This window comes from Amphiura filiformis, chromosome 11 (assembly GCF_039555335.1).
Source record: "Amphiura filiformis chromosome 11, Afil_fr2py, whole genome shotgun sequence".
NCBI classification, from domain to species: domain Eukaryota; kingdom Metazoa; phylum Echinodermata; class Ophiuroidea; order Amphilepidida; family Amphiuridae; genus Amphiura; species Amphiura filiformis.
The window spans coordinates 31,617,405-31,678,352 of NC_092638.1; the positions used below are offsets into that span (position 1 = coordinate 31,617,405).

General features: G+C 37.6%; 1 protein-coding gene across 1 annotated transcript; it reads right to left on the reverse strand.

Annotated features, from left to right (window-relative positions):
* Positions 1-22,003: 22,003 nt before the first annotated feature.
* On the reverse strand, positions 22,004-46,155 carry LOC140164730 (ribosomal protein S6 kinase beta-1-like). The gene is made up of 14 exons (XM_072188087.1): positions 45,946-46,155; positions 41,839-41,974; positions 41,439-41,473; positions 40,597-40,720; positions 38,394-38,462; positions 36,881-37,028; positions 35,971-36,028; positions 35,202-35,302; positions 33,795-33,885; positions 33,090-33,180; positions 32,253-32,501; positions 24,633-24,740; positions 23,648-23,760; positions 22,004-22,687 (listed from the first exon to the last, which is right to left on the reverse strand). Exons 2-14 carry the CDS (start codon positions 41,932-41,934, stop codon positions 22,534-22,536), a joined length of 1,437 nt encoding a protein of 478 aa, XP_072044188.1. The 5' UTR covers positions 41,935-41,974; positions 45,946-46,155; the 3' UTR covers positions 22,004-22,533.
* Between the last annotated feature and the right edge of the window lie 14,793 nt (positions 46,156-60,948).

Below are 60,948 nucleotides of genomic sequence, written 5' to 3' on the forward strand. Positions count from 1 at the left end.
GGCTATTCTAAAAGAAAGGTTTTTGTGAAACTCCTTATTGTAAAATCACAACACAACTTACAAATAGAGTCCAGAATGTATGGCCAAGCCTAGACAAGAATAAGGACCTTTTTGTGCCATTAGTGAGCGGTAACTGGGGAGCGTGTGTTTTGAAGGTGATCATGGTGATTGACCACCAAGGACACTATGACTTCAAATAAATTGGTACAGCCTCAGCTGCATTGTTTGCCGGGATTGTTTGAGTTTAATTTTAAATACATTAAATATGCTTTGGGGTGGGGGCGGAACGAACTTATTGCACACGGTATAAAAAAAAATCTGTTTGCAAAATCGCGTTCTGTGAAACCTTCAACGGCATGGGGATTAAGTTCACGTAAAAATGACCTTTGTTACTGGAGCGAGCAGTGTAGTCTACTTCTGGTAACAAATTAAAAAGGGAAAATCCAAGTTTTGGGGACTGAGATTTCTTTCGGGATTTCTTTAACCCCTTCACTGCATATAATACTTACTTTTTGCTGTCAATGCTTGACTGATATAGGCCTACATTAGGCGAACCACTATGTACATGTAGCATGTCAACAAATTCATTGTTAATTATTTGAATATTCCCGTCCGGTTATCGGTTATTGTGTGTCCCGAGTTTTGACAGTACGACGGCAACTTCGTGACCTCTTTTGTTTGATAGAAATTTTTTACGGGTTGGTGAACACGGGTTACGTAACTAAATGTTGAAAATTTGGCCGGCAAACATGTTTTAGCGAAATAGCTCCAGAAATGGGAGACACGGGTCGTTTTTGCTTAAATTGTGTACCATGATCACGGATAAGATACCAAACATTTGTGCAAAGAACAAAAAACGAGTAAAAGTTGAATAATATTGAAAATAATGAAGCTTGAACATGTCCAAAGTGGCCAAAAAAAAAAAAAAAATTGCATGTCACGATCACCAAAATGGTTAAATCTACAACTATGAGCAAACGCCGGTCTTAAGCTTTTCTGTAATGATAGATATTAACTAACTTGAGCTTGTATTAAATTTTCAGCGAAAATGATTGGTGGAACAATCGAGTCGTAGGTTGGAAAGTTACTCTCAAAACGGCCCGTGTCTCAATCGTGCGTGTCCCGTTAGTGACAAGTGTCACTAGCAAAATAGCAGCCGGCCTTGTCATTATATCGAATAATAATCGTCAGAATCGTCCAGTTGACTCCAGTGATATTTCTTTATTCAAGTAAAATACTGCATTGACTTACAAAATATTGAAGTCAATATAAAAAGTAATATCACCTCATTTGACTGAACTTAAAAGCAGTTTTAAAAATATTATTGTTGATCGAGTCCCTGAATGAGAAATAAGATTGCAAAAGATACGAGTATGTTACAGCAGGTTGTGATGGTCTAGTGGTTGACGCCGTGGTTTGAAGTGCGAGAGGTTGAAGGTTCGAATCCTACAGCATTTCGATTTTTTTCTCTCTTGTTCTGTTAGGCCTATGGTGTAGGCCCGTCATCAGTATTATATGATCAATTAAAAATATTTCTATGCAACACGTTTGCAATGTTTTTCTTTATGCGTAGGCCTACATATTAAAAAAATAAGATAGCGTCAGCCATAATTTACAATTTCAAACCTGATATTTTGGCATAATATTATTTGTAATTTTTACACCGTTCTTACACCATACCCAGACATACACATAATTGGAATCAGCGTTTCGTTGTCTAGAGTAACTTTAATTATCTTCAATAGAACACCACAAGCGGTCAAGATAAAAAAATGCTTTCTTTCATTTTACCTCATTATTTCTGCTTCAAATGATCAGAAACCCTTCCTGAAAGTTGTTTACTAATATCATAAATGTTTTCAACAAAAAAAACCCCGCTATGGTAGGGTTCGAACTTCCAACCTCACGCACTTCAGGCACGGACTTAGCCACTAGACCATCACAACCTGCTTACTTATTCTCGTACCTTTTGCAATGTTATTTCTAATTCAGTGTCTCGTTCAACAATAATCTTTTATAAACTGTTTGTAAGTTCAGTCAAATGGCTTGAAATTACGTTTTATATTGACTTCGATATTTTTTGTATGACAGGGCAGTATTTTGTATGAATAAATAAATATCACTGTAGTCAACTGGACGATCCTGACAATTATTAATCGATTATATGGACAAGGCCGGCTGTTAATTTTCCTGCTGACACTGGTCACTTATGGTCACGCACGATTGCGAGGGGAAGCCGTTTTGAAAGCAACTTTCCAACCTACGACTCGATTGTTCCACCAATCATTTTCGCTGAAAATTTAATACAAGCTCAAGTTAGCTAATATCTATCATTGCAGAAAAGCATACGACCGGCGTTGGCGCATAGTTGCAGATATAACCATTTTGGTGATCGTGACATGCGTTTTTCTCATTTTTAGGCTACTTCGCGCACAATAAACATTCATTTTCTCCACAATAATTGGACTTTTACACGTTACTGTTTGCCTTATACTCATGTTTCATATCTTATCTATGGGCTCAATATGGAAATGAAGGGAGAAACCACTCGTGTATTCCATTTTTTGATGTTTTCTGAAAACTGTATTTGCCACCTGATTTACAACATTACGTTACGTAACAGCAAAGGTCACGCCGGTAAAAATTACCGGAAGTGAGCTAAGTTGCTGTCGTACTGTTGAGGTTTTTTGAATTCTTCAAAAATGTCCTCTTCGCAAACAATGCGCAAACGTGTGTTGAATACGGCAGCTTTACCTTAATTAAAAAGCGTAAAAAACAAATAATTGATCACTCCATCTGTTTTAAATTCGAAACAAGAGTCGTTTAAAACACTGGGAGTCTATCAGGTTATGTATTTATAATGTTAAAAAAAGAAAAGAAAAAAAAAAGAAAAATATGAAAATCAATAACCATTCACGTCGATTAGCGCCGAATCAAAAGAAAGGTAAGGAATAATGCTATTATTACCCATTAGTCTACGATGGAGGAGCTTTTAATAAAAGCAGACAGTCACATCAAATTGTTTTTGCAATGTAAAAATGTGATCAAAAAAATAGCTTTAAATAACTAACGTTCAGACAGTTTATTTTTATGCCTGGGTTCAAATGTTTTTCCGCTTAGGTCGAGTTAGTTTTTGCGTTTGGATCATTGAAAGAAGTGATATACACTAAGCCAAAAATGAAACTTATATACAAGGTCTTGTGCATCAAAATTAACCAAAATTACACACATGATTACTTCAATACTCTACTCTAAAGGCATGGCAGTAACCAAGCAGTTGTCCAACTGACACAACAGCAAAATGCACTGACATTGAACAGCTTTCGGGACAACATTCACAGCCCAATAATAGGCACCCAGCACAAGAAATCTGTGAGAATGTGGTCCAGGAAGCTGTTCCATGTCAGTGCGTTTTGCTCAACTGCTTGGTCAAAGGTCAAATGTTGGGCTCCACAGAGGTCAAAACTAAAAAATTGTCTGATTTAAACCAAAATGGTCTAAAATTGTTGGTCTTGCAAACATATTGAAAAATAGGTCATGGTCAATAGATTTCAATGGTCTCTTTTACCCTGCTACCTAGGTAAGGAAAGATCCAAGATATGGCAAACTGTTCTTAATTTAGAGTGTTTTTCAAGAACGAACAAATTGAGACTATTCTTAAGAAGATTGGATCACTGAAGTTGACCCACATGGAGCCCAAAATTGGACTGTTGACCAGAATAAACAAACTAATACTTTTTCTGTATCCTTATGACTAGAGGAATATTATGGTATAGCTTTTTAAAAGATTGAAGCAATTTTGAAATTTGACCACTGTATGACCTTTTCCCACCAAAAACTACCTTTCCACTAAGTATATTTTAGTATATTTTTGGTATGATTATCGGGTGTTCATGATGCTCTCTAAAATACATAAAAGTGTAAAAATTCTCTGTTGCAATTATGGTGGTACGGATGACACCACTAATTTTGTAGATTAGCTGGACTATTATGTTTTATCTTTGCGTAAATATAAACAGCAGGAAAAGAAATCTGGTCTATGTGGAATAGTAACATCCATGAATTCCAACATCATGTACTGGGGAGGGGCAGAATTATCTGGAATAGCTCAACAGCCCATTGCAGGAACATTTTCTATTGACTCTTGATATCAAGAATTTCGCCCAATTCACTGTTGTAATGCACGTTAGTAACCATTTGTTACTGCTCCAAGCCTGGGCTCATACACCGTTTCAAATGTCATAGGCTTTGTGTTGTGATCATTTCGATCAGTGGTTCGTAACAAAGAAAGTGTGATCCAGTTGACCTAGCAATAGTCATATTCTAACGTGCATTACGACAGCGAATAGAAGGCCCATCGGTAATGCCAGGTGTCACTATATTTAGATGTGTATAAGGCAAAAAAAAAAAAAAAAGGTTTGTCTCAAAGCTTGCGCGCGCGTTTGTAAAATCGCACGATTTGACAAAAAAGATATGCAGAATTTTTTTAGTTTTTTCCATAAAAAATCGGCGAAAATCAGACTTTTTTCTCAAAATACCATGTAAAAAGTCGGGAATAAAAAAAAATCGCATTTCGCATTTGTTTTTAAATTTCTTGTGAGCTTTGAGACAAAGATTTTTTTTGTGCCTAATATAAATGCACAAATTGGGCCTAAAAGATTGGCATAACCTGACCGACCATAAAAGTAGGTCAGACTTTTATTTAGCAAAAAAGGCCTTTATCAAACACAATTTACAGCTTAAAAAAATCCCTACCTACCTACCTACCCTAATGTAACGTCAATCAAACAATTTTTTAGGCCTTGTCAAATGTCTATAATGGCCTTCTTGCACATAACCCCTCGATATACATACAGCCTTTACCGTGACCCCACCTTGACATACAATATTCATGAGTTAGACTAGTGTAAAGACTCCATTGAGCAACGCACTGAATGGTCTATTGTTCTATTGTGTCCCATTTGAGCGCTGACATATTGGAAAATGTTGCCAATCAATATTCATGAGAGTGTACATTCAACGTCCAATTTTCGAAATTGGGTGACTTGTGCTTTGCAGGTGTAAAATACATCTGACTGGGCGTTTTAAATACGTAACGCATAAAGGCATTGCCATCATCGAATGGCTGCCTATAGTGCTGTTAGTGTTAGGCCTATGTGTGTGTGGGGGGCTGTGTTTAGTTTCTATAATAATTATTATAAAAGGCCTACATTTATTTGTCATTCATTTCTTTTCCTTTCTCTGTACTTGCTAAAGTATCACTCCCTCTTCTTATCTCCCTTTACTTCTCCATCCCCTCTTACGTTTTGTCCCCTCTCATTCCTATCATTTTCCTTACCTTTCTATTTATTTACGTCTATTTATTTATTTCTCTTTATTTCTTCCTCTTTCTCTCTTCCTCCAGTCCCCTCTCATTCTTCATATCCCCTCCTCCACCCTCATCCCTTCCCAAGACCTCTCACAGAAGAGCTGCCCCCTTCAGTACGCCACTGATTATGATATTCCCCTTCTTAAAATAAAATAAAATCTCAAAATTTGTAAAACAACTTTTATATAGGCCTATACCGGTATACTTATTATATGTTACATGTATGTGTAGCTCCGGGACGTAGCTATTTAATACCATTATTGTACTATTGACATGCAGACACATGGCAGCCTTGATGCGTAATCATTCAGCAAGCGCATTCAATTTATTTAAATGAAGCACCTAATGTCAGTGGGGTGACAACGAAATATGCATTAGCGGCTAATGTGTGCCTTTTGTGCTTACGGCTACTCAATCACACCCTTGGGTTTACGTATAACAATAGGTACTTTTCGTTCCATTAAGCGCTTTCACGCGACTTTCATTTGATCCCTTATTGACAGTAGCCTGCTAAGTAAAGCGTTAATACACTGTCGGGTCAGCTTACTGATTTAATGGCGGAAGCCCTTTGTCCCAAACAAAAGGTACCTTTCGATGAATAGCTTGTCAGATTTCAAATCGGCACAAGGTTTCAATGCGTTACGTAATCTATTTCCTCTCCATCTTATAATAGCTCCATGCCATTGAGGAATACAGTAAGCCAAAGAAATAAGGTACCAGTTGTGTTCACCTCTGTATATTCTAAATAAAGACAGTTATGTCCAAATTAAAACAAATAGCCAATACCTGTACTCTTTACCTCTGATTTAAGACCTTATTTGTTGTAATTGGTTGAGAATTAAAGAAACAGTGATCTAAAACCTAAAACAGAATGTTCTAATCAATGAAAACACGACGCTAGTTTTAACGTGCTGATCAATGGAAGCACGGCGCTTGTTCTCTTGTTCACAAATGCTTTATGTACAAATCAATAGCGCATGTAATGGAGCAAACTGCAACTTATAAATTGGCATCTACCTCAGGTTTTTGGATCGTCGTGTCTTTATTTCTTGAACAATTTCAACAAATGAGGTCTTAAATTCGAGCTAAAAGATGCAGCCAATTCCAATTATGACATATCTGTCTTTATTTAGGATATACAGGGGATGAACATAAGTGGAACCTTAATTTTTTGGCTTTACTGTAAAGCAACTTAAAGAATAAAGCTGTATAATCCTTCAGCTAGGCTAATTCTGTGTTCTTTTACACGAAAAAATAAACCACTATTTGATGTGATCTAGCATAATATATGAACTTCACAAACAAAACTCTAAAACTGCATTTTTTTTTTTTCATTCTTTCCATCATTTTAATTTTACAATTTCTTCTTCATTATGTTCTCAGCAGCATCAAAGTACATAATTACATAAATCAATAAAAAACATACCATCAAATACAATAATCCCTCCAATATCATATTTATATGTGACAGCAAGAAAAATTAAATAAAACCTGGCTTATTTTGTGGCTCTTGGAATACAATGACATGAGCCAAAGAGCCACAGACCCAGATTTCTCATATTATCCTCTCAATGTACACACGGTTCCCTCCCGCAAACAATGTCACTTAATTCAACCATTATATGAAAATATCTTTAAAATATCTTTCATCATTTCTTACATTAACAACCTGGCTCTGTAAACAGTCTCTTTTAGACAAAGTCCATAAGCTGTCAGTCTATCTGTTCTGTCATCAACAAGTAAAAATACAGCATACCCCATGAGAACTACCTGCCTATTGGTCAAAAAGAAGTTTTCATTACCAATTAGACCAATCAGCAACATTGTTAGAACAATTTCACCACGCAATAAAATTGGTGAATTATTTGCAAAGCTCCATTCTGATTGGTGTTAAGTGAAGATATCACGTAATTGACCAATCGGAGGCAATGTTAGATTGACAGGTGGTGCTCAGGGGGTTAAATGGATAACATAATAAATACTGCCTTTATACTTGGGGCACATGATTTTGAATCAGTCTGCACTTATAGTACATGTACAAAAATGTAGTGTCTGACAGAGAAGATATTGTCTCATAGTCTAAATTCCTAAGATTAAAAACTTACGTCAATTATTTGATTGTGATGTGACACAAATCCAAGCTTAGATCAAACTAATCTGAATGAGATTAACTTTTTAAATCTTAGTATTGAGTAATCTGGGATTAAAATATACTAATCCAATACTAGACACTAATCCAAGATTTAAAATTCAGTAATCGAATTCAGATTAACTCAATTTAATATATTAGATAACTCAATTTTAATCTATTAGATTAAGAATGTTGATCTGAGCTTGGATTTGTCCCTCATCATAATCTATTTAAAGGGGCATTTCGTGATCCACAGCCTCATCCCCCCACTTTTCTCAAAAAACGTTGAGATTTTTATATCACTGGAAACCTCTGACTACATAATGTTTATGTACAAAATATTTCTTGCAGATCAATTCGTTTTGCAAAGATATCGTGAAATTTGAATTTCGTTCTGGTGCACCAGAACGAAATTACAACGCATTGTCTATGGAGCAGTGTAATACACATAATCATGCATAACTCGCAAACGCAAAATCGGAATCAACTGAAATTTTGGGAATAGGCTTTTTTCGTGGATATGTACTGAAAAATGTCATAAAAAGAGGATGCTAGGATCACGTAAATACTCCTTTAATAGAGTTAACTTTTTAGTGTTAGGACTTTAGAGAATAGGATGATCATAATTTCATATGCCCTATTTCATCCATCAAAACTACCTATATATAGCAAAGTGAAGAATGTAAATAGCCTTGTAATTTTTCAAACCACAAACGAAATAAAAATGTTCAACACACAAAGTTCCATGTAATTTGTAAGGCTTTTCTTATAAAGTGTAATTCCATCAGATCCAATCAGACCAAAAAGTTAGCAATAATGAAATAGAGATATAGATTAGGCAAAAAAAGGCGCAAATAATAAGCAATAACAAGCATATGTGACACGATCTGGTCCATGGGGGCCAAAGGCGGCAAATTTGAAATTGAGATAAAAGAAAAAATATAGAGTAAAAAAACACTAACATACGTAAGAAAATACACATCACAAAACCTCATAACTTTAGAACCAAGTATGCTAGACCTTTGGTGTTTTCAGTATATAATAGCGTAATGTTACTACAAGGTAATAATTATAGTAACTCAATTTCCAAAAATGCCTCCTTTGGCCCCCATGGAGCAGATTGTGTCACATATTAAAAAATGGATACATAAAAAGTTCATAACATTGTGACCAAGTATGCTAGACTTTGGGATTTCAACGTCAGTAAGCTTAAGTACTGAGCAAGTTACTGATGACAATGGGCTCTTCCATTTAAATCCACACTACCCCTGTGGAAGATTTACAAAATATCTTCCACAGTGGGAGTATAAATCATGGAATGAACACATTAGGCAGCTCTATTTGAATTTCATACACCCCTCTGAGAAATATACAACCTGTATCTTTCACTGAGGGAGTGTGAATTTGAAATGGATCTGCTAATGTCTTCATTCCATTTGAAATTCATACTCCCCCTGTGGAAGATATTTTCAAAATCTTCCACAGGGGTAGTGTGGATTTGAAATGGAATAGCCCGATTTCTGACTTTGGTCTGAGTAGATCAGATCATGGTTGTTTCACTACTTACATGTACTAACTAAATAGAAACAATAACATTTCGAAAATAAAATTTGTGGGTAAAACGATATAGTTTTGAGAGGTGATTTCAAATTCATTCTACAACTCTGGTATTTAGGGAACAACCCAAAAAATTGGATGAAGTCCCACAAACGTTTCCTTTAATGTTCACCTTGTTTGAAATAACAAATAATGCATGTAAATATACTGCCAGTCAGTCCATGTATAGTAACTATCATGCATGTTTCATTCTTCATGGTTTAATTCAATCCGGCTCCTCATAATTCTCTTCCAAACCTTTACCCTACCTTACACCATCACTGCAACTTGCCACCAATTGATTTGTATTGGCAAGTTGCAATTTCTTTTGGAATTGCTGAACGCATTACACAATTGTACAGAGTCTATAGTAAAAGAAATTATATATTTTTGTGAACTTGTTTAAGAAAGCATAGTTAAAAAGTTTGAGGGTAAATTGCCTCAAATTTTTGACAAGTTCTTTTTAAGCGTTAGTCCTTGTGAATAAGCGCACAATATCAAGCGTGTGCATAGGACCTTATACAAAATAATAAATGGTAATAAAAAGGTATAAAGGGGGCGAAGCTACGTTTATAGGCCAAAAAGCCCATCTCTCCTTCGAAGTGATTGGGCCCTTCCATAAAATGTTGCTGTGGGTGGAATCGCAATACCTCCAGAGCGAGTTTGTTACCTTCCCGACATTAAATTACATGTAGGTTGGAAGAGGCATTGGGGGAAGAACATTGCGTAAGTACATGACTAGCAGTATGCTAAATTTGTAAAAACAATTTGGCAAAACATTTTAACACATCATACATTTACTAGTACTACAATAAGATAACATAAAATGCACACCTAAATATATTAATTTACAAACTAAAATATGGAAGACCAAATCAATTTATACGCTTTTTAGTAAATCAGGAATTCATAATGCAAAATGGGGTCATAGAAGGCAAGTACAAATTTGACCCTTAACCCCATAAATCCTACATGCTGATTGGCTACAAGGCTTTACATAATTATGAGCCAATCAGCAACATTAAATGGTAAGAATCAGTTGTACAGCTGAATATGTAGAAGCTATATTTTAACTGGTCACACAGACTATTACATCATGTAATTAGCCAATCAGGGACAATGTTAGAAAGGCTAATTGTCTGATTTCCTTATTACTGACAGATGCTGCCTTATGCTTTAGAAGCAGATTAAACCCAAAACATAATGGCTTAGTTTAAATCTTTGATTTGGTATTTGGAATAGGTTCATAAAATCTGTACTATTAACATCTATTACATCCCCCTGTTTTTGTTTGTTTGTTTTCACTGTGATCAGCACCTTCTCACTATTTGTAAATCAAACAAAAGGTTTGATACAAAACCAAAATGCCTAGCTGTTTTGATATTGTTAATTGTCAATAAGTCTGTCAATCAAACCTGGGGTCCATTTCATTAAACTTTACAAAGCTTTGTAAGTCTGGTGTAGTACATGGTGTTGTACATGCAAAAGCTACCCAAAATGGCATATTAGCTAATAACAAACAGGCTTTTTACTCTAAACTTTCAATATCTCCTGCAGAAGATGGCCATGGGAAGACAAAACAAATTTCACAATGACATATGCTTTTTTATTACATATAGGTGCTTTTTAGCTGGTCAAGGCCTCCAAAAGTTAAATGCCTTTTTCTCCAAAGCACCACTTTTGAAAAAGATAGCAATGTTGAACATTATGCCCTTTTCCACACTTTTTTGGGGCAGTGTGCATAGCAAATCACATACTGAGTGACCCCTTACAGTAAATCCAGACAGACCTCATATGGATTACATACACAGAAGTATTTGGGTTAATTAGTAATGAATTTGTGCATAAATATTTTTTGTATCGTAACTAAGCCCCAGCTTTGCCTTGTGCACAAACACAAAGTCATATCCTTGACTGTTCACTACTTTTCAGCTCTTTGTAAATGTGCGAACAATTGGTGAATTGGTCCAGCCAATTGGCATTGATCATATTAAATTAACACCTGAACGATTCCACAAGATGATGCTTGCTCAACTGCTCATAAAACTGTTATACTGCTGTAAAATTCAACTAAATGATATATAAAAAAAGAGTACAAATCAAAATATCTACATCTCATGAATATGTATAATTTGAAATAAAAGATAGACTAAAGTATTTCTAGTTATTGTTACCAGCTACAAAATACTTAGCAAACATGCCACTTTCCTGTACATGAAACGGATAAATAGAGGTTGTGAATATGACGGACTACCCAAATGCATTCAACAAAAACATGATTGCAATCTACCGTGACAGTTTGTCTCACACACATAACAAATGCACTACGATCAAATAAGTTGATGACAACATTTGATTGAATGGACTGCACTGCGTCAACATGATTATGGTGAAGGACACCGGTTCAAATCTTGTGTGAAAGGATTAATGGGCACTATTGTCTTTCTTACAATGCCCCTGATTGGTTAATTACATGACAAAATCATCTCAGTAACCAATCAAAATAGAGCTTTTACATATCTTACCAATCTAAGCTTAAACCAGTCAGCCCTATTGACTATTCTTTCTGATTGGCTCAAAATATGATATAGCCCTTTTTGTGACCAATCAAAATAGTTCTTAGAGGTCCATAAGTCAGCCGATAGTGTACATGGGATTAAAAGTTCTCACCAAGTCACAATCACATTGATGTAATTTTGTTAGTTACAGAATAAAGAATTTGATAAAGGTTCAAGAAAACAATCCTAGATGGCTTATACTTAGAACAGCTGCTACAAAAGCATGGAATGGGCTATTCCATGTAAAATCCACCCTCCCACTGTGGAAGATTAAGCTAAACAGAGTCTTCCACAGAGGGAGTATGAGTTTCAAATAGAATAGACAATTGGGTAACTTCCATTTGAAATACTCACTCCAGCTGTTGTGGAAGATATAGGTAAAGCCATATTACAGGGGAGTATGGGTTTCAAAATGATTAACTCTGACCAATTACATTTGAAAAATGTACTCCCTCTGTGTAAGATATTTCCAAAATCTTCCACAGGGGTAGTGTGGATTTCAACTGGAATAGCCCAATTCTTCACAATGTCTATACAGTACATGACAAATAAAGCCATCTACACTTAAAGATATCTCTTTATGCTAGTATATGTTATTGTGTATAATAAATTAACCAACTGCGATAGTAATAATGAAAGTTTGGCAAATAAACTTATATTGGCAGCTATGTATGAAAAAAAGTAAAATGAACATTAAAAACAAAAACCCAGAATGTCTATAAAGGTAAACATATCTTAAATATTTAATTAGAGCACATGCTATGTTCTACAATAATAGTTTCCATTTGTGTGTTGAAGAATTCGCAAAAACATCCCAAATGTGTTCATGTTTGCTCACAGTTGCCTTACACCTCTTTGAAATGTTTGGTAATTTGCATACAACTTTTCAGCAAATATGAAAACCTTCAAAAACTTTTATTCAACTATGTGTTATGGTATTAACCTGAAATCTAATACCATGACAAAATTTCATTATCCTGACACAAGAGGTATTCTTGACATGTATGTGAAATAAAATTCATAAAAGATCCCAACAAAGGAAGGTCTTTATATTATCTCAATGGTAAAACAAATCTGACGCGCAGATTCTCGTAAAACTTCAACGAGGTGAATCTATGTGGATTCACATAAACATTGTCAGTTTCCAGAAAGAAAAAAAGATGTACTTGTGAAGTACAGTTTGACTACCGGTTTCACTACTTAATTTTGTAAGCAACTGAATGCCAAAATTACAGATTATGGTATTATTAATACATTGTACAATAATACTGATTTGAGAGGGCATTTTAACAGCAAAAACAGCCATTCGGTTGGGTGGAAAGATGTTTATATTTGAATCGCCATGTTGGATTTGGTACTCACTGAATCAGACTGATAGAGGGCAGTATTTTTTCAATCATTGATCTGGGCAGTGGGAGGTAGATACGCAAATAGAGGCAATCCTAAATTTGTGTGAATCACGGTTTCTCGCATAATCCAAAATATTCCACATGGATTCGCCTGCACTGCCACAGATTTCTAGGCCTGGTATTATCTCACAGGTAAAACTATGTGAAATCAGCCATGTACAAGAATAATAACATTTCAAGAGCCCAGCTCACCAAAATTATAAAATGGCAAAAATCACACATAAACAGAAACATTGTATTTGAGAGTAGAAAAGAACACACTGAAAACAATGATATTTACCAAACTAGAAGGATCATACGACTAATTATAGAGGGCGCTCTTTTTGCAATTCTTCACCCATAATTGATCATGTAGTGAAGACAAGATTTCATGAAGTTAGAGTCCTTTAAAGCCCAAAGACCAGCCTTTAAAGACATATTTATACAGCAAGCAATGGCCGGTTAGTTTAGGTCATTGACAATGCTTGATCACGAGTCCTGCAGAGTATCTGGTGACACAGATTTTTCCAAACTTTTTGGCCTTATATATAGACGAATCTAAATTCACGCATTCCTACACCTGACTAGCAGCCTTTAGTTGGGTAGCCGTCGGCTACAAAGCACTCAAAATGTGAAATGATTCGGCCTTGGCGGAAATTTTAAACTGCATTCCATCACCCGTTTTACACCTTCCGCGAAAACACAGGCAGACAAAAGAATAACACAATACAGTTCCCTGCGACAAAACACACAGCATGGTCTATTCTATATTGAAGTGACATAATAATCGGATTAACTACACGCGGTATCTATGCATTGATGTACTTGTAACAAAAGCACTATGTAGGGCCTATGAATAGATGCTGACGGGATTACTTCCATTATATATATTATTAGCTATTATTCTGTTAACCTCCTCGTCCTTGCATCTTCTCTAGGTGTTAGGCGGCTTTTATTTGCACAATTGACGCTCAAAGCACCAGGTTGGTGCTAGCGGCTACCCAAAGATGTCCGACCAAATCCTGACCATGACTTGGCTACTTGGATTCGTCTATACATGATTGACCCCTCGTTTTTGAAGATTAATCCTCTTTACAGTGAAAACATTTCAAATAGCCAATATACAACAAAATTTTATGATACATGTATATAACTAATCAAAAGCACACTGATGAAGCGATTTCCTGATACAAGTTTGTCCCCTCAAGTTAACATGATAAAGTACAAATTTGCAATATATTGTAAAGCATGAATTTGAAATGTTTGTGTGCATGAAACTTTCATGAATTTCATGCACACATATATATTCCTTCCTACAATAAGCCTTTAAAGAGCCTTATTTTATGACCAGGCCAGCCAGCCAAAAACATATGGATATAATGGAATAATATCTGTCACCAATATCATTATAGAGCAACCCCAAAGCACTAATAACATTTGACCTTTTGACCTCTTTTCTATTTCTAAGATTCAAACATGTTTACAAGTTGTCAAATTCCTTATACCAGATTGTAAAAAATGTCATTATCCAGTTCAAAAAATTTATTATTTTTATATGAACACCTCCCTGTTGTATGTTGGGGTGGTCAATACATAGCCCTTGAAGGAAAGTCGCAAAAATTTCATGTCAATAAAAGATAACTAAATCAGACTGATAGAGGGCAGTATTTTTTCATTGTTTTGGGCAGCGGAGGTAGATACGTAAAATTCTTTCAGATCATTAGAGTCAATTTGAAAATGCCGGTTTTATGATACATCATTTTTTGTTATGTTATATGATTGCTTTTGCATAATTAAAACAGTTAATGAAAATAATTTATTGAAACTGACGAGTAATTTTTGCTAAAACTGAGTTCAGAACAACACAGAATGTTCTGTGTTTTTATCTTGCAAATTCGTGCCTTGCACTTTGGCCATGTTATTTTTCATAGTATCGTAGGTCAAGTCTACTTTTACATATCCTGCTAATTTGCATATTTGCTTAGCTTTAAAACAATGCTACCAACTTACGTGTATGCAAATATCCACATTCCGAGAAATATCCTTATGAAACCCGTATGTTATAATTCTCCACATAAATCTGCAAATCACTAGTAACATTATCCACTGTGCATATTGTCTTTGGGCAGGAAAAACCTCCTGTGTGTTTGTGGCCCCTGAACATGTTTAAAGCAAAACCTGCTATGTAACCGGTTGGCAGTTTTGTTTTAAACATGTTCAGGGGCCACAAACACATAGGAGGTTTTTCCTGTCCAACAAATATCAAACAGGAAAAAATATCTGCACACAAGTAATGGAAGGTTATCTGAGTAAAATTGTATGTTAACTAACACAGCAGTCATACACTGTCTTTATGACATTGATTTGAGCGGTTGAATATGTACTATTCCAAGACTGGATAAGAATTTTTATTGTATTGTTTGTAAAACAGATAATGTTATGTTTGGGCAATGGTATAAATGGGCTATTCCATTTAAAATCCCCACTACCCATGTGGAAGATTTTGGAAATATTTTGAAATTTAAATGGAGCAGCTTAATGTGTTCATTCCAGTTGAAATTCCTCCTCCAGGGATGAAAACAAGCACTGACATAATTTCCTGAAACTGCTTTAGCATTTCCTGAAAATATGTTTTACCCTATACTTTGTACAGGGAAGATCCAATTAAAATTTCCTGAAATCAGGATATTTCCTGAAGATTTACATCCCTGCTACTCCCCCGCTGTGGAAGATAATTCCAAAATCTTCCACAGGGGTAGTGTGGACTCATGATCTCAAAACCGTACTTTTTCCCTGAAGCAAAACTGAGTCGGCATGTCTATTGCGCGCGTCATCTTTGCGTTAAGCAGTGCATGCAGTGACACAGTTAAGTGGTTAAAGCAAAGGGGGCAGACACCCTCCCCCCTGATGCTGATCGCCTTGATATTAAAGTTTAGGCTTTTCTTGCACTTTTTGGCCCATTTTTGACCATTTTCGTCAAAGTTTCCCCATTTCGCCCACTCTTTTAAAAGGTGCTGATTACACCACTGATTCATTGCTCCATTTCACGCTTTGTTTTTGATGGCACATAATAATAATCTGATGCGTATTAGAAACAAAGCAACATTACCATTATCAATCACTCTAACACTAATGATAATTGACTGATGTAATACGATAGACAAGATCAATAATAATGTTCATATATAATATATACACACATACATTCAGCAATAGACAATGGGCTATCCCGGTTGAATTCCATACACCCCCCTATGGAAGACATGACCTTATTCTTCCAGAGTGGCAATGTAAATTTCAAATGGGGTTACCTGAATGGGCGATTCCATTTGAAATCTACACCCCCACATGTGGGAAATTACCATCATATCTTCCATAGGGGGTGTATGTATTTCAACTGGAATTGCCAATTGGATAGTAAGGCAATTGTGCATAAAAAACTTTTTTAAAGAAATTGAGGAATAGTCATTCTAAAATGAGAGGTCAAATGAACAAGTAAAATACTGTATAGCTGGAAATTTTGAGAGGTATTTATTTGTGCCCATAGGCTTTAATGTGTAATAGTTTTAAATTGCGAACTGCAGAACTGCTCTGATCAGTTTGAATCACAAATTAATACCTCGAAAATATCACACTTAAAAACATATTATAACATTTGCTGAGGAGGACGCTCTAAATATTTTTCAAAATTCTGTTTTTCTACACGATTATATAATGTACGTTATTAAACTAACATACCCAGCAAAAATCAGGACTAGATGCCATAGTTTAGTCAAAATTTGAGATTTTGAATAAAACACCGGAACTGTCGTTTAATTATTACGACGGAAATATTAGTCAAACGCGTACACGATGTGCATAACACAGTACGTACATGGCGTGCGGGCAGTCGTGGCACATCAAAAGAACCAACACGACTCAAGTTCGAATGAGTGGCTCACATTGGGGACATACTGTGGAGGTCTATGGGGGATTGACAAATAAAACTGTAGTTAAAGCACTTCAGGCTTAGTATTGTATTCACACGGTATTTTAGTACGCCATTGGGCATTATAATCATGCAGAGAGCATCGCTATGAACCAAATCACAGAATTTGATTATTCATGATCTGCACCTACATTCTTTGTATAAGAAAGCTTTTGCATGCCAGATGTCTGAGCAAATGTTAAGCTTTGAAATTGAATCCTGAATTGTTACATGAATGCTCTTCACTGTGTTACACATGTTAGTCAAAAACATCAGATATCAAGATTTTAAGTACAAGATTGTTCCAATATATGCCAATATATAGAGTCCTAACAAGGTATTGAGATATACCATAAATATACTGTCATGTCTTTCCTCACAACAACAGGACCTGTAGACCTCAATGACAGGTAATTATTATTCTAGAGTAGCCTGTGGTTAGTCAATGCTTGTTGATTAGTCTTGCGCTGATCTATATTTGCGCCCTACTACCACAAAATGAGAATAAAGTTGGTAGTTTCGAGACATCCTTGCTGCTGAGTTGATGTTCTTTGTATGCCGTGCATCTGTACAAACCAGCAGTATGTCCTTCGTGAATGGCCCATTCTGCGCCCATAGGACATACAGACATACTATTGTCTTGAACAGGCAAGTGTGAAACAATGAACACCAAAGCAACAGCCACAGCGTCGCGAAACTACCAACTTGCGACTTGACGCTCATTTCGTGGTAGCAGGTCACATATATTTAATAAGATTACATTTTATGCAGATATATCTAATGCAGAATTTGACACTATAAAACACTGTCTTCATCAAACACTGTGTTGTCTGTAACAAATGCCCCAGGACATGCAATTATTCTAAACGATGGCATTTATTATTTATAGAAGCAAATCTTTAAAATTGCTGTTTATTGATTTGCTCAAGGGCTGGGGTATGAACGTTTGGGCAGTATTTATTGTGGGACATTGGAGCACATCAGACATATCGAATTGCATTCTGAATACGAAGAATGTCCTTCTGACATCAAATAATTTTGATTTTTTGAAATTCGCAATGTAATATACATTTTATGGCAAATCATTAAAAATTGATATTTTTGATATTTAACAGTACTCGAAGCAAATTTTATAAATCTGATGATTTATATTTGAAGTATATGTAGGTGGGATAAAAAGCCGACGATCAGTTGAAAATTTTGACCTTTCGTATTGAAGATATGGATTTTTTTTCCCAAAACACCAAAATAAAAAAGGTCTTTTGGGGAAAAAATCCATATCTTCAATATGAAAGGTCAAAATTTTCAATTGATCGTCGGCTTTTCCTCCCAGCTACATACACTTTAAGAATATATCATTAAATTTATAAAATTTACTTCGAGGACTGTTATATCTCAAAAATGTGAAAAATATCAAATTTTATTAATTTGTCATAAAATTTGTATTATATCGTAAATTTCATAAAATGAAAATTATTTGATGTCAGAAAGACATTCTTCGTATTCAGAATGCAATTCGATATGTCTGATGTGCTCTCATGCCCCACAAAAAATACTGTCGAAACGCTCATTCCAGTTCCCTTAATCATTATGACAAAATGTATGACAGGCCCTCCTTGAATCAAAATGGAAGCCAGTAAAATATGGAACATTATCAAACAAGGGAAGAGGCTTACACATCATCGGGATGGATGGGATCAACTTAATGATGCTTGATTGTCATTCTTAAAATATCAATATACACAGGAAAGAAGAATCACGTATCGCATACTAACACAATTAAATATGAAATTACAATGAAAACATAACATGCATAGGTAGATAAACCAGAAAAAAAAATGCAGTCATACCTGCCTATGCATTTCAGTCACTTTTTCACAGAAAATTATGAAGCGGGGGACACTTATTAGCAGGAGGCTTTCGTTACAGACAATACAGCATGTGGCTCAAACTATTGTCCTCTATAATTATATATTCCAGTTTTAATGCAATTTATCTTATATGTCATATTTCTTTATTAACATGAAAATTCACAAAGCATTATTAACCATATGGGCATATACATGTACTATAATCGAAATAGATAAGAGAAGTGAACTTTTGCATATTGGATCCCATCAGAGTCTTAGCCAGAAATCAGAAACCACCCGTCCAAGCAGACACCAAAATTTGACCCTCAAATATAAAACAACTTGTCTATGCCCATGGAAGGGTCACTAGGGTCAAATATGTCCTGATTTGGCCTTTACATGTCACTCTGAATTAGTCTCAAGTTCATAATAACCTTAAAATCATCTGTTTTAGAGCTATCACATCTGTAAAATCCATTAAATCCACCCGTCTAAAATTAGATTAGGCCGTCTTAAAGACGGGTGGACGCATGGCTGGCTAAGACCTTGGATCCCATTGAAGAATTTATCCAGAAACGAAGCTGCATATTCTTACTGACAGGCTTTGCCGTTTGAAATTTGCAGGGGAGCTTTTCATTGCTCTCCTCGAGTGCTACAGGAGAGCACTAGGAGGGCATTTTTACTGTACTGTATATATGTGGTTATTATTGTTACACCAAAGGTAGGCGAGCAATAAAAAGCTCTCCTCAGCTTTATTTGAGGGGAGTGATGGGGAGCAATTGCTCTAGCTCTCCTCGAATGGCAAAGCCTTCTTATAATAATTACTGTACGCTCATATTAATTACAAATCCATTACATGATGCCAAACTCGTTGCATACACAATCCATTTTTGAGGTAACTCGGACACACTGTAACGGCATTGGGCTATTCCAATTAATATACATACACCCCTGTGAGAAAGGTTAAGGTAATGTTTTCCATAGGGGGTGTATGGATTTCAACTGGAATAGCCTCATTTGCAAACTAATTCAGAACTGCCATATCATGACGACAAATTGTCACTGTTAAAAAACTTAATCAACTTAATACTGCAACTAGTCAACTACATATACAAGGCTTGTACCACACACAGATTACTACAGACCCTGTATCAGCAGTCAAAGTCCCTGTGCATTTTATGCTGTGAATTCTCGCATATTCATGAGGGTCGATTGTTCAATTGTGCCATGTCTAACAATCACGTCAGCGGTGCGTGCCTTCGCGTATACACGCGAGAGCGTGCGTGCCTTCGCGATTACGCGACAGATTGTAAAAATATGCGGTAAGTGCATAGCAGTTTTGCCTGTCACATTTCATGGGATAACCGGCCCTCATTATCGGGTGGTGCTGAGACTTTGACTGCTTGTACGCAGTCTGTTATCGTTTTCGTCCATGGTACCACATTACTTGAGGCTCTACTGTTGAGTTGTTTTCATGATACAATGCATATATATTAAAGTAGTACAATTAGGGCGTAAAATTCATTTTACACTTCTTGGCCTGATTTTTCAAAAGGGTTGGAATTCAGAATGAATGAGTGAACCGATTAAAGCAAAGATTCTTGAAAAGAGATTTGCGTGAATCAACATTGATTCTGCTACAAGCTTACTAAGTAGATCATTTGGCAGAATGATGATGATATCTGCAAAATTCCTCTGCAAACTTGGAGAATCAGGTCTCACACTGCAACATATTGTGTCTACACTCTACATCCATATTATTTAAGGCTGGCATTTTCGGTCGGGTAAACGGGTACTGAAATTCAAAAAAAAAAAAAAAAAAAAAATTCAAGATATTTTGTTATTTTTAATATGAAAATTGATAATTTGTATTCATGTCATAGTCTATTAATGATTTCAAAATGCATTCAAATTCAATACATTTTGAAATCATTAATAGACTATGACATGAATACAAATTATCAATTTTCATATAAAAAATAACAAAATATCTTGAAATTTTTTTTTTTTTTTTTTTTAGGTCAACCATGAATGATCCTGGCATTTAGGTCTAGGTCCAGAGACACTACAAAACCGAAAAATAAAACTTAAAAAAAAAAAATTAAAAAATTTTTTTTTTTTTTTTTTGTATTTGGTACCGGTTACCCGCCCGAAAATTGCGGCGGGTACCCGGGTACAAAATTACCCGAAAATGCCAGGCCTAATATTATTCAACGCAATGTTGATGCCACAATGGCTATGGCCACTTCCAACGTGTGCCAAGTCTCTCTGTGACGTAGGTCATGTTTATTGCAAGCATGATTTGAGTATAATAATAAAATACTAAGGTGTTCTACCTTTTTGGGGGGATATGGACTCTCAAAAACCAAAGTCTGATATGTTTTGCTTAGTTCCTTTTACAAATTAGGATTATTTTGTACACTATGCTCTCGTCACGTTACTACGCACTATAACAATAATGCGTACGACATGTAGTTCATCGACTCGACAAAAGCAGATCGCGTCAGCAGCCAATCGCAGACAAGCGTGTTTAGCACAGTGGCTACATGAAGTAAGGAGTAAAGTACACTTTCGTAAAAGGAACACAGCCATTTACTGTCAATATGCAAGACGGTTCTGTTATATTTTCAAGTCCCCATTTATTTTAGCTCAAGATTTCTCACCCGGACATCAAATCATGCTTGCAAAAACATATTACATCCATTCATTCCCTTACTTAAATCATCCAAGATAGCAGCATAACTAAAGAGCCTTGTGACAGAAAACAGGATACTATTATATAAAACATTGCACTAGCCTTTTAGATATATCTCATTTTAGAATGAATCCCCACAATAGATGTTTTAATAGGATGATTTGCAGCCTTTCCACTAGATCTCTCTCTCTCTCTCTCTCTAGACATAATGATGTCTTTAGAACCTATTCGTGAGTCAATCTAAATGAGTACATGATAGGCAATGCTTAACAAAACCCCATACATCCACAGCTCACTTTTTAGCAACAAGTTGACCTTAATCAGTATCACTACAGTATGGAGTAATTTGTCACGCTCGACACGCATGCACAACATAACTCCATTCTGGCTGACCGTTTAGAATTTGTATAGCCATGTGCAGTCATGTTGTGCATGCACACAGTGCTGGAGGTGTACATTCATAATTGCATGGAACTCTGTACAATTATGATAATGCCATTAATTGCTTATTCCTCACAATAAGCACATGTACATAAGGTTGGATGAAGTTGACATATCGACTGCTCAGAAGTGGGTAAGTACAATAGCTTCTCTGTGAGCATTTGTGAATTTACACACAGTATATTGTACTCATCTACACATGGCAGCTATTGCACTTACCCACTTCTGGCACTGAGCAGTCGATACATGTGTGCATGCAGTGATTTCATTCTGAAATGCAAGTACTTACAACTCCACAGAAGTATACCAGCATTAACTCACAACCCAGGTCCACCATTGTTTACTAAAGTGACTCGACTTGGCTCCAAGCTTATCTTCCTGTTTTTGATCGATACCAACGACCTCTTGACATCACATGACCTTACTTTCAGCGAAGTCATAGTGAATCGGGACAAGACTGTAAATCATCCTGTTGCGATATTATAATATAATAATAAGAAAACAGGGCCTATCTAAAGAAGCCTACGCGCTCCATAAAGTTATCTGAATCCGCTGCCTGCTGCTACCGGCTCGCTGGTATCCATGTCCTCATCAATTGAAGCGATGTTGGTCACCATGGGACCAGTCTGAGATTTAGAGAGGAGGTCCTCATCAAATGCAAATTGAAGCTGTGATGATGGCGTCTTTGATGGACTGTTAAAAGAAGATGCAAAATATTAGCAAATTATTGGGTAATACTAAGATTTTACATTGAAAGGATTTTTAGTAAAAAAAAAAAAAAAAAAAGAAAAAGCGCAGTGATTTATAGTGCGCTACGCACAGGCACAACGCCTAGACGTTGATCCACAAGCCTCAGCACACTTTACAGGGTGTCGCTGACCACTACGGCCCCACATCATTCCATAAACCATTAAACAACAAATCAGGGACTTTGCTGCTTCAAGAGCGCACACCCTAGACATTCCACAAATAACCATCGCAACCAGGATCAGCTCCCGAGTTTAAATGCACGGGTTACAACGAGACAAATTAGCAGTAAGTTCCTTGTCCAGGGGAATTTCAAGCTAACTCAATTATTTATTATTTAAGTAATCCATTCTGACAGCTCTATGCAAACAAAAAAAGCATTCAGATTATGCAAAAATAAATATATAAATTTGTCAAAATCTGAGATTGAAAATGATGTTTAGCCAATACACACCATTTTCAATTTTTTTAATTTGAAAAAAAAATTTATATTTAAATTTTTTTTTTTTTTTATTTTATACAAATTTTTTACCAATTTTTTTAAAATGTTTGAATTTTTTAAAACCTCTTCAAATGTTCAAGCGTGCCAACAAATCGCCCTAGTATGCATGCCTATACGCTCTGTGCAATTAACTTTACACACACAATTCGATACTGGTATACCCCCTAGAGACCTTAACTATATTGGGGTAATCAATTTTACAGCAATTTCTAATGCACTGTGGAACATTTTGCCTTAGGAAACATCATTTTGTATCTTCTCAAGGAAATTACCCCATAAGCTTATTCCTAAACCCATAATTGGCTCCAAAAGGGCATTAGCTTTAAGACCACAAACACACCCCTGCATAAAGTTTATGATACACACACACACACACACATAACACTGCTATAACTGTGTCTTACCTAATTGGTGTAGTTGGTGTACATCCCATTGTTATCTTGCGTGGTGACCTGGCTTTAATTAGATGCGGCCTATGGATACTCTCTAGAACTGATGGGGCTACATAAGTAAAACCCTGCAAGCAAGCAAACAATTTATTTGTTAGTCAACTAACCGATACACTCAATAAAACTCAAAATATGACATAGTTGTTCTATATTTGCCAAGAACATTACACCAGTAATACATCAAATGCTACATAAACATGCCTGTATATCAAACTTTACTCAACACAGTTTAACTGGCTGCACACATTTACAGTGTTATTACTAATATATGTTTTTCAGGACATATACCATATTCCACCTAAAGAGCACTCAGGGTGCAGTTGTTAAATTAAAACTGGACATTTTCAATTGAATTGAATGCTCCAATTCAATATAAAGGAATATGACCTGTACAATAAACTTGATGCCAAGATTTTATTTCTGTGATATAATTTTGAGTTTCCATTTCTTCCCATAAAGTTAACAAAAAGTTTTTGGGACGCTACTTAAGGGGGTACTACACCCCTGCCTAAATTTGTGCCCATTTTTGGATTTTTCTTAAAAATTATAGCGCATTGGGGACAAGTAAGATATGTATATTATAGGGGCAAGGACTACAACTACTACACTGTAAATTTTATTTCAGCGCAGACAACAGTTGTGGGGTTACAGTCAAAAATGAGGGAAAACCAATATTTGATCAATAACTACTTGCTTTGAGGTGCTGAATTTTCAGCACAGTAGTTGTAGTCCTTGCCCCTAAAATATACATATCTTACTTGTCACCAATGTGCTATAAATTTTGAGAAAAATGCAAAAATAGGCATAAAATTGGCCAGGGGTGTAGTACCCCCCTTAAAGAAGGGGTGCTAATAAGGTTGAATATGGTAATTTGACACTGTTGAGGGCTGCAAGTGGCCTGAAACCATGTGTTGGTCACCCCTGGTGTAAAGTAACTTACCTTGAAGACTTGATTCATGCTCTCACTAAGCATTGAGTCATCTGGACTATCTACCGGAGTCTGTTTGGTAAACTTGGAATCAAATTGACTAGTATCATCCTCGCTTGCCTGTGAAGGTGCAAATATAGGATGGTCATTAATTGCAATGCCGTAAAATACTCCAAATATCGGAGCTTCATAAATCATGCATCATACTAGTGTGTTATTGAAAATACCCTCCAAGACAATTTTGGTGTGATTCCGATTCTTATTTTTCTAAAAGGACACAAAAATCATGCAAATATGCAAGAAATTACTTGATTTGGGTTTTTTTTTAGTTTGGAAGGCAAAACAACTTTATTTCCTTAATAAACAAGAGCACCAATGGCGCTGTGGCTCTGTGCTTTTTTGAATGTGAAAGTAATTGCAGTTGAATGTGCAACAGGTGAAACCATATACATTGTATGTGCCAGATCACATGCAATCATACATCTTGCTGGTTGGTAGCTATATCTTATTTGCAGAGCATAATACATCCATCAATAATCAATATTTTAAGTGGAGTGGTTAGTAAGCTGTTATTGCTTTTGTTCTTTATGGTCTAATCTTGTAAGTAAACACAATGACAATGAATTGGTCATGAAATTCTTATTATATTATGAAGTGTTTATTATTGTGACTGACAGCATGTACGGTAATATTCAATAGTTAAGACAAGGCGGTTATCGAACCATGAGTCTCGCCTGCTTTTGCGTCTGCCTGCTTTCGCAATTATTTTTGGTAGAAGTAAATGAACCTGCAACAACCCATGGTGAATTGCCTGACATTCAATTTGAACTTGATTGGACCAATATTGGAATTTGACCTTTGACCCATAAATGTTGGTGGTTCTCGGCTGGGCACAATTACCTGGCTGGTGGTGACTGTACCCACCAAGTCTCATCCCCATCCGACTAATTTGACCTCAGATGACCCCTAATGACTCCAAAATGACCTTCCAAAATTTTGGCTCCAAATGTTAATGTTGACTGTATCCACCAATTTTCATACTCATGTGACAGTTTTTAGTAATTTGACCTCAGATGACCCATGGGTGACCTCGGATGACCTTCTAAAAATTTGACCCTGAATGTTGACTATACCCACAAAGTTTCATATCCAGGTGAGGTTTTAGTAATTTGACCTCAGATGACCCCTGAGTGACCTTGGATGACCCCAAAATGACCTTCCAAAAATTTGGCTCGAAATGTTGACTGTACCCACCAAGTTTCATGCCCATGCGACAGTTTTTAGTAACTTAACCTCAGATGACCCTGGGTGACCCCAAAATGACCTTCCAAAAATTTGACTCTAAATATTGACTTTACCCACCAAGTTTCATGCCCATACAACAGTTTTTAGTAATTTGACCTCAGATGACCCCTGGGTGACCTTGGATGAACCTGAAATGACCTTCCAAAATTTGACTCTAAATGTTGACTGTACCCACAAAGGTTCATGCCCATACAACAGTTTTTAGTAATTTGACCTCAGATGACCCCTTGGTGACCTCAGATGACCCCAAAATAACCGTCTGAAAATTTGACTCTAAATGTTAAGTGTACCCACCAAGTTTCATGCCCATACAAGTTTTTAGTAATTTGACCTCAGATGACCCCTTGGTGACCTCGGATGACCCCTGAAATGACCGTCCGATAATTTGACTCTAAATGTTGACTGTAAGCACCAAGTTTCATGCCCATACGACAGTTTTTAGTAATTTGACCTCAGATGACCCCTTGGTGACCTTGGATGACCCCGAAATTACCTTCCGAAACTTTGACTCTAAATGTTGACTGTACCCACAAAGTTTCATGCCCATACGACAGTTGTTAGAAATTTGACCTCAGATGACCCCTTGGTGACCTCAGATGACCCCTTGGTGACCTCAGATGACCCCGAAATAACCGTCCGAAAATTTGACTCATAATGTTAAGTGTACCCATCAAGTTTCATGCTCATACGACAGTTTTTAGTAATTTGACCTCGGATGACCCCTAAGTGACCTTGGATGACCCCGAAATGACCGTCCGAAAATTTGACTCTAAATGTTAACTGTACCCACCAAGTTTCATGCCCATACGACAGTTTTTAGTAATTTGACCTCAGATGACCCCTGGATGACCTCGAGTGACCTTCACCCACTAACCAATACAAACTTGTTCTGTCTGGGGTCAAGATGCACCCGCCTACCAAGTTTGAAGAACGTGCGACCCCTAGTATCAGAGAAAAAAGTTTTTTGCATATTATGCATAAATTATGCAAATTAGGTAGGTAATTACCATATTTTGCGCTGAAAATCGAATCAGGTCGAGATTCTCTGGCCATGCTACCCCCACCACGTTTCATCATAGGGCTTAGCATTCTTACGGATCCCCAGAAACAGCTCCACAAGGCGGATTTCTTCAGATTTCCAACCATTTGGTAGAAGCACTCGCATAAATTAAAATTATGCAAATTAACAACTAAATGCGCATACTTTTCGCCAAAAACTAATCAGGTGATCAGCAGGTGTGTATCATTCCTGTCACAAGGTTTCGTTACCATGTGCCGCTATCAATTTGCGCTGATTTTCGCATAAATTATGCAAATTAGCTATGTTAATTTGCATATTTTCACCGAAAACATACGATTACGGAGCAAACTTGGATACCCTTCCTCCCACCAAGTAGCGTCCCCGTAGGTCTTACGGTTCCCCGAAATAACCGTCCGAAAATTTGACTCATAATGTTAAGTGTACCCATCAAGTTTCATGCTCATACGACAGTTTTTAGTAATTTGACCTCGGATGACCCCTAAGTGACCTTGGATGACCCCGAAATGACCGTCCGAAAATTTGACTCTAAATGTTAACTGTACCCACCAAGTTTCATGCCCATACGACAGTTTTAGTAATTTGACCTCAGATGACCCCTGGATGACCTCGAAAGTGACCTTCACCCACTAACCAATACAAACTTGTTCTGTCTGGGGTCAAGATGCACCCGCCTACCAAGTTTGAAGAACGTATGCGACCCTAGTCTCAGAGAAAAAGTTTTTTGCATATTATGCATAAATTATGCAAATTAGGTAGGTAATTACCATATTTTGCGCTGAAAATCGAATCAGGTCGAGATTCTCTGGTCATGCTACCCCCACCACGTTTCATCATAGGGCTTAGCATTCTTACGGATCCCCAGAAACAGCTCCACAAGGCGGATTTCTTCAGATTTCCGACCATTTGGTAGAAGCACTCGCATAAATTAAAATTATGCAAATTAACAACTAAATGCGCATACTTTTCGCCAAAAACTAATCAGGTGATCAGCAGGTGTGTATCATTCCTGTCACAAGGTTTCGCTCCCATGTGCCGCTATCAATTTGCGCTGATTTTCGATAAATTATGCAAATTAGCTATGTTAATTTGCATATTTTCACCGAAAACATACGATTACGGAGCAAACTTGGATACCCTTCCTCCCACCAAGTAGCGTCCCCGTAGGTCTTACGGTTCCCCAGATACAGCTCCGGACGGACACTCGGACATCCACACCCCCACACACAGACGGAAATAGTGATTACTAAGTCCCATCCTGAACAAAGTTCAGAAATGAAATTTTATCAATTTGCGCTGATTTTCGCATAAATTATGCAAATTAGCTATGTTAATTTGCATTATTTTTCACCGTAAACATACAATTACGGAGCAAACTTAGATACCCTTCCTCCCACCAAGTAGCGTCCCCGTAGGTCTTACAGTTCCCCAGATACAGCTCCGGACGGACACACGGACATCCACACCCCGGACAGACAGAAATAGTGAGGCGAGACAAAAAATGAAATTTTATAACAAATTTTTGTGTCTTGTGACTTGAGATCATTTGCATTTGTTTGCAAACACCAAAACTGTTCTGTCCTGACATGTCTGTTGTGTCATGTGTGTTGAACCCGGTCCAACCGAAAAATCCTAAGTTCTGTTCGGATCTGCCTGGATGCTGTACTCCGATTAAACAGGACTAGCCTACATCACATCACATCAGTGTTTATTTCTGATAGATTTCACTTCATGATTTTTTCTTCAATTTCATCACTTACGAAAGTACAAAAGTAGTAGTCAGTATAACCTCGGAGCAGTTCGTGTGAGACCTACGTACATGGAATAGTAGTACATGGCTTCCGAATTTGGAACTTCACATGTTCAACTTGTCATGCCGGTCGAGTCCCGCGTTTACAACTAAAATCAAACCACTTCTAGATTAAGTCCATCGCTGAATTTTACAAATAACTTAAATAAACATCTTTATATTTAATTAAAAAAATATTATGGTATGCTCGTAAATGCTTGAATGACATTTACCAGAAGCTCATGAGCTCAGAATGGTAAACAAACTAGCGTATTTTCACCTCGATTATGCACCGTAGCTCTCTGTGGTTGAGTTTGCAAGGTCAGTGGGTCAGTGAACTTAGGCTCCTACGCAGCCAGTTTGGTTACGCTCCCTCCACAAAAATGTTTGTGTGGAAGGGACGGAACCAAACTGGCTGCTGTAGAGACTACTGCAAGAATCGATCAATCACACAAAACTGTTTGCTGATTGGTTCAGAAATGGTGATGTCATCAATCAAGAAAAACTAATCGATTTATTGGTGCAAAATAGCCTCATAGAAAAGTACGAAGTTTGTTGAGCATCGCAGCTTATCGGTAAAAACGTGACCTTTAAAAAAAAAATCGGCACAGTGCTTTTCAGTACTGCACTTGCGCAAGCAAAATAGTCCCCTAGAAAATTCATTTGTTCGGATTTATTCGGGATTTATTCAAGATTCAGACATATTCTTGACTATTTTTGATATTCTTAACTATTTCTTTATTTAAATTATAAAGAAATAGTTAGAAAAGTTAAGAAGTAGTCAAATAATTTCTGATCTGAACTAAATGTACCTCCATTGGTTTCCGTCTGTATCACCCAACTTAAATTATACAGACCAAAATAATCTCTAGCACACACAGGGAACCAAGATATAACTCGATTATCGTGACTATTTTGGTCTTTTTTACCCAAAAATAATACTTTATCGCCTGCATTTCAATAAAATCTGGAGTGCATTCGATTCAAAAATAACTTGGCCAAACTTAGAAACGAAAGTTAAGTCCATATATCAAACAGGGAATTATCCTTAGCATAAAAACCAACAGCGTAATTGACCTGAAAATGAATGCCCCCTTAGTTGCATGATAATGGCTCCATAGCTACGCTCAGAGCCAAAAAACCAGACAAATACTTATTAAATACATAATTACTAAAGAGAAAGATTAAATGAAATGATTATGGAGGGAATGATCAACAGACCAATAAGGCCAGCATTGACCACCCCCTTTTATAAGACAGAAAAAAGAAAAGCAAAACGAGAGACTATCACACAAGACACACATAAACCTTGCTCTAAGAATGAATTGTAAGATGAGATATTTTTGCTGAACCATGAAATGGTATCAGCCTATATGAGTGAATGTTACTAGCTTACTTACTAGCTTACTTACTAGCTTACTAACTGACTAACCATTTGGTCTGAAATGGACATATCTCTAAATGTTACGAAGGTATGACCCCATGAGTGGTGTCATATGAAAGAGGAAAACATAAAGAATATAATAAAAATATTTCCAAACGTCAGAGGTCATCCTGGGGTCACAGGGGTCAAAAAGGTCATTTTAACCGAAAATGCTCGATTGAGCTCAAATTTAAATGCAATGATCCTTATGACATTCTAAGCATGTTTAAAACATTTAAACATTCATTTAAGGTCAGTAAGGGGTCATAAAGGGGTCAAAGGTCAAGTTTTCAAAATGCTTCAATTGAGCTGAAATTTAAATGCAATGATCCTTATGACATTCTTAACATGTTTTAAATATTTTAAAATTCATTTAAGGTCATTAAGGGGGTCATACAGAGGTCAAAATTCAAGTTTTCAAAATGCCAGCTTTCCACGACCAAGGTATATATTAAAACGGCGGCAATGAATCGGCCAGTCATACCTTCGTAGCATTTCGAGATTATGTCCATTACAGACTCCGGGTGACAGTGGTATAGGCCTACCACAATATACTGCCGAAGCCACATGGTTCAGCTATGGGGCGGTTATCGCTCTAGTTATTTAGGGAGTTCCATGTAGGTTTGATTACAATTGTTGTTGTTTCTTGTGTATGATCAGAGCATTTTATAAAGAAATTATTAAATGAGCAATGAGCATGGTAATTGATTAAGGGGGTACTACACCCCTGTGGTAAATTTGTGACTATTTTTGCATTTTTCTCTAAAAATGATAACACACTGGTAACAAAAGTTATGTATATTATTGGGGCAAAGAATTCAATTACTACACTGAAATTTCAGTGACTCAAGACAAGCGGTTCAGTATATATGATAGGAAATGAGGTACATCCTAGCGGTACCTTATTTCTTATCATAAATAACGAACCGCTTGTCTTGGGTCACTGAAATTCCAGTGTAGTAATTGATTCCTTGCCCCTATAATATACATAACTTTTGTTGCCAGTACATGTTATTAGTTTTTGAGAAAAATGCAAAAAGAGACACAAATTTATCGAGGGGTGTAGTACCCCTTTAATACAATATTTGTACATAAATACACTTTATTCTAAATTTTTGGGCATCAAGTACATGTAAAATATCATATTTATGATAAAGTGGTCCGAATGACTTCGATAGTGACAATTTGATATAGTTCTCACAGCCCATATTCAAAGCTTACATATTTGTTCAAGATATGTTTTCACATGTGATCCCCCAAATGAGAATCCTGTAATTAATACAAAAGGTATGCGGCAGAACAAGAGCACAGTATAGCGCATGCAAAACCTGTTCCGCCATGGAAATTGTAACCATTCTGAACTTTTTTCATTACTTTAAAGGCCATCTTAATTAAATCCTGTGTCTCAAAGCTGCCGCGCGCGTTAGTAAAATCGTGCGCGTAGTGCTCTTTGAAAATCAAGAAATTCATTTTTTTATGCTTGTCCGAAATCCTGTACTGACACATAAAAAAAAATTAAAATTAAAAAAAATATAGTAAAAAACACAGCATTCCGCATTAGGTTTTCAATTTCTCACAAGCTTTGAGACACAGGATTTAATCAAGATGGCCTAAACTGGATTTTGTGTTTTTCTTTTTGCTATCACCATCTTCTTCAGACAGGGTCAATATTAGAGCACAGCTGCACGAATAACTAAATCTTCATGATACTATTAGGAAAATGGCTAACATGGTGCATACAACTTTTTTGCACTAACAAAACAAGACAAAATTGGGCTATTCCATTTAAATTCCCCACTACCCCTGTGGAAGATTTTGGAAATATCTTCCACAGGGGGAGTATGAATTTCAAATGGAATGAACACATTAGCAGCTCGATTTGAAACTCACTCTCCCTCGGTGGAAGATTCGGGTTGAATCTTTCTCAGAGGGTGTATGAACTTCAAATGGAACTGCCTAATGTGTTCATTCGATTTGAAATTCATACTCCCCCTGCGGCAGATGTTTCCTAAATCTTCCGCAGGGGTAGTGTGGTTTTTAAATAGAATAGCCCATTGCGTGCAGATGTACACTTACTATTGGAGGAGTCATGGGCGGTTCAACTTTCATAGCCATTGTATCCTTCCAGTTAACATGTCTGAAGAACGCATGCTCCTTGATCTTCTTTGAGTCGTCGGGGCCGGCGCCTAGTCTTGCATTTACGTGTCTCTTTAGTAACCTCCTGACTAAGTCTCTGGCTTCGTTGGTCAGGTACGGAGGAAGATTCAATTTGCCTTTTAATATCTTATCTATTGTTCTTTTACGGTTCTCTGCTGTGAATGGAGGCTGGAAAATGACAAATGAAATTGTGCATTTTAAATGACGTGAAGGAATTACACACAATATGCATACATATCAGAACTAGATTTTCAAAATAATACTAAAATAAAAATACCTTATTCTTGTTATGTTGGAAAAATACAGTCAGGTTGAAGACACATTTTACATAATTTGTGACCTGTTATGTCAAAAAGAGGCACTTCGTTGAAATCGGATATTCCTAGGCTAAGTTATGGCATTCCAAGTGTCTTCCAAAAATGAGATGTCATCTTTTAAAGCTCAATATTTGTGGGGAAGTGATCAAAGTTGACATCAAAAAGTGCAAAAAAATGCAACTTGCAGATGAAATTTCAGTCTGAAACTTTCAGACAACATTTTTAACATTATTAGCATCACAAATTTGCAAAAACACTTTAAATTCCATGAAATCACCCTGGCGGTTTTTTAGGGCTGTTCCTCAAGTCACAGTCATGCCCAGAAGTGCCTCCCTTTGACACAGCACGTCACATTTTTTTCAAAAATGTAATAAGGTTCAAGTCTGTGTTGGTTTTTTTAATTAATCAATTAATCTACGGTTTGTTGTCATTTACTTACCCCTCCTGTGAGCATATCATACATAAGTGCTCCTAGACTCCACCAATCCACAGCTTTACCATGCCCACTCCTTGTTAGGATTTCTGGGGCCCTGCAAAAATACAAAAAGACAACTACTGTGACTTACACAATCCCAACTAGCCTATTACACTGGCTTTCAAAACAGAAAAGCCCTCTCTTGCTCTGATCGCTGTGAGTACTACTCTGCGCCAATACTTTGACACGTAATCAGCCAATCAAATTACTGGCCTATTGTTATGATTGTTAGGCGATTCAATTAATCAATCAGATCTCCACATCAATGTATGTTTACGCTGCGTACTGTCTCAAAATGTAAACAAGTACAGCCTATCCAAATGCATCACATGGAACTACTCGCCAAGTTATGAAGTATCCCACCTCCCTTATTAAGTGCAGGTTCCTCCAGTTTCACATAAATTGCTTCCTTGACTCCTATCTAGGTCTAATATCTTGACATCCTTGTTGGCGCAGGACTAATGATCAGTGGTTAAGAGGAAACCTCTGGAGGTTTAATTCAAACACGTCAACAAACAATTGCCACCAGAACATCAGATGGCCTGATGCATTCAGGATAGGATGTGAAATATTGCCACTCATAATTAAAAAGCAACCAGTATATCAGATTTTAATCTTAAATTCATATTAGATTATTTGGTCAATGACTTATATAAAAACATTACTTACATATATTCTATGGTGCCACAAAATGTGTGTGTCTGGGCACCCTCTTCTAATGACTCCTTACAGAGTCCAAAATCTGTTAGCACAACATGACCTAAACCAAACAAAACACAAGGAAATCATTACTTGAGTATTACACATATAGCAGATAGATTGGGTGAACAGCAATATGTAACACATTACTATGTCCTAGTCCTACATGACCAGCCCAGCCGGTCAGTTGCCTGATGAAGTCTGATGGTATCGGATGCAATATATCAAGTTGTAATGTAAAAATATGTTCCAGTACAAGATTTAATTCAAACCATTGATGTGAACCTTTTGGTATTTGAGCTGCTTTACTGAAACAAGAGAACTTATGGTGCTGTGGCCTTGCCTGAATTGTGAATTCACACCAGGAAATGTGTCATTTGAGCTGTAATATCTAACCCCTGAGACCACCTTTAGTTGTTGTTTTTTTTAACTCTGTGCAATATAAAAATGACTATATTGTGCAAGTTGTTGCAAGTAAACATATGTGACCTTCTCCCACGAAATGAGTATCAAGTCGCAAGTTCGGAGTTTTGATATGTTCCAACTGTTGAGTTGATGTTCTTTGTTTGAATACACCTGTATCGACAGTGGTATGGCCATTGTGAATGGGACAGAATTGAATACAGAGTGTATTATGTCCACATTCACAAAGGACAGTTGGATGGTCTCGAAACTCCAAACTTAACACTCATTTCGTGGGAGCAGGTCACATATATGTGACATGATCAAGGGGAATGAGTCACATGTCGACCCTGGTCGAAAATGAGTTTTAAATAGGTTTCTAAAGAGGACATTTAGAGCTTTCAGAAACTGAAAATCCCAAGTTGATACGACATTTTCTTTGCAAAGTTGCGTCAATTTATCAATCGCTGAAAACAATAGAACACAAAAGAATTTTGACACTTTCTTTGACAGTATATCCAAATCATTCCCCTTGATCGTGTCACATATACTCAATTTCAGTCAAATGACTATAATTATTTAAGATCATAATGCAGTCATTTAATATAAGTTTCAGTCAAATCAGAGCAATTTTCATTTCAACCTCTAGATGACCTTTGCCCTTGGAGGACCTCTGGTTGATTTTTAACATATAAGTATTTTCCCAATTTCAGGTGCCACTGTCTGAAATTTCATAAACACTTTGTATACCGACTCCTGGGTGACCTTTGACCTTGTTGTCCTTGAATGACACCCTACTGAGCCTTCCCATAACAACTTCGGCAATGATCTATTACTTCCAGGGGAAAATCAATATTTGTTATTTGCACATATTTACCTCATTTGACAAGCAAGTGTGAAAATTTCTTGCTATGAAATAGTGGGCTTTTGAAATGAGATGCTACACAACAAAAAACATGTCTATGTGTTACACACCTTGCTTGTTAAGCATGATATTTTCTGGTTTCAAGTCTCTGTAGATAATGCCTTGTTTGTGCAAGTGCTCCAGTGCTAGAACTATTTCTGATAAATAAAAACTGAAGAAAAAATAAAAAGTGAAAGTTGTAAGCTTACAAATTATTATTACAAACTAAATGAATATATTAATGACATTTGAAATGTCCCAATGAACCTACTACCAGAATGTTCGACTGCAGATCCGTTGGATAACACTTTTTCAATGGGAAATGAACTTTGCTGCTTGGATGAGGTCACGATGAGGTTAGCATTTATTCCGTATTGAAAAGTGTGTTCCGAAGGATCTGCACTCGACCGGCCTCCTACTGTTTGTCTCATGGAAAAGGGGACACATTTTATAAGATTCGCCTTGCTACAGAAATTTGAAAAACTCTTTTTTAAAAACTTAAAGATTGAATATATGTGAACATCCACCATGATTGGGCTGTAATGTTGACACTCACTTGGCAGAGCTTGTTTTGAGATATGGTCCACTGAGCCTCTAAAACAATAGAAAACAAAGGATTTCCCAACTCTCTCATTGATTTTTACTACCTTGCATATAAGCAACAGGGGCATGTAATATATCAATGTCAAGCTTATATTTAGGAAAAGTTGCACATCGTCCAATATCTCAAAAATTGAAAATGACGACATTACAGCCCATTTGTGGTGGATGGTCAGATTATAATATATTCTATGTCTTAAAACTTTCTTAAAAAATATTGAAGGAAAGAAAAGCACTCACCATGCCGTATCCTCCATAAATATTCCCTCTCTTTCTAGATGCATAAATAATTCACCACCTGAAATTGATGTAAAAACAATTGTGATATTTTCATGAAACAAATTTCTAAAATGGCGGTAATAATAACTTTGCAGCATCTGTTTTACGGTCATTGTGTGAAATCACCTGGATTTATGTTAGGCCTCGATCATTTTCTGAGGGAGCGTCCTCGGGCCAAAACAAACACTTCCGATTTCCTGCAATGACCTCAAAACTGATAGCGCACAGTTATTATTGTTTAATCGGTTACTCAGACCATTGGGGTCATTTTTCCCAATACATTTATTAATCACATTCAATACGGAAGACAATGCAGATCAATAAACTCTGGGAAGGAAGCCCAGTTTTCAATGCAGGAGGAAACCAGAGAATCCAAAGAAAACCTGCGAGAGCGTGTATGGACCACATATGATAGTCTGGGAACGACCGAGGCTCGAACCTGGGACCTCAGTGGTGTAAAGCCAAGAGAGAACCTTCCATTTAGCCCCTGGTTCATTGAAAAATAGCCCCTGGTTCCCTGTAAAACCTTGTGAACCAGGGGCTATTTTTTTTACAAAGTAACCCCCTGGTCCGGCTCTTCTCATTCCCAGGCTGATTGAGTCAAATATCAAAATATACACAACAAATTTTCCCATCCATTGAATAGCCCCTGGTTCATTGAAAATAGCCCCTGGTTCATTGAAAATAGCCCCTGGTTCCTGTAAAACCCTGTGAACCAGGGGCTATTTTTTTACAAAATAGCCCCTGGTCCAACGCTTCTTATTTCCCAGCCTGGAACCTTCACTAACCCGGTCCCCTCGCTTTGTTCTTTTTCTTGATGTTTACTGCAACTGCTAAAACACACACTTAAACTGAGCAATGCAAAACTTACCGCCTAGATATTCTAATATAAGATAGAGCTTTCCTCCAGTCTGGAAGGCATAATTTAATTTGACAATAAATGGGTGTGCTACTTCTTCTAAGATATTCCTCTCTGCTTTGGTATGAGCTGTGTCTTTTGCATTCCGTACTATTACCGCCTGTAAGTGGAACAAAATAAAAACTTATACATTAAAGGGATAATACCAGGGTGTTAGCTAGCCACCCGTCATTTGGGACAGGCAAAATTAATGGCTGTGACATATTTTAGATTCTAATAATAATGAATAAGTTCTGTGAACTCAAAACATGACCAGACTAATAAATGAAGGCTATAGCAATTATCTTTTTGAAATGATTGAACCCCCCCCCCCAGATGGGGCAGAGGTCTGGTTTTCAGGGTCAAAATATGGACAGGCAATTTTGGTGAAAATGACAGGCACTTGTCAAATCCTAGCTAAGACCACCCTTTACATAATGTAGATGTACTCAAGCTGGACTGAAAGCACCTGACCTGAGAACAGCGATGCAGGACAGGAGGACATGGAAAGCTGAAGTTGTTGGGGAAAACCACCCGAAATAAGTCAGCATTAGGGAACGTTCATAAATACTTTGGTAGGGGGGCTGGAAAATTTTGATTTTGGTATGTCAAAACTTTTTGACCCCCCCCTCTGTCTGTATGTTAAACTTTTAGAACCCCCCCTCTTTATGGACTAAAAACTTTTTTGACCCCCCCCCCTTTTGTAAACACCCAAACTTTTTACCCCCCCCCACACACATAATGAAGGTATACTAGTACTTAAAATACTCCACTCTTGTTTCCACTTTAGGTAATGCTTTATTTTACTAGTATAGTGGATTAAACTTACACAGTTTCAACCTTGTTACAAATTCAAGCAAACAGATCCGCAATAAATTTATCATTTATCAGTGTCACTCTTACAGGCCTTATATCTAATAGGCCTAAATTGTCAGGACATCATAAAATATAAATAAATTGCTTTCAAATAAGGTCTCAAAAGTTATTGCACGGATGTATCAGGGGTGTATCCAGCTTTCTTGGTGTGTGTGTGTGTGGGGGGGCAAATGAAATTTTGGGCACAGACGAAAAACAATTGCAGTTGCTTTACATACATATATACCGGAGCTTTAAAAAAATGCTTTACTGCGCGCGTATCGCGCACAAATTTTGTATTTTACTCTATTTACGCCTATGATCGGGATGAAAATGGCTTTATTGTGACAATGTGCTACAGCGTAGCACGCTAAATTTGTATTTAACTTTTAGACCCCCCTTTATGGGTGTCAAAACTTTCTTGACCCCCCCTTTTGCCATGTCAAAAACTTTTTTGACCCCCTTTTGGAAGGTCAAAACTTTTTGACCCCCCTACAAATTTTCCAGCCCCCCCCACCAAGGTATTTATGAGCGTTCCCCAAGTAATAAGTTTACAAGCAATCAAGCTCATTTCCAAGAAAGTCTATTCTGTGCAAGACTTGACTGAATCAGCCACATTTTAAAAGCTTACCTTTTTCAGGACCTTCATAGCAAATATTTTCCCTGAATCTGTTCCATTAATCTTCTTTACTTGAAACACCTGTTGACATGTTATAAAACACAATGTTAAATTGATGATGAAAAAACATAAGAAGACAACATCTCTCATCGGAATATATAAAACATAAGAAGACAACATCTCTCATCGGAATATATAAAACATAAGAAGACAACATCTCTCATCGGAATATATAAAACATAAGAAGACAACATCTCTCATCGGAATATATAAAACATAAGAAGACAACATCTCTCATCGGAATATATAAAACATAAGAAGACAACATCTCTCATCGGAATATATAAAACATAAGAAGACAACATCTCTCATCGAATATATAAAACATAAGAAGACAACATCTCTCATCGGAATATATAAAACATAAGAAGACAACATCTCTCATCGGAATATATAAAACATAAGAAGACAACATCTCTCATCGGAATATATAAAACATAAGAAGACAACATCTCTCATCGTAATATATAAAACATAAGAAGACAACATCTCTCATCGGAATATATAAAACATAAGAAGACAACATCTCTCATCGGAATATATAAAACATAAGAAGACAACATCTCTCATCGTAATATATAAAACATAAGAAGACAACATCTCTCATCGTAATATATAAAACATAAGAAGACAACATCTCTCATCGGAATATATAAAACATAAGAAGACAACATCTCTCATCGGAATATATAAAACATAAGAAGACAACATCTCTCATCGGAATATATAAAACATAAGAAGACAACATCTCTCATCGGAATATATAAAACATAAGAAGACAACATCTCTCATCGGAATATATAAAACATAAGAAGACAACATCTCTCATCGGAATATATAAAACATAAGAAGACAACATCTCTCATCGGAATATATAAAACATAAGAAGACAACATCTCTCATCGGAATATATAAAACATAAGAAGACAACATCTCTCATCGGAATATATAAAACATAAGAAGACAACATCTCTCATCGGAATATATAAAACATAAGAAGACAACATCTCTCATCGGAATATATAAAACATAAGAAGACAACATCTCTCATCGGAATATATAAAACATAAGAAGACAACATCTCTCATCGGAATATATAAAACATAAGAAGACAACATCTCTCATCGGAATATATAAAACATAAGAAGACAACATCTCTCATCGTAATATATAAAACATAAGAAGACAACATCTCTCATCGGAATATATAAAACATAAGAAGACAACATCTCTCATCGGAATATATAAAACATAAGAAGACAACATCTCTCATCGGAATATATAAAACATAAGAAGACAACATCTCTCATCGGAATATATAAAACATAAGAAGACAACATCTCTCATCGGAATATATAAAACATAAGAAGACAACATCTCTCATCGGAATATATAAAACATAAGAAGACAACATCTCTCATCGGAATATATAAAACATAAGAAGACAACATCTCTCATCGGAATATATAAAACATAAGAAGACAACATCTCTCATCGGAATATATAAAACATAAGAAGACAACATCTCTCATCGGAATATATAAAACATAAGAAGACAACATCTCTCATCGGAATATATAAAACATAAGAAGACAACATCTCTCATCGGAATATATAAAACATAAGAAGACAACATCTCTCATCGGAATATATAAAACATAAGAAGACAACATCTCTCATCGGAATATATAAAACATAAGAAGACAACATCTCTCATCGGAATATATAAAACATAAGAAGACAACATCTCTCATCGGAATATATAAAACATAAGAAGACAACATCTCTCATCGGAATATATAAAACATAAGAAGACAACATCTCTCATCGGAATATATATCTTATTTGGTACCTTATAGAATGTCCCATGAAAATTAGGTCCTAAATATGTGCCAATTGTTTTGAAATGTATTTGTCTACTTCTCAAGCAAAGCATGTTGCCCAGGAAATGTGTTACTTCAGTAGCAGTATCTGGAATAACTCTGTATCATACCCAAAAACTATCACTACGTAACCTTTATTCTAAACCTTATAATTATGTGACTGTCTGCCACAATGTGCTGTAATGTCAGCATTTTCACTCTTTTTGAGATATTGGACATTGAAGTCTTTCTCTGGCTACAAACCATCCAGACCACTTTCAGTGTGAACCTACCTTTCCATAGCCTCCTTTGCCAAGTACTTTAAGAAGCTGGAAGTGTTCTGGGCCGACACGCTCCTGGCCTGGATTCACTGTATCCTCTGATAAGGCAACTTGTTCTACGTGGTCACCAATTGCACTGAAAATTAATACAAATTGCACTGAAAATGAATGTTGGGTCATTTAAGTAAGAATGGGCAAATCATAACTTGACCAATACCAGGGATTGAGGTTTAAAGCTCGCGAGTGCGATCACACACCTGCGATTTATAGCACACCTCAACTGCTAAATTTCTTACCGGGTGCAATTTAATAGCGCACCAGACAGCCAGAAGTGTGATATGTAGCATGCCTGTTATTTTCAAAATTCACTCCTGATGTACTGAAGAATGCTTAGAATTTGGGGGGCACCAAGGCCAAGTCAAAATGGTGTTTTTTTTAAGTATTCATAGAATTCATACTGCACAAACTTCCAGAGAAGAATGTCACTCTCTTGCTCTGAATCACTGATCAACGAGTGCGCACTGTTAATGACAGTCATAGAGCCCGGGGCTTTGTGTTCACTCCATGGGCGCTGTTCTGCATCCAACGAAATGTGTAATCACAGGTATGTTGTTACAATTGGGTTTAGGCGGGGTTTAGGCCCCCATTCAGCCTGAATCAGAACCCCACATCCAAATGCTGTGTACTCGCACCACAAACAAAAGAGTGCCATTCTTCTCTCAAATACAATCTCAAGTTGCTTTGAAAAGGCAACTTTCTTGCATGTTTTCATCATAAATTGTTTGTTGAATAGTTAGCTACATCCATATATATTGTAAAAGCTTTGTCTTGTTATTGTCGTTTTCGATACTTACTAATCTAATGATGATCCCAGAGTCTGATAAACCTCCTGTGAAAACAAAAACAAAAAACATACAAAATGATTTGTGGACAATGTTTGAATATCGGAGCGTTGAAACATCCTACATTATACTATGAAGTAACTGGTGGTGGGCCTGGTGGCATACAATGTACCAAACAGTTGGTAGGCAGTTGTCATTTTTTCTTTGGATACAAGTATGTATGGCTTGTGTGCATTCCGTTTTGTTGAGTACCTAGGATTTTAAAGTTTGATAAATTTATAAATGGATATTTGGTTAAACTTCCCTTACCCACTGACCGATTTTCTCAACAGTATCACACTAGAAGATACACTTTTACCCAGGCTAGTCATCTGTTCCGCACTAATAATTTTGAACTAATTGTACCGCTTACCTCAGAGACCTCTTCATCTGATTCAAACAATGGGTCTGACGGTGGGTTCTCATCGTGTAATTCCAGAGGGAATAGGCCTCCCCCTGCTCCTGCCATTATCACTCAATCAAACCTTACTACTAGAGATACTGATTACCTACAAACACATAACAAAACAAAGCAAACAATGTCATGTTAGAATAATAAACAATTTTTTCATCATAAAAAGATCAAAAATCAACATTTTGTAGGAGGAGGATACCCCCAGCCTATTCCCCGATCCGGATTTTCCTTCACGTTCACTAGAAAGATTGTGGCCATGATTAGTTGGTCTCTACAAAGCCGTTTTGGCCCGCTCGCTCCACACTATACTAAAATGCAGTAAACCTTTGACGAGTAGCGTATTGTAAGGATACATCGGCGTATTTACTGCGTTACGCACTTGTCTCTGATTGGCTGCTAAGGCGATATATTGTTGCTGAGTGGAAATTTATGAATGAACTGTGCGCCGTACGCGTTGTTAGCGCAGAATTTGCAACATCACGGTAGTCGCGCTCGTCAAAGGTTTGCTGCATTTGACTATAGAAGTGGAGCAAGTGGAACCACAACCAGGCGTTTAACAAAATCATTTTGGGTGGCCGCTTATTTTTTACCTGGTTTACCTAATTTTTCGTGAGGGGTTTATTAGAGACAAATTTACGTACGTTATATAAGGGTTCTGAGATGTTAGTAGCTTTTCTGATGTAGAAAATATATCGCAAGTTTACACACTTCTACATACATGTTTAAGTCCTCCATTTATTTCACTGTCATGCCAGTTGTTGAGTATTTGACTTTCAAATTTTCACATGATCAGTGATCATCACATGCTCAATTTCTATCAATCCTACAGAATTCACTGTTTGAACGTCAGTGTCAGTCACTTAAACATTAATGTCATGATGTAGCCCGGCCGAAGTTTTGGCCTTTCTTTAACTAAATGAAAATATCCTGGGTGGGTGCTTATTGGGCATTTGGGGCATGGGCGCTTATTGGACATGTTGGAATGAATACGGTACTTATGTATATGTCACTGTGATAACGACAAAGCTTCCGAATTTGACAAAATGTTGTAAGCTTTGGTCACATGTACAAAAATGTAAACACAAAAGGGTGGGGGGGGTTAGTCACTGTTATTGGTTTTCCCTAAAGCCGTGTACTCACAGCGTACTCCCTAAAGTCCTAGTGAGTAAAAAAGAAATTTTTGGCGTTTCTGATCGTCACGATGAAACAATTTTCAGGACAAAATCCCTTGTGCCGTTCTCGGTCGCATTTGTTTAGTCGTCTGTAAGATGAGAGGAACTTCCGGTGTACTTAATTGATGGGAATGTTCTATTATGCGTAGGGGAGGCAGATTTATATTGTTGTGTTTCGCAAAGATGGCTTATTTTTTAATGTGCTATGTGCATATGTATATAAAGAAATACAGAACTGTATAAATTATTTTTGAAGGAATCTGACAACACTTTATAGGCTTATCTCTGAAATGTGTATATCTGTTTTGTATTTTTCCCCTATGGTTATGATACAATGTACATGTATATCGTTGATGCTGGCATATGCTAATTGCTATCCATGATGCTATTTTCGTGACACAAGTATGTCAACAATTACATGAATTAGCCAAGTGACTTGCAATCTAGTAGATATATAGAAATAGTAATGATAAAAGATTTTATTTAATTATAATAATATTATTGATATTTTTGGTGGTACACTGATTAATAATGATATTGGTGTGTTTTCGATATGTGAAAATTAGGTGGCCATCAATTTTAGCGTTTATATTTTCACGCGTGATCCTTGTTGCACAGAGTACTCTCTCCTCTGTGCCTTGTTTTTAATCTAATTACCAGTCGTTCAAATCCGTACTTATTGCTGGCATTTTGGGCTTATTTATTGTTGCATTTGGCAACCCTGGATATTCCTTATTGTTGTCTCACTCCCTATGCCGTTAACGCACTGTACGTGTAGTGTTCCTAGTTTATCTCGCCATTTTGGGCGCTGACCTCAATGCTTAGCAATTAGTGCGACTGGTAAATTTTATGTTTGCATATCATTTGTTACATTTCACTGATTTCAGTTCGTGATCATTTTTGTGGGGGATGGTGAGAGAGACGGCGTCGTAAATCATCTAATTTCGCCGAAATTCAAAATCATATTGCGTTACAAGAAGTAGGTAAGAATCCTGGTATGGGTTAGATCCTCATTATGAGTACAGTTTTATATGCATAGTCCAAATTTCAAAGAAATTTGTTAAATTGGAATAGCGGCGCAAAGTCTAAAGCGTAATTCTCCATAGAGATAGCGTCACATTAGCGTGTAAATCAAATTTACACACAAAATGGGAAATCTGAGGCTGATGGACATAGGAGCAGGCGTCCATGAGCCTCAGCGAATCTAGGGGCATGAGGGGGTTCAAGACCTGGTAAAAAGGGTGTCTGGCTAAAAAAGCGTGGCGGAAAAATAAAAAGGGTGGGGTTTGACACCCTGACAAACAGTGAATTCTGTGGGATTGATAGAAATGGAGCATGTGATGATCATGTGAGAAGTCAAATACTCAACAACTGGCATGACAGCTGGGTAGTACAAGGAACTTATACGATGTCCTCATTCACAAACTGATACTATCTGTCCATTAAGGCTGGCATTTTCGGTCGGGTAAACGGGTACCCGCCTGAGATTACATTACCAGGTAGGAAATACCCTCCCGGGTACCTGAAATTAAAAAAAAAAAAAAAAAAAAAATTTTTTTTTTTTTTTTAAGTTTTTTATTTTTTCGTTTTTGTAGTGTCCCTGGACCTAGACCTAAATGCTAGGATCATTCATGGTTGACCTAAAAAAAAAAAAAAAAAAAAAATTTAAGTTTTTTTTTTATTTTTAATATGAAAATTGATAATTTGTATTCATGTCATAGTCTATTAATGATTTCAAAATGCATTCAAATTCAATACATTTTGAAATCATTAATAGACTATGACATGAATACAAATTATCAATTTTCATATAAAAAATAACAAAATATCTTGAAATTATTTTTTTTTTATTTTTTTTTTTTTGTCAACCATGAATAATTGGCATTTAGGTCTAGGTTTAGGATTATTTATTTTTTATTTAAAAATAAAAAAAAAAAAAAAATTAAAAAATTTTTTTTTTTTTTTTTTTTATTCAGGTACCCGGTTACCCGCCCTGAAAATTGCGGCGGGTACCCGAGTACAAAATTACCCGAAAATGCCAGGCCTACTGTCCATCGTATAAGACTGTTACCGCACGGCAACTGGTTGAAGGAATATTACACAGTCAAGAATAGGCTCCATCATTTTCTTGTTCTGATCCCTCACAGTCTCCCAAAACATCAAAAGCGTTGTACATTTACTTACTTAAGACTGTCCTTTTTCATATAACCTTTTTCATATAATCCTATGTAAGTCCCATATCACATCGTTATCGGCGATCATGTTTTTTTTCTGAAGTTTGGCTGGTACCTACCAGCGCGGCGTCATGCACATGACGTGACACAGCTAAAATAATCGACCGGGAAGGCGAATCAGGGATCATTAAAACGTCAACAAATTTCAAAACATAGAAATCAGTAAACTTAATGGCGAGGGGTCCGAATTTTGAGCCATACAACTACAAGTTTACGTGGTGAACTAGACAGCTGGGGCACATGGGTAAAGTAATATTCCCTTTGACAGCATAACCATCGCGTATACGCGCGCGACGTCAAGCGCGTGCATTGGACCTTGTGCAAAATAATACACGCTGGACGGCTAGCAGTACGCTTAATTTGTAAAAGGAAATCTGAATATTACTTTAATGACAATTCATGACAAACACAATTTACAAACAAAATATGGCAATTGAAATTTTCGTGGAAAGATTAGGCTGCTGTTTCAAATTCACCACAACACACCAATCTAATCTTTCACTCTGTTTTAGAGGGAGGTTGAGGAATAGCCACGGAATAGGAAACTCTTAACAACACTCAAGACCAAGAGACTGACAGTATGAATGCTTTGTGCAATGAATTACATGATCTGATGATGCATGGCTTTTATGCACACAAAAAAAGCCGGCTTGACTTACCGTGTACGTTAGTTACCACTTAGTTATAACGCCTTTCTTTTATGATTTAAGACTCCATGTGGACCTTCAATTACGACTTATTATATGTTACTGACATTCAAGTCATTCTTACACCAAGAAAATGAGATAAAGACTGGCATGATGTCATTATTTCCGTAAAATATTTCAGTACAAAACCTCAAAGTGTACGACAGATCGAGCAAAAATAGCGCCACTGACGGCTTACTTCAATAAGCAAAAAAACACGTGGGGTTGATGAACAACCTCTTGAAAGAAAGTGTTTAATGTATTCATGATTCTAAATATGTATTAAGCAAAATAAAATTAGAATATGTTTAGTTATTAAAATAATAATATTAATGCGTATAACATCAGTATTTGTGCTTGATGTGAGCAAATATTTAATAATTATGATAATTTCAAGCGGTAATAATTGACAGCTCAAAGTTTATCTGAACGGTATATTTCTACTTGGAGTTGGAACTCCCGGTAGTTTCTTGCTATATTTTCTGTACGTAAATTCTTTTAGAAATCACCCAAAAAATGTCACCGAAGATTTCGCAATACCCAGTCAATCATCGTTTTGCACAATCATTTAGAGATAAGTTATCATAAATTTCATCATGATTAGGCCAAGTAAAATAAATAACAAGTATACAGTCCCCGCCCTCCGCGATTTTTGGAGATTTTCACACAGTTTTTGCTATTTTTCTTATTTGTTTCTATTAGATGAAAATCAAATCATTAGGCTGGGTCTATTTTGACAGCTTTTGACAATAGGTCTATTCCCATTTCATTTTGATGAGATACTGACAAAAAAAATAAAAAAATAAAGGCCTATTCAATTTCCCGGGTTCAATTTTTATGGTCAGTTTAGGACCTATTCATATTTGACAAGAACCTAATCATTTTTTTTAAAGTCAAATTTGATGAGTTTCTTGTTGGCCGTATGAAATTAATATTCAAAGTGGTTCTCGTCCCTCCTCAATTTCTGGGATAGGCCCTAGGCCTATGATGAGGGCAATTTTTTTTAATAATTTTTTTTAAAGATTTTTCACAAATGTTTAGACTTTGAAATACTTATTATTCTTATTTGCACTCTTACTTTGTTTCTCAGTAAATTCAGACGAAACCCCGACAGCCTAACTGTTATTTTTCATATAAATTTTGCTCCCTTACGTAGACGAGACCCCAGTCCAACTCATTATTATTTGACAAGATTCCCATTTCATTTTGATGAGATTCTGACAAGACAAAAATATAGGCCTATGAAACTTTTATGGTCAATTTAGGACCTATTTATATTTGACATGAACCTATTCCGGGTTTTTTTAATGACATTAGGCCGTAGGCCTATAAAATTAATGGTTTGGTTCCGCTCGTCCAGAGGATTTTCATGAATCCAATGTAAAATGAGCATTGTCAGTAGTTTTCGGTCTTTTCCAATTAACAGTGCTCGAGGAAACGACGAGGCCCCCTTTTTTTCAAATGTGAGATTCTGAGGAATAAACCCCAAGAGTACCACAAAAAGACTTGGAAGTGATCCTTGTTCTCTAATAAACTTATATACATGACATTAATTGTCATAAATCATTCCAAGGTCTAAAAAAATTTAAAAATCTAAAAATAAATAAATAAAAAAAATCCCAGAAATTGAGGAGGGAGGGACGAGAACCAAAACATTAATTTTATACGGCCTTAAAGCAATCTTATCCAATTCGATGAGTTTCTTGTTAGGCCACATAAAATTAATGTTCAAAGTGGTTCTCGCCCCCCCCCACCCTTCCTCCTCAATTTCTGAGATAGGCCTAGGCCTATGTCAAATTTTTTTATAAAGTTGTTTTTAGATTTCTCAAAAATGTTTAGACTTTGAAATACTTTAGGAAAACTTTATAATATAAATAAGTTTATCAGGGAGTGTTCATAGATACCTTGGTGGGGGCTGGTAAAAAGGGAGCTAGTTAAAAGAGGGGGGGGGGTGCAAAAAGTTTTGAAAGTCCTCAATAATTGGAGAGCTCATTTCGGACAATTCCGAGATTTTTAAGGCATTTCTAAGCTTTTTCCAGGATCATTTAAGTTGGCAACTGGAATGACCCATTTTTTGTTCTTTTTAGCCACTTTTTGACAATTTTGGCCGATTGTCCCCCCCCATACACACATTTCAAGCCGGATTGGCGCTAATGAAGACAGCTGACATCAGATCATGTCAATGTTGCTATCTACTGAAGATAGTGGAAATCAGATTGTGTTAACACATGGTTAATTTTGCTATATAGGCCTACTGAAGATAACTGACATCAGAACATGTTACTTTGGCTATCTACTGAAGATAGCTGACATCAGAACATGTTACTTTGGCTATCTACTGAAGATAGCTGACATCAGAACATGTTACTTTTGCTATCTACTGAAGATAGCTGACATCAGAACATGTTATACTTTTGCTATCTACTGAAGATAGCTGACATCAGAACATGTTATACTTTTGCTATCTACTGAAGATAGCTGACATCAGAACATGTTACTTTGGCTATCTTCTTAAGGGAACTGGAATGAGCGTTTTGAGCGTTTCGACAGCATTTTTGTGGGACATGAGAGCACATCAGACCTATCGAATTAAGATAGTGGATATCAGATTGTGTTAACATATGGTTAATTTTGCTATCTACTGAAGATAACTGACATCAGAACATTTTACTTTTGCTATCTACTGAAGATAGCTGACATCAGAACATGTTACTTTGGCTATCTACTGAAGATAGCTGACATCAGAACATGTTACCTTTGCTATCTACTCAAGATAGCTGACATCAGAACATGTTACTTTTGCTACCGTATCTACTGAAGATAGCTGATATCAGAACATGTTACTTTTGCTATCTACTGAAGATAGCTGACATCAGAACGATCATGTTATACTTTTGCTATCTACTGAAGATAGCTGACATCAGAACATGTTACTTTTGCTATCTACTGAAGATAGCTGACATCAGAACATGTTACTTTTGCTATCTACTGAAGAGTGACATCAGAACATGGTACTTTTGCTATCTACTGAAGATAGCTGACATAAGAACATGTTACTGTTGCTATCTACTGAAGATAGCTGATATCAGAACATGTTACTTTTACTATCTACTGAAGATAGCTGACATCAGAACATGTTACTTTTGCTATCTACTGAAGAGTGACATCAGAACATGTTACTTTTGCTATCTACTGAAGATAGCTGACATCAGAACATGTTACTTTTACTATCTACTGAAGATAGCTGACATCAGAACATGTTACTTTTGCTATCTGCTGAAGAGTGACATCAGAACATGTTACTTTTGCTATCTACTGAAGATAGCTGACATAAGAACATGTTACTTTTGCTATCTACTGAAGATAGCTGACATAAGAACATGTTACTTTTGCTATCTACTTAAGATAGCTGATATCAGAACATGTTACTTTTGCTATCTACTGAACTTATAGTTGCCATCAGAACATGTTACTTTTGCTATCTTCTTAAGGGAACTGGAATGAGCGTTTTGAGCGTTTCGACAGCATTTTTGTGGGACATGAGAGCACATCAGACCTATCGAAATGCATTCTGAATACGAAGAATGTCTTTCTGATATCAAATAATTTTCATTTTGTGAAATTCACGATATAATACAAATTTTATGACAAATTATTAAAATTTGATATTTTTCACATTTTGGAGATATAACAGTCCTCGAAGTATATTTTATAAATTTAATGATATAGTCTTAAAGTGCATGTAGCTGGGAGGAAAAGCCGACGATCAATTGAAAATGTTGACCTTTCATATTGAAGATATGGAATTTTTCCATTAAAAAATCCATATCTTCAATACGAAAGGTCAAAATTTTCAATTGATCGTCAACTTTTCATCCCACCTACATACACTTTAGGTAGAAATCATCAGATTTATAAAGTTTACTTCGAGTACTGTTAAATATCAAAAATATCAATTTTAATGATTTGCCATAAAATGTGTATTACATTGCGAATTTCAAAAAATCAAAATTATTTGATATCAGAAGGCCATTCTTCGTATTCAGAATGCAATTCGATATGTCTGATGTGCTCTAATGTCCCACAATAAATACTGTTCAAATGTTCACACCCCTTCCCTTAAGATAGCTGATAATCAGATCATGTTATAAATATAAATAAAATTACGGATTTTTGAGACTTTGTTTTTCACTCTTCTGACAGGTGTCTATTTTCTGGCCCGGATTCTTCAATGCTGCCCACTAGGCCCAGTTGGATAAGGTTGCTAGGTTGGGGAAGGGTTTTGGGTGGTTTTTTTGGGGGGGGGAGGGCAAGCATTTTGTGAAATTTGTGCAGGCCATTTTGAAATCCCCCATGTAATTGTTGCACACCTAACGTAATAAATGCCTCATTTCAAATATATAGTTTTAGTTTTGGTTTTGGTTTTGGTCACGTGGTTTCCTATTGTCCTGCCTAACCACTTGAATCATAAAACATCGAACTCATTGTTTCTACCTTTTGTTTAAAACCGAACATTTGTGTCAGTCAGTTTCGGTTTTGGTTTCAGTTTCTTATAAGTGGTGTGGATCGTAAAATTATTTGATTTGAAGTTACCTACTCTAAGTATACAAAAGAAATGTTTAAATTTCGCAGTGCAATATTCACGAGCAGAGAAGTCGAACAAAGCAGTCTACATTTGAAAGCATTGATTTAGTTTGAAAGCATTGACTTGAGACTACGAATTAGCCTAAGCTGATTTCACTGTGAAAATATATAGACCATCGAAATATTTCCACAGACATTACAATAGGCACTTGACAGATTATGACTTCAGTGATATAAACACTATTATACACAACTCTATTTATGTGCATGTCGCATGACGGAAGATCAATATCATAGAAAGCTGGTTTAAACTAACTTTTATTCAATTTATTTATTGGAGAATAGAGAGAGAGAGATAGAAGAGATCGCCAGGGAAAGATGGTATGTGTGTGTGAGGGGGTAAGGGTAAGGAGAAAGAGAAACAGAGGGGAGAGAGCATTGGAAGTGGGAAGGGAAGGAGGGGGAGAGGGGGCTCAAGAGTGGAGTGGAATAATAGGGAAGAGTCGCGTCGATATCGAGTGTGGGGAGGGGAGGGAGGAGGTTATATATAGGTGGCGGAGGAACATAGGTAAGAGGTATGGGTTGTGCTTTCCGGGGAATAATCTAATTCATAATCAAATCATCTACATCATCATGCATCGTTTATATTTCAGACAAATAAACAAAACACACCCACCCCACCCCTCAATATATGCACATGATGTCTATGCATAACTTATCAAACGAATCTCGGAACTCGGGTGTAATTTTATGGTGTCATGGAAGTGTGCCACCTACGGCAGAGAGCATCAAAAGTCGTCCGCGTTGATAGATATCGATAATGAAAATGTTAGCACAATAGGCTATTATATACGTATGGTTATAGGCCATTATACTTTTGATTTAATATACACCCTCTTGTGTCCTCCCAGCACAATAGTGTTATGCTTGCAAACCAGTTCATCTCCACATTTTAATCCCTTGATTTTTGGTTTCTGAACAATAGAGAAACCAAAACTATATATTTGAAATGAGAGAATGAGAGAGTGAGTGGAATGGACTCGTATACGTGCGTGTACGTGTCTGATACGTAACAGGCGGCGAGTGATAGAGCCGGCAACTTGTGAAACCACCCGGCCGTAAGGCATTTTCCATAGGTATATACTCGGTTTTAGCTTGTATTTATATTATTTATTAACATAGGCCTATTTGTTTGTGATATTTCAATTTCAAGCGTTTTAAAATTTCAAAACAATCCCATTCAATTACACGGTTGACGATGGAAATTTACTGAATTTAGAGAATGCACGTCATTCACCGCCTGATACGTATTACGCTTTTGTATAGCGCCACTACATCAAGATCATAGAGCTAATGCGAATATCAGAATAGAGGGGGTGATGTGTGACGGTGTGCATAACCAGGCGGCGGATGACATGATCGAGCCGGCAACTCGTGAAACCGCCCGGCCGTATGGCATTTTCCATATACTCGGTTAGTTTTGTGGGGTTCATTATCGAACCCCAACGGTTTTAGCTTGTATTTATATTATTTATCAACATAGGCCTATTTGTTTGTGATATTTCAAGCGTTTTAAAATTTCAAAATAATCCCATTCAATTACACGGTTGACGATGAAAATTTACTGAATTTAGGGACTGCACGTCATACACCACCTGTGCATAACTGTGCATAAGGGCGTAGACCACCAGATAACGTAACATCAACTTTTTTTACCTCGCGTGACAATATTTTTCACTTTTTTTACGTCATCTCTGTATTAATTAAGGACTGAATTTTAATTTAAGCTTCAATTTTGGTTAACTGTACAGATTCAGTTTTTTGTTGAAAAGCGATGTTGCTATATTTCAATCCCAAAACTACCGTACTAATTAGCATTAAAACTTGTTCCGTTAGCAGTAATTCGGACAGGGCCTACTTTTCTTGTGAAATCGACTTGTATAATTTCATATCTATTTTAGTCAATAATAGGTTAGCATCTTTCATTTAAATCAGAACATGCCAACCTCATGAAGAACATGGTCCCTAAGGACACCTCATTGTCTCCAGTAGCCATTATCAGGGGTAGCATTAACCCCCGATCGGGGGTGAATGACCCCCTAAATTTAAAAAAATTAATGTTTTTCACCCTCTATATTGGGAATATGTGCAAGCTCGGGGGTGAACTCTGACCCTCTACTTTTGGACCTTACTCCTACCCCTGACTACACTGCAAAATATTTTTCACCCCCCGAGATTTAATTTTCACCCCCTGTATTTGGATTTTCTGCAAGCTCAGGAGTGAAAAACACGGGAAAACAACCCCGACTTTTGGGCCTTAATGCTACCCCTGGCCATTATACTCATCATCACCGTTGCACCTTTCGCACAGTGATTTGGTGTAATGCGCCCATAATGATCACAGGTCTGTTTCGGGGTGCCCCTGTGGGGGTGCGTGCGTGAGAGAACATTATTAACTTCAGTTTGCATCAAAAATGCTTTTTCTCTTTCATATTGCCGGTGTTATGTAAATGATGTCAAATTTGACAAAAACGTTTTCAAACAAATAATTGAAAAAATATAGAAAGTTGCTTCGTAAAGATAAGACAATCTGTGGAAAAAAAAATTTAACCGGGCCCTGTTTTGACCTGCTAAAAATCAATGGCCCCTCCGAGGCTTGCAAAAAACAACAAAACAACAACAAAAAAACCAAAAAAAACCAAAAACCCCAAAACAAACAAAACAACAAAAACAAAACAACAAAAACAAAAATACCACAGAAACGTTGATATGATATATCATTGATATACTACACGAATAATTGACATCATACCGGTAACGATATGATGAAACTAGGCCTACTGATCGAGAAAAAAAAGATAATAGGCCCAGATAAGAGGGTCATTCAATAAGTTCTACCTTCGCTATTGTAACTTTGGTCTGTAGCATGCTCTTAAAGGATGGTGCGCACTTGTCAGATGTCTCCGCAACTCAGGGCTATTCCAAACGTGAACTGTGTGGTGCGGATGAAGGTCCTGCCGGTAAACATGGCTCTAGAAACTGGTAGTGTGAGAGCATGGCAAGGCATGAACAAACTGGAGCGGGTAGCTCTTCTGACTACAATTACAAATGGCTTTAGTAGCAGTGCCTTCAGATCTGGTGGGCACAAACTGGGTTGCATTTTGTAAAGGACTGTTGATGTTGCTGCAGCCACTTGAAGTCTTTGATGGAGGGATACGATGTTCAGTAGGGTCTATACTTGCTTGCTCTTCGCTCACGCGACCACGACTATCATTCGCAGGACCTTCCTCTGGATTGTCACCTAGAGTGGTGGCGCCGGCACTCCTCCAAGACAGTGAGGCGCGGATTCCATCACACTGCGAGCTTGAGCCTTGTAACTTCCCCGTTGCTTTGCCTCTGACATCAAGTTTATTTGCAACGCTCCTCAGAGCGCCCAGCTTCTGTCCTGCTCTGGATGAGACGTTAGAAATGTGCTTTGTCCAGGTCTGTATCTGTATCTGGGTCTCCAGCAAAACGGTAGATCCGCATCCCGCTAGAGAGCATCTCGCTAGAGGTGAGCTTGCTTCACTCGCTGTCGACTCCCAGGATCTCCAGCTCCTAGTCTTTCTCAGCGAGTTTGGTGGCATGGTACCAAACAGAAGATCTAGCTTGGTTGGATTCCTCTTCCTTGATATTGTCATTGCCTTACATTTCGATGGCTCGAAGGTCACCGTCCATTTCTCTGCCAAGATCATCATTTTCTCCAGGTCTCTGTTCATGATAGCAGTAACAATCTCAGGGTTGTCTCCAGATGTAATCTCACAAAACATGGTGGAATCATCTACGTACGTAGAGGTAGACTTGGTTTCACACTCATCACATAGGTAGTGGCGTAGATTTCTTTTTGACATTGGATGGGGTTGGAAAAAAATTCTTGATGTATAGTGAATCAAGCACCTTTTGGCGACAGAATAAGTTAATGGTACAAATGCGGACGAAGCGCGCGAAAAATGTTGCCATATTGAAGCTAAATTGATGAAATATGGTGCAAAAGTGGAATAAATTCGCAGCGAGCAAAGATTTGCACTTTGGGGACTAAAATGGCCAAATTAATATAAGGTTAATTTGGTCAGAAACCCACACACAGACGTCAACATTGCATTGGGGGGGTGACTGTATGGACTATCCCCCCTGCTGGCAAAATCCCCCCATCCCCCCGGGATGGTCGTCAATGAAGACAGAGAACAAGAGTGTGCCCAATATTGACCCCTGGGGAACTGATGCATTGATGGAGGAAGTACTTGATGACTGGTCAGTATAAGACGACATTTATGGAACGATCTGTCAGGTAACTCCTAATCCAGGTGAGCAACTTAACTGCCGGATGATATTCCTTTTGAGTTCCGAGCTAAAGCCATTATACCAGACCTTGTCAAATGCTCCTTTGATATTCACGGCAATCAGACGCACTTCGTTGCCTCTGACCAGGGAGTTGGACCACTCTTGGGTCAGAATGGTAACGATGTCAGCAGTGCTGTGGAGTGGCCTAAATCCAAACTGCCTGTCTGATATCAGATGATTTCCAATGAATCTGGACTTCCCGGGTAGGTTCTTTGACAAATTACCTTAGATCAAGAGCATTACACATCTCAAGTGTGCGACTGTGCGGCGTCCAGCAGTATCTGTTGTACGGCTGGATAGACAGCAGCAAAGAGTATTTTCTGTGACTTCATTGTTACTGTCTAATATGTGCCGTGAACTAAAGCCATCCATTATTGTCATCGTTGAATCCTTCTTGGATGCTACTGTGAAGGAGGGATCGCCACCTACCCACCTATATTGCCATATTTCATGACAGTGCTCTTGATCCAGATGACATGGAGCTGATAAATTAAAGATTAAATATCAAACTGATCATCTGGACTTACTATTTTTGAAGTTGGCTACAGTATCACGTCTCATCCGAGACGCATCGTCAGGCCTAATGGGCTGGCGCTGAAGTGTTGACCCGTGACTCAGTTGGAGTGACGTCACGGGAGAGTCGTCGAGGAACCCGCTTGATCGCTGCGTCGTAGCTGATGTGATTCTCAGTAACAATGAAGCCACAGAAAAATACTCTTTGCTGCTGTCTACAGACCACACAGTGCTAACAGATCACTCGTGCTAAACTCCACCACCTTGTCAAAGCTTTCGGAATTCAATGCACAATCCGTAGTTCTTCTTGACGACTTCAATGTCCACCATATGGAATGGCTTGGCAGCCATACAACAGATGTTGCTGGACGCCGCAAGATGTATAATGCTCTTCGCCTGACACAATTTGTCAAAGAACCTACCCGTGAAGACCAGATTCTTTACTTGGCCATCACTGATCTAGATGCCACCTGCACAGTACATAGTACATGCAAGACTATAGGTACCTCAGAGCATGGTCCAGTTCATTTTAAACTGAACTTCCCGCTTTACGTAGATAAACCCTACAAACGCAAAGGCAGTACGTTAAGGCTGACTACTGAGGAAAGATTTTTTGCACTTCAATCTGATGATCCAGAAGAAGCTTGCAAGAGTCCTAGTGCAGCGCAGAATTGGCAAGACCACTCAGCCTGCTGCCAAGCCACTGGAAGACTACATAGTGTCATCCCTATTAATAAGAGACATTCGAAGTCTAATCCATCTATGTACCGCCCCATCTCTCTGCTCTGCATCATCAGCAAGATCATGGAGGCTGCTGTACAAAACCAACTTCAGAAATACCTCCTTTGAAACCAACCGATATCGAATAGATAGATTGGACTTAGGCCACACCACAGCACAGCTGGTATCAATACTGACCCAAGAGTGGACCAACTCCCGGGACAGAGGCAATGCGCCTGATTGCACTGGACATCAAAGGAGTATTTGACAAGGTCTGGCATAATGACCTTTGCTCGAAACTCATGGCAAAAGGAGTATCTGGCAAACTGCTCACCAGGATTAGGAGCTACCAGACAGATCGTTCCACCAAAGTTGTCTTATCTGGCCAGTCCGATCAAGTCCTTCCTCCATCAATGCATCAGTTCCACGGGGGTCAATATTGGGCCCACTTTTGTTCTCTGTATTCATTGACGACCTGGGTGATGAGTGTGAAAACCAACTCTACCTCTATGCAGATGGTTCCACCTTGTTCTGTGAGATTACATCTAGAGACTCTAGAGACAACCCTGAAGCTGTTACTGTTAGCCTGAACAGAGACCTGGAAAAAATGAGGATCTGGGCAGACATACATATGGAAGGCGATCTTATGTTTGGTAACACCAAACTGGTTGGTTGAGAAGGAGGAGCTGGAGATCCTGAGTCACATTCGACAGCAAGCTACCTGGCCAAAGCATATTTCTAATATCTCATCCAGAGCAGGACAGAAGCTGGGGGCTCTGAGGAAAGTTATAAATAAAGACACCCAACCACTTTTTGTCACATGCTATTATCAAATTAGTGTTGGTGTTCATTTACCAGGTGCCATCTCCATAGCATGTTTATGCTTTCAGTTAGCTCTTTTATATACAAAAGGTCAAAATTAGGTGGGCCGAAGGGGGTTTTGCTTATAACTCAAGAACGGTATGTCGCAAATAGGTCAAAGTAAACTTTTCTGAATCGTTATGACCATGACAAAGTATGAGCAATTTTGAAATGTCAACCCTGTAGCTTATCGTTTTCTACGCCTTATATCTACAGACGTCGAGTAGGAGTTGATTTCCGTGGGTGGGTGCACCATATAGCCCATTCTTCCGACTGAACTAAGACAATTTCATGTTCATTTTAAAGAAAAACATTAATTTAACCCTAACCCGCGGACGGCGTTTTGGCGACTGGAAGGGAAAGAAGGGAGAAATAAAGAGAGAAAACGAACAAAGAAGTTGGCTCTGGATGGTTGGGATTCGAACCGAGACCCCTCGTATGCCAAGCAGTCGGCCGCCGACACTTAGCCACGAGTTTTGATTACAGTTCTTATCTGTTCTCTAATCTTTTCTTTCAAAAAGAAACAGTTTTCGTTGAAGCAGTTTTTTTTGTTTGACATAATTTTGATATCTTTCCTTATGTCAACTTCAATTTAAGGGGTCGGTCACCAACCTTTGCACAGTATTTTGCCCGGGTGGCTCTCTCTCTCTCTCTCTCTCTCTCTCTCTCTCTCTCTAAGGTCACATTGCATACACTTATGCAGGTGGTTCGTATGAGAGTATGCCATCGAATGCGGTGAGCGGCAGCCCTGGTAGCCTCAGTGATGCTCAGGCCTGTGATAATTTTGATGTCGTCAAGCAAGCTCGCTGCAGGTCTGCCTCTCTTGCGTTTTCCTTCAACCATTCCTTGAATAACTGTTTTCTAAAGGCAGTGATGTCTGGTGATGTGGCCAAAGTATGATAACTTTCTAGAAATGATATCGGATCGCAAGGTCTTCAAGCTCTTGAAGAACCCACTCATTTGTTTTTCTCGCAGTCCATGGAATCCTCAGGATTCGTCGATAGCACCACGGCTCAAAAGAATACAGTCTCTTCCTGTCAGATAATTTCATCGTCCAGGATTCAGATCCATATGATGCCACAGCAAATGCTGTTGATTTTAGCAAACGAACCTTGAGGGATAGAGGAAGTTTACTTTTCCAGTTTGGTCAGGTTTGAGACTACACTTCGAGCTATTGCCAATCTTCGTTTTATCTCCTGGGTGGAGTCACTTTTGGTGTTAATGATGGAGCCCAGAAATTCAAAGCTCTCCCCTCTTCAATGAGATCACCCTCTAAGGAAAGTTTGCATCTGTATCATTTCGTCCTGCGTCTCATGACTTTCGTCTTCTTTGTGTTCAAAATCAATCCCCTCTGTTCACTTGCCGATTTTATTGATTTCAACAGATCCACCAATTCCTCTTTGCTACTGCAAACCAGGGTTGTGTCGTCTGCATATCTGAGATTTGTGATCCGCTGACCACCTATGGTAACACCTCCTCCAAAGTCTTCCAAAACATCTCTCATAGATGTTGAAGAGCTGAGGAGACAAAATGCACCTTTGTCTCACACCTCTGCCAATTTGGAACCACCCTGAGTCACCTCTACTCGTCCTGACTGAAGATTCCTGATCCTGGTATAGCGTACTGATGAGCTTCACCACGTGACTGGGGAATCCCATATCCTCCATGATGTTCCATAGGTCTTGATGGTTGACACAGTCAAATGCCTTGCTGTAATCGATGAAACAAAGGTAGAGTGGAATGGAATGTCCTCTGCATTTTTCAATGATATTTCACATATTGACAATTTGATCCCCGGTGCCTCTTCCTGCTCTAAACCCGGTCTGTTCGTCTGCTATCTCAGTCTCGAGCCTCTGGCTATCTCAGTCTCGAGCATCTTGCTGGCGTGACTGATCAGGCTGATGGTTCGGTGGTTTGAGCACTCTTTTATATTTCCTTTCTTTTGTATCGGGATAAATACTGCTCTCTTCCAGTCCTTAGGCCATTCCGCATCCCTCCAGATTTTGTCACATAGCTAGCTTCCACATGATGATCACACCTTGCTCACCAGATGCCTTCCACAGTTCACCTGTAATCTCATCACAGCCTGGTGCCGATTTCCCAGGGTCTTTGTTCTCTGTAAGCGTGGTGCCATTTCTATCATTTATGACACCAGACAATGCCAGATCTTGCTGAAGTTTTCTGAGTCAGTTCCTTTACCAAAGCAAACACCTTCTTGGAGTCGTTTCCTGCTTTTTCCATATCCTCACATTTCCTCTCAACAAAGTCTTGTTGATCAGCTCTGACTGCTTTTGTTACTTCTCTGTGTTGTTTCCTCCATTTTGACATATCTCCTCTTTTTATGGCTTCCTGTCTCTTATCAGGAAGATCTATTGTCTTCTTAGATATCCAGGGCTGCTTATTTTTCTTCTTCTTTTTGATGTTTTCCTCTACTGCACTTAGCACTGCTTCCTTCATTTCTTCCCACAATTCGTTTCAAGAGAGTTCTTCCTCATCCGTTCGAAGAAGCGCCTCAAATCGGTTCCCCACACTAAACTGTGTATTGCTCTGGGATTTCGTCCACATCAAATCTCACTGGTGGTGTCACTCGCTTCTTTGCTTTGAGTTTCAACTTCATCCGTGCGACAAGTAGATGGTGGTCACTACCGCTCGCAGTCTGCACCTGGTCTGGTTCGTACACTGAACAATGAAAAGTGCCATCTTCTTTTTAAGCAAGACATAATCAATCTGATTTTTCACATTTCCGCCAGGACTCCTCCAAGTCCACAGTCTGCGAGAGTGCTGCACTGCTGCTGGAAGAAGGTGTTTCCAACAATCAGGTCGTTTGCCTGACAAAACTCTTCCAAACTGTCTCCACGATCGTTTCTTTCTCCCAATCCAAACTTTCCAATTGACCTTGATTTGATGTCAGACTTGCCAACTTTTGCATTCCAGTCTCTCAAGCATATCTTTGCTTGGAATCTTATCCAGGACATCTTGGAGCTGACCATAGAAGTTTTCCATCGCTTCATCAGATGCAGTGGATGTTGGTGCATAAACCTGGACAATTGAGATGTTGAAAGGGTGACCATGCAGTCTGAGTGAAATGATTATGTCTCTGATTGGGTTGAAGCCCAGGAAGGATCTAGCTGTATTCCTGTCCAAGATGAAACCAACTCCGAACTCACGCTTTCCTTCATCTTTGCCTGAATATATCACTGTGTATCCGTTGTCTGTAGTATAACGTCCTTGGTTGAGCCACCATGTTTCTGAGATACCTAGTACACAAATGTGTTGCTCGTCCATTCTTTTTGTAATGATCTCTAGCTACCCAGCAGTCATACCTTGAACATTCCATGTTCCTATGACTTGATGTTTTCTCAGGTTCATGCTGCTCCTTTCATACTCGGGATTGTCGGCTACCGGTACACTCTGCGTCATACAGCTGTGCCTAGTCGGATTAACATGCTCCTCTCCCGGTACCACAGTAGCCAGTGACGCATCGTCTGGCCTGCGGGTCCCACCATATACCGGGGGTGGCACTTAACACAAATGACCATACAGGTATGCTCCCCCGGATTGCCCGGAATGACCCGCCTTTTTGGATTTCGCAGCTCCGAAAAACCCTCTATATTTGACCAAACGACAGCTCCAAAAGACCCACGATTCTGATAATTTCAGTTCTAAAGGATATTTTCAGCGAGCAATTTTCAACCAGAAAGCCAAGAATTTTGACTGTTCGCAGCTCCAAAAGTCCCTATTACCGGTACGCCCCCAAAGACCCACCACCTCAAAATTCCAGGGGAGCATACCCACCAAAATTTTTTGATGTGCCCCCTCGGGATTTTTTGTGGGAGAGTGCATCAGATACAGGCTGAGTCAAAAAGAAGTAAACTCATGTTTGAGGGGCTGTAACTAGAGATGTGTAAGGAATCTGAG

Excerpts from the sequence above, each read along its gene's own strand:
- LOC140164730 (XM_072188087.1), bottom strand. The coding sequence starts at position 41,934 with ATGGCAGGAGCAGGGGGAGGCCTATTCCCTCTGGAATTACACGATGAG. Across the intron at positions 38,463-40,596 it reads GCAAAGGAGGCTATGGAAAG|GTGTTTCAAGTAAAGAAGAT; the intron begins GTAGGTTCACAC and ends ACATGTCAACAG. Across the intron at positions 35,303-35,970 it reads TTTATGGAGGATACGGCATG|TTTTTATTTATCAGAAATAG; the intron begins GTGAGTGCTTTT and ends TTTTTTCTTCAG.